Below are 72089 nucleotides of genomic sequence, written 5' to 3'. Positions count from 1 at the left end.
CACAGCCGTGCTTTATACAGTACATACTTGTACACTGCATTACCTAGCTGAACTATAAGTGGTGAATTTTAGTTGGTTTTCAGTGGTTTTGGGGTTTAAAATGTCACACTATGACTGTCATTTTGACCTAAATATAACATTCCTTTAACATTTGTTTTTTTCATCCTTTTGTGTTACTAAAGTTGCCTTAAGTGGGATAAGTATGCCCGGTCGTGGGTCCCGTGCTCACTGTGCCTCTAGGTTCAAGCTAGTCTGGATGATGAAGGGTGATACTCTGAAACCGGTCCCATGATGTTTGTTTTCGGTCTATGGAGGACCTGGCCTGGCAGTTTGGGCTAACTTGTTACCATGGGGAATGGGGTCAAGACTTATTTGCATATGGTTGGGTTCATACTGGGGTGGCATGGAGAGAAAAAGAACGATGGATTAAACCCAGATCTGTGACTCAGGGTGAGTTTTTGAAATGTTTCAACAGTCTGTCCATCATCCTTTTGTGTTGCTAAAGTTGTCCTAAGTGGGAAGAGTATGCCCAGACATGGGTCCCATGCTCACTGTACCACTGGATTTAAGCAATTCTGGCTAATGAAGGGTGATAACCTGAAACCAGTCCCAGGATGTTTTTTTTCTGGTTCAGCGAGGACTTGCTCTGGCATTTTGCAATGGACTGTTCCCAGGGGGAACAGGGTCAAGAGTGGTTTGTTATGGCTGGATCCAAACTGGGGTGGCATGGTGAGCAAACGAATGATGGTTTAAACCCAGATCTGTTACTAGGGTGATAGATTGAAAAGTTTCAGCACTCTGTCCATCATCCTTTTGTGTTGTTAAAGTTGCCCTAAGTGTGAAAGGTATGCCTAGACTTGGGTCCAGTGCTCACTGTGCCACTGGATTCAAGCTAGCCTGGCTGAAGAAGGGTGATATCCGTAAACTGGTCCTAGGTTGCTTGTTTCCAGTCCAGGGAGTATCTGGCTTGGCAGTTTGGGCTGGACTGTTCCCATGGGGGACAGGGTGAAGACTGATTTGCAAATGACTGGGTCCAAACAGGGGTGGCATGGTGAGCAAAAGAACAATGGGTTAACCCCACATCTGTGACTGGGGATGTGTTTGAAAAGTTTCAGCACACTGTCCATCTTCCTTTTGTGTTGCTAAAGTTGCCCTAAGTGGGAAAGAGGATGCTCAGACATGTGTCCCCTGCTCACTGTGCCACTGGATTTAAGCTAGCCTGGCAGATGAAGGGTGATACTCTGAAACCAGTTCCAGATTGCTTGTTTCTGGTCCAGAAAGGACCTGGTCTGGCGGTTCGGGCTGGCCTGTTCTCTTGGGGAAGAGGGTCAAGACTGATTTGCATGTGGCTGGGTCCAAACTGGGATGGCATGGCGAGCAAAATAATGATAGGTTAAACCCAGATCTCTGACTGGGGGTGAGTGTTTGAAGGGTTTCAGCACTGTCCATTTTCCTTTTGTGTTATTAAAGTTCCCTTAAATGGAAATGTATTTCTAGATGTGGATCCAGTGCTCACTGTGCCACTGGGTTTAAGCTAGTCTGGCTGATGAAGGGTGATACCTTGAAACCGGTCCCAGAATGCATGTTTTTGGTCCAGGGATGACCTGGCCAGGAATTTTGGGCTGGACTGTTCCCACGGAGAGGAGGGTCAAGATTGATTTGCATATGGATTGGGCCAAGCTGGGGTGGCATGGAGAGCAAAAGAACAATGGATTAATCCCAGATCTGTGACTGGGAGTGAGTGTTTGAAAAGTTTCAGCATTCCCTCCATCATCCTTTTGCATTGCTAAAGTTACCCTTAGTGGGAAGGGTATGCCCAGACGTGGTTCCTGTGCTCACTGTGCCACTGGTTTTAAGCTAACCTGGGTGATGAAGGGAGATACCGGTACCAGGATGCCTGTTTCCAGCCCAGGGGAGACCTGGCATGGTAGTTCAAGCTAGGCTGTTCCCATGGGGATCAAGGTCAAGACTAATTTGCTGGGTCCAAATTGGGAGTGCATGGTGAGTAAAAGAATGATGGATTAAACCAAAATCTGTGATTAGGGGTGAGTGTTTTAAAAGTGTCAGCACTCCGTCCATCATCCTTTTCTGTTGCAAAAATTTGAACATGACTACAGCCTGAACCGCTGGACAGAATTACACTACGTTTGGCAGAAAGATAGCTCTTGGTCCAACCCTTTTTGTTAATTTGTGTAATTCAGGAGTTTGGGAGGTATTAAAAAAAAAACAAGGGGTATATTTGTACTCTGCTTGTGCTGTTTTGATGCTAAAATGGCGCACATTTAACTCCATATTTGTATTTTGATGCCAGACCCGTCTAGCTTCAAAATTTAGGAGTTAGCGCCATGTTTTGGATGCGGCAAACTACCTTGCACTAATTAGATGCAAGGTAGGCGATCGCTCCCACATGACGCCAACACCCTACCTCCGTATTTATACTCCAGCGCAGAAACAACGCGCACAGAGAAGGCGGATCCAAATAATGGTGCTAAGTCTGCTTAGCACCATTATTTAACGCCTGGGTCTGACCAGGCGTAAGGGGACCTGTGGACCTATTTCCATGGCTAAACACCATGGAATGGGCCCACAGATGCCTGCCCTAGGAACACCACCACCCACAACAGAGGGACACCATAGGATGGGAGACCCCATCCTGGGTAAGTATTGGTAAGTATTTTTTCTGTGCCATTGGGGGCCCCTTACATGGGGCCCCCTGCCTGGCACTCGGTGTTATGGCCTTGGCCGGGGGACACTGGCCCCCTGTGCTGGCCATTGGGGTGGTGGGCATGACTCCTGTCATTAATAAGACAGGAGTCATTTTTGGGTGCTTGTGCATCAGAAAATGATGCCAGGCTGTTTAGCGGCATATTTATTGCCGCTAACCAGCCTAGCGTCATTTCTGACCCACTAACGCCTTTTCCCCTCTCCCCATTGCCCCCAGCTAGCGTCTTTTCTTTAGACCCAAGCCTGTCCTTTGCACCACCGTGTGCCATTCCATAAATATGGTGCCCCTGCTGGCGTTATGGAATGACGCTATGGATTGTGCTGCAAAACTACGTTAGCGCAGTTTTGTGGCAAAATCCATAAATATGGGCCCAAATTTGTAAACATAGGGACGCGAAGGCTCTGTGAACCCTTGTGATCTCGTGCTGAGGTCTGATTGGCTGCCAACACTTCAACCAGGAAGTGCTGGAAGCTATTTTGGGAGTGTGCTTCAGCTGAGTCCAAAACATAAAAAAAAGAAAAAGGGGGCAGGGTAGGACCCCTTGGCCCCTTAGCTCTTGTGTTGAGGTTCCAGAGGGACCCCACCAAGGCAAAAAACATTTTTTTATTTTCACCAAAATCATGGCAGATCCGTGAATCTGGCAAAAATTAAAAAGAAAAAAAACAAGCCCGATCGCCCACATTTGTTTTGAATAGATCCCCCAGATGTGCTGGGTTCGGTGGGGCATTTTTGTTTTAAAAAGGAGGTGGGTGCATGCCCCCCCTAAGGCTCACTGAGCCAAGTGGACCACCACCTCCCTGGGGCTAAATCGTTATTTGCAACGGGGGAGGCCCATACAGCGCTTCCCCACAGCCCCGGGGACTGCCACTTCCCCAGGGCCAAATATCAAATGAATGCTGGGGGGGCGCAGTGCCCCCCACCCTTTAGCCCCTGGGACCACCACCTCCCCAGGGCAAAATGCAAATATGTAATGTGGGAGGCCCGTACAGCCTCCATCACAGCCCAAGGGACCGCCAGCTCCTCAGAGCTAAATATCAAATATATATGGGGGGGGGCACTCGGCCCTCCTCTGCATCCCCAGGGACCTCCACCTCCCCAGGGCAAAATGCAAATTTGTAATCGGGAGGCCCATACGGCCTCCCCTAAAACCCCAGGGACCGCCGCCTCCTCTGGGCTAAATATCAAATGAATGTTGGGGGCATGCCCCCCCCCCCTCCCTCCCATAGTCCTGGGGACCACCACCTCCCTGGGGCAATTAATTCAAATTAAGAGGGGGCAGTATGTCCCCCTGCAGCCCTGGGGACACCACCCCCCCAGGGCTGAAACAAAATAATGAAGAGGGTCTGACGCAGACTCCCGGCCTGGGGACCACCACCTCCCCAGGGCTAAATTAAAGGCTGGATGGGGGCCACGTGGCCCACTTTGTGGAGCCATACATGGCCCTAGGCACCATCACCCCCCCAGGGCCAGCTCCTGCTATGTTTAGGATGGGGTTAATATGTTTGGAGCAGGGTTGCTAGTTATAGTTAACATCTCTGTAACCTTTGTTTTTTAAAGTGAATTTCTATGTTTGTTTTATTCTATTTTCTAACAATAACGTCCCTGTAACCTTTATTTTTTCAGTGAAAATATATATATATATAACCACAGAAATTCACCAGCTATTGTTAGCAGAGCTAACTATAACTTGCACCCCTGCCATGCACTGCTTATGACCTGACATATTACATCACTCATGACATGTTCTGTGTCATATTCTGCAGTTGATGTTCTTGATGGTAAATATTTTATCACTCAGTATTCTTATGTATTAGTTATACAAACAGTCAATAATCAGCTCATACTCCTTGATATAAATTGACTGCTACTGATGCTATCAAGTCGCCCCAGGTATTGTGAGACACTCTCAGTCAGTTCTGTGTATTTTAGGACTTTGCAATCTGGTTGTGCTTCTATGTTTACCATTTTTGACAGAGGCTTAAAATTCCCAGAGTACAAGAGCCCTTTTGGAAAAAAAAGAAGGGACTCACTCACGGGGTGACACATGACGTGGGACCACTTGGCAAACGTAACCAGCAGATTGTATTTTGCCTATTATGAGTTATGAGACTTCTCTTCACCGAAGGAAACTACAGACACTCATTGCACAGAAGAAGGTTGTGACAGGCTGTGCTCATCATGGCTCTGTGCCCTGCCCTATGAAGCTTGCATCTGTTAGCAACGCAGTCTACCTCAAGAATATTTATCACCAGTATCAGGAACACCCCAATAGGCAAGCTTTTGAAGTTCATGTCTAATTACTGCACCAGTCCAGGTTTTTTCTTTATGTTCTGGTACTTCAACCCATTTATAAAACTAAAGTGCCGCTGTACCCAGTGCAGCGCCACTTTCCTTGCACCCCTTAGCGCCCCCTACGCCACCATTTGTGCGCCGTGTCTAAGATACAGCTCACCATGGAGCAGGGTAGGGGGCAATAGCGTCAGAATTCCTGAAGCTATCGATGTACTCTGCAGGAGTAGCACCAGCATTTTGGTGCTACTCCTGCAGAGTACATAGGGGCCCATTGTAGTCAATGGCGTGCCCCTTTTTAACGCCTGCTCTGAGCAGGTGATAAAGTGCAGACAAAACAAAATGGCACAAGGAATTCTCTTAGATTTCCTTGCACCATTTTTTCAGCTGCCCTATCGGGGGAACAGCCCCCTTCCATACATTATACCTGTCGCAGGCATAGTGTGTGACAATGGTTTACAAAGTGGCACAATGCATGCATTTCGCCACTTTGTAAAGATGGTGAGATTAAAAAGCCACTTTAGCGCTACCTTAGCATAAAAAAAATATGCTATTGCGGTACTAAGGTGGCGCTAGGGCCTCTTAAATACTTTACGGTTCTAGTCTCACACCTTGGAAATATTCACAAGGTGAGGAATCTGCTGATAGAGTATTCACTAGAAAGATTGTTAACAAAGATTAGTAACTTGTTCATCTATACCTGTTCAAACTGTGCCCCACTGAGCAACCTCAGAAGGATTAAAAAGCTCAGGTCACCTATTTGAGATTTGAAGCTGTTAAATCTGCAGATTAGGCTAATTTCTTCCACAGTCAGTTTATAGTGTGAGCACACAGTAGTGTGAATTTACACTCTCGTCCAATGGACCTTTTTACGTTGGTTGAGAAACACATGAGAGTTACAACAACAAACAAATGTAATTTACAATGAAGCCCATTTGGACCCACAATAAGGACTAAGAATTAGAAATTTAGGTTAAATCAATTAATCCCAAATCAATAATCAATTAAATATATATACACGTCATTAGAATATTGATTAAGCACAAGATTGCAGCTGCATTCTGAAATATCGCAATTGATTCAGTCTCAATAGGTTAAGATATAGAGCAATCAAAATCACAGCATTACAGAAGCTGAGAATTAGAAACATGTTCTACAAAAGGGACTTCTGTTCTCCTTCTAAAATATGAAATAATTCTAAATGCATGTAATCAGTGATTTAAGAAAAAAAAGGGGATGGTTCGGAAATAAGTATCAAGAATGTTTGGAATAAAAGCAACAGTAATTCAGCATGTTAGTTAAGGCGAGTGTAGAATGCGAGAAGGTGTCAGTATAGTAAAAATTACAGGAGAAGTCTTCCAAATGAAATAAGTATTTAGAATTAAGCCTCGCTGTGAGAAAGTCTCCCTTTTAGCATGTACACCCCAATGTTTCAGACTGATACTGATGGTAACTGACCCTGACTGTGACCTGGGCTTTGCTTAACAGGCCCAGGGCTCTGAATAAACTTAATTTGGTCAAATGGAACAATGTTATAATTCCAACTGGCAATGACAAACCCTGTAGTCCCTAGTAGATAAAAGGGCAAAGGAGATTCAAACTACCTATAAATCCCTAGTATATAATAAGGCAGGGAAGTTTAGTGGCCCAGTAGATTTCCTGCACTGGAGTGTGCACTGCTGTGTGTCTGCTGTCATTTTTAAAGGCAGCGCTGCCTTGCAGACTATCTTTAAAATGCCAAAATGTTTGCAAATTCATCTTTAGAATTAAAGGTATTTCCAAAGTAACAATCTACCTTATTTTTACACATAAGTCACCCCAAGGTCTCCCCTGTATGCCCCAGGGGTAGGGTGCCATGTAACTATATGCAGGGGCATTACAAAAGATGTTTTATATGCCATTGTGAGGGAAAAACTGCACCTTTCATTTCCCCCCATTGCAGAACGTTGGCTCCATAGGCTATAATGGCAATATTTTGCATAAGACTAAGGCCCTGATTTATACTATTTGACGCTAAACTGCGCTAATGCAGTTTAGCGTCAAAAAGTATACCACCGGCTAGCGCCATCCCAAGATGCCGGCCCGGCGTCATATTTATGGGATGACGGTAGCCCGCGATAAGGCTCGGCTAGCGTCATAAAAAAGGACACTAGTCGGGTGGAGGAGGTGTAGGGGGAACAGGGGTTTAGCGTCAAAGGATGACACTAGTATAGGCAGAGGCATACAAAATTCCTCTAGCGTCATCTTCTGACGTTAAAACCCCATGGACATGACTCCTGTCTTAGTTAAGAGAGGAGTCATGCCCACCACCCCAGTGGCCATGTCCAGGGGACATATGTCCCCTGGGCATGACCATTGGGCCCAGTGCCATGTAGGGGGGCCCAAGTTAGGACCCCCTATGGCACTACAAAAAATAATATAAAATACTTACCTCTACTCACCTATACTTACCTGGGATGGTGTGGGTGGGGGTGCCCGTGGGGCTAGGGAAGGGCACCTGTGGGCCCATTCCATGGTCTCTGACCAAAAGGCCACAGGCCCCCTAACTGCTGCCCTGACCCAGGCGTTAAATAATGGCGCTAAGCAAGCTTAGCACCATTATTTAAGGCCCCCATCCCCATGCTTGATTTTAGCACAGAGGGATAAATATGGCACTGAGGCCATATCATCATTTTTTTGCCCAGGTACGCCTACCTTGCATCACATTGACGCAAGGTAGTTTTCCGCAGGCAAAAAAAAGACTTTAACTCCAATATTTTGGCGCTAGACATGTCTAGCGCCAAAGTATAAATTTGGAGTTAAGTTTGCGCTGAATTAGCGTAAAAAAATGACACTAATTCAGCGCAGAGTATAAATATGCCCCTTAATATGTCTAGGAAAACGATACCATAACATGAAAGGACTCAAATGAATGGTAATGACTAATGTAACAATTTGCAATTGTTGAATTTGTCATAACTTATACAGAAAAAAGGTTATGAGACTTTCTTTACTGTAAGCCAGATTTCAACCTGCTAGTGGGCTCTCCTGATTGGTCAACCCTAACAGGATTACCTGCTTTGATGAGGTGATAAGAGGCCTGCATTGAGAAGAGGTTATCTGATGGTGGAGGTAGGCAGATTGTGAAGCCAGACCACATGTACCAGAAAGCAGAGAATGAAGTGTGAAGTGTGGCCGAGAACAATGCTTTGTACATCTGGACCTAAATGTATAACATGGGTATGCAAATATTTCCACAGGGGCCACAAAGTACTGTCTGTGACATGCCCAAGGGCTGCGCCTATGCCAGCAGGGTAAGGGTCATGGTGACGAAAGTTTGGCGCAGGGGGGCGCAAAGCAGATGCGGACAACAAACCAAGCCATCATGTGGCTGCTGTCTGAAACCAACGCTCTATTACTGTTACTTTAGTTAATGTGTAATTAAATGATGCCTGTTTTACAGATTTCTGAATGTTCCTGCTCTGTCAAGTGAACAGCAGCCCAGTACTGCTGTTCACCAGGGGGCTGCAATTAAAGGTCAGGAGGGCCTCACTTTGAGTATCCCTGATGTATAAGTTGAGGCCCAGATTTTGTGTAGAGTTTCTGTCACTTTTTTGACACAACCCGAATGCAAAATCTCACTTGTAAAATCTCGTAATGCGCTCAAATGTGCTTGTGATAGAACTGCTAAACATATATCTGAAGATGTTAAGATCTGATGTCACTTCTTGTGATGTGACTTCCTGTGAGGCCATGGGTTGTGATGCCACTTCCTAATTAGTCACTTCCTGTGCTGCCACATGCGATGTCACATGCAATTATGTCATGCGCCATGATTTAAATTACCTACCTCCTAACTTGATTAGTCTCTACAATTCTTTACTTCTTTTTTAAGGACTTGTGCCCAGAATCCACCACCCCTTCAATATCTACTTAAAAACACATCAGCACCCCTACAGAAGTCCGTCAGCTGCGATGCCGAGCTACAGTTCAGTGTGCCTGGCTAATCCTAGCTGCAATTGTCCACTTTTTTCTCGGCCTGTACTAAGGGTAATGTGTACAGGGGGGAGAAAGATCCTCAGAATATCTAGCAGGCCAGGCAGGCCCCCATCTGCCTCCACGGCCAGAGACCCGACCCCATGCTACTGTTGGAGTGTAGCTTTTATAATCAAAAATTAACATGAACTGCTTGCAAATGAATGTGTAAAGGAGCTGCATAGAAAATGTGACAGACTAAAATTAATGTACGCATTTGAGATGTGCCCACGGGGAGTGGCCACCAATGTATACGATGATTAATGAAATTGACTAATAATTAATTATTAATGTACTAATGTATGATTTTGTTTTAGCATTAAGAGTTATATGTTAAGGTTTTGTTGAATAAATCATTAGGCCTTAGTTAGCAAGAGTCTGGGCCTAGCTGCCTGGTCTCATATTAAATGTGTTTTTCTAACGTGCACTGTGCTGTCTTCCTGAAGGACATAAGCTGTACTTTTCCAGAAGCTAAAGGTCTGTGTAGCCGTAGTAAATTCTTTCTCATGAGACCCGACTTGCTCAAGGAGACATTCTTGCTGAATGCAACAGTGTAATTCGCAACAGGTGCAAGGTCGCCTGAACTGGTAAAGACAATAGAGCTACTAACTGAAGCCGTGCGTGTAACTTTTCTTACCTGCCATCTCACCCGATGAAGACGTAAATCACAGGAGCCAATGAACTGCATGAGAACTGTCTTAAGTGAAAATTCTAGTAAAGTGACCACTCAACTATTGGACAGAGATAGTGGTTCACCAGACTTTGCCCAATTGGAAATTAATGGTTTGCTCGACGGATTTAATATCATGACTTGCCACAAGGAGAATGCGTCCACTCTTTTGCCATTCTTCGCCGTTCCTTGAAGCCATTACCTTATTATTACTTTGAGATACTTTTTCTTACTTTGAACCATCTTCTTTATTCTACATTTACTTCACCTCCTTAAGAGGGAAGGACTTGCTGCCCTGTTTGCTGAGACTTTGCTGTTCTGTTCTGGCTGATGGCGGATCGACTGCTGTCCTGAGGACGAAGACTGATTCTGTATGCTGACCCATTCTGGAGGGGAACTATATGATAATGAAATGAAATTGTCTGCTTGCCTTTTCTTTCTAGGTACCAACTGCTTTTGACAGAGACCATAGTTAGATGGTTTCCAAATTTGTGTTACTAAATTGTTTTGCATGAACCCCAACATGCTGATGCTAATTTGAGGTTAGTCAAGGGGTTCACTAATATTGGGTGCAAATAGGCAAAAATGACTAAATCTTTGCTGTGTTGAATAGATGCGCTAATGATACTCTGCTAAATAGATCCATGTTGACGCCGTGTTTTGTTCTAACGTTTATCATCTTTGCTTAAGTCTTACTCAAGTTGCCCTATTGTGACATTATTGATGTGTTTCCTGGTGTTGAGACTAATAAACCTGCTAGTAGATTGTAATCAATAGGGAATAAATCTCATAAACCTTACTAAATTTTGTGTGGTTATTCATGGCTGAAAGGTCATGGTGCGTTTTCATTCCTATTAATGTCATTAACTAATTTGATTAATTTGCTGTTGTGAATATTGATGAGACTATTGACCTATCAATTGATATGCTGATTAGTTATCTCGTCTTAAGGTGTCTCCAATCAGGGTCAAAAGGTTCATTGGCCTAAAACGAATCCCAGAGTAAGTAAATTACCTAGGGCAGGACGCGTTATCAGTTCTGGTAGCAGAGGACGGTTCCGGCCCTTTGGGGTCCTAAGACGAGGGTCCAGTGTTTAGGGTTGTTTTTTAAATGATGCAAAGTGGAGAGATGATGTTCCCCTAAGCCAAATGACTTTCCCGGGACCCCGGAGCTTGCCGAAGTGAGTTGGGTATGTTCTCGGCGTTCTAGTGATAGTGTGAGTGAAGTAGGATTTGCGCTTGCACAGCTTATGCATACCGCAGTTGAATTGTGAGGTCTGTGAGAATTTTAGGCCAGGCGATGTTTTAGTAGGAGTGGGCATACTCCGCAGCATGAGAGAAGGGAAGTTGGCGAACTTCATGTGAGTGTGGCGCTTTGTGCTCAAAAATTGTCCACGTGGTTGATGGTGATGTACGGACCCTGCGTGGTCTAAGACTCTGGAGTATATTGATAAGTGTATGAGACACTTGGTTTATGTTGTAATTTGTGCGGTTTAATAGGTCAATCGGGCATGATTGACGAGTCGAGTTTGAGTCACAGTGTGTGAGTGAAAACCTTCGATGGAGATTTGGTAAGTTCTAAAGTGCACTAGGACGAGCCATTGACAAGTCGAGAGTGAAATTTGCAGGTCAAAATGTGCTTGCGAGTGCGGGATCTGAGAAGGAGAGAGTAGCGGCCGAGGCTTCAAGTGAAATCTCTGTAAAGTTCTGAAGCAATTGTGTTACCCTTCCTGTAGTAAACAGGCAAATTTGTTGTGAAAGTGCTTGCAATATATTGCATTAGTTTTGCGTGAATAGAGAGTGAGGAAGACAAGCCGCAAGACTTTGCCAGCCGCAGTGTGTGTGAGTGTGACGTCATTGGAGCTGCGCTGGGATAGGTCAGCTAGTGAGAAGGGTCGCGCACGGATTGGCAGCCGTCCGTGAGAGACAATTGGTTAAGGAGGTAGGCGAAGGGTGTTCTGGGAATTAAAGTCACTTCCTGATTCAGTTATAAATGAAATAAGAGACGAAAAATGAAGTTCTTCAAGGCTTTAAAGAGCACTCTGAGGGGAGATGTGTACATTACCGCGAGTGTGGGGGAGCCCACCCCGCCAGAGGATACGCCGGCTTATGCCGTAATGGAGGAGAAGGGAGTCGCGCCATGTCTTTGGCAAAAGCAATGGTGCAAATTAACAGAGAAAGATGGGTGTTCGGCGTTTCCCGAGAATGGGACGTTCAACATAGGGGTTCTAGAGAATTTGCAGAAGGCGTTAAATGAGCAGAAGCCGCCTCCAAGGCCAGCACAGTTCGAAGCGTTAGCAATTTGGGAATTAATGCCCATATGACAAAGGCAGCAAAAGCTTGAGAGGAGAATGAGAAAAGCAGAAAAGACGCTAGCGGAGGCTAGGTGGGATAGCGAGACCAGGATGTGGAGAAGAGAAATAATAGATGGAGTCAGGATGTTTCCGAAAATCACTCAAGAAGCCGAAACACAGGGAAGAAAGGCCACTTGTAAAACAGACAAGGGGTCTAGTAATGGGAAAGAGAATAATAGGTCTAGGGCAGGTGCAGATGACTCAGATGATGATGAGTTCCTTAATCGGTTGTTGCAGGATCGTCCACCGTCATATGCCATGAACGACAACAGACCAAGTACTAGTGCAGGTCCTGTAAATTCAATGCAGAATCAGGGAACAGCGCATACAGCTCAGGTGAATGCAGTTGCGACACCAGCTCCAGTGCAGAATAGTGTCAGTGTATCCACTGCGCCAGAGATGCAGACACAGTTGCAGCCACCACCGTTTCAGAGGCTCTACCCTGGTGTTCCAGTATTAGAGACCACTATGAATTTGATGGTGCCACCCGATCAAGCATATGCAAGATCAAAGTTGGTACAGATGGTGCCAACTCCACTTCTGCTGCCCCAGCCGCAGCAACAGATGGTTCCGAATTACACTTCGCTCACAGCCCCCGTAATGAATCAGACGGTGGGAGCTAATGCTCCCCAGGGTCTGGGAGATAGGCAGGCGCCAGCTGCTATATCTTTGCCAATTACAGTCGGTCCACCCGTACCTTTGTATGCACAGGCAAAGCCTAGTGTATGTGACCAAGGGGTAATGACTCAAGAGATGCTAAGAGGAGGGTTTGCAGGAAGTTCCCAAGGGAGGCCCCCCGGAGAACAGATAACAGAGAGCTCTAGGTCCTTGTTGGATTTCAGTCCGATTGGGGTCCCTCTAGAGACAATGAGACAGGCTGGGTTGGGACTACTTACTCCACAGATACCCAGTACGAACATGTCGCAACCACCAATGATGCAGGCTGGAAATATTTTGTTGCAGGGTCTGACTGCACAACAACTGAATGAATGGCTAGACAAGCTGAGATCACCATAGACTGCTCCTGCGACAGCAGAGCGGTCAGAGAGAGAGGGATACCTGAATTTTGTGAGGTTGGGCGTGGAAGCAGCTGAATTAGTTGAAGGGAGCATCGGAGTGAATAGGCTAGAGTCATACACTGAAGTAGAATTGAGGTATCTGTGTCCAAAAAAAACCAAAGAAGTGAGCAAGGTGCACCAAAGATTGGCGAATCTAGCAGACAAATATGGCATAGACTTAGACAATACTAAGCATCTAAAGAGGAGTTACAGATTGGACTTCGAACCCAAAGATTTTGATCACATGAAGTCTACTGGGATGAAAGCGCACCTTAAAGAAATTTTACAGAGCGCGCAGGTTTGGGGAGCCTTAGAGAAGTGGGAAGGCAGATGGGCAAAGAAGAGAGACAAAAGGAAAAGTGACTGCTTGGAACATCAGCAGCAGGCAAAACCAGTGCCAGATACCAGTACCATAAAGATGCTACCCATGAGAGAGACAGCTGGAGGGGTTCTTGTCCACGTACCGTGGTCCAGAGGTGATATTCTGTCCTTCACAAATGACTTCCACAGGCTGAGGGAAAAGCCGATAGAATGGTACCAGCAGATAGACAGATTTGTGGGGCTTGCGAAGTGTCTTTGGGAAGATTTGAATACATTGTTTGAGATCATAGTTCCCGCCGATTTGTGGCTCGAGTGTAACAGAAGTGTTGACTGGCCGACTGCAGAACCTGCAGGGATAGGGTTACCGGAGCACCCTCTCCGGAGGTAATGAAGCATTACTATAAAGTAATTGAGTTTTTGAAGCAGAAAGTGTCACTGCAGAGTATTGATTGGAAAAAGATTGATCGAACGGCAAAAGAGGGCAAGGAGTCGATACATGCTTACTATGAGAGGTTGAAAGCATTCAAGCTTTACAGTGGCACAGAAGTCATAGAGTCGAAAGACATGAATCACCTTGTGTTCAGGTTCGTTGAAGGGCTGAGACCAGAAATTAGCACGATGATTAAGAATAATTTAATTTGCTTGCTAGCGAAGCCGATTGATGAGGTATTGCAGTATGCAAAATACTGTAGTGATGAAATCGAATTGAAGCAGAGAAAGTTAAAGGAGAAAGTGATGGTGATGCAAATTAAGGCAGCGCAAGCAGGGATGCAGGGAAACGGAGTGCAACAGATGGTGCAACAGCCGCCGGGAAACAGAATGTTTCAGACGCAAACGAGAGGCAGAGGTCGAGGAGGTTTTGTCCACCGTGGTCCAGATATGAATACCGTTGTGGTACAAAATGACGTGCAAGTGATGAAGAAGGTGTTACCATGCCATGCGTGCGGGGGCGTGGGACATTGGAAGCTGGAGTGCCCGTTGATGGTGCAGGAAGGTGCGGTTCAACAAAGCAATGATGTCAGTGCATTTCAAAATGTCCCAATTTTCAGAATAGCATGGTTCAAGTGCAGGGTCTTCAACCCATGCAACAGGTGCAGATGCCACATATGCAACCAGTGCAGATGCAGCAAGTGCAACTGCAAATTCCAGTGGTACCTAGACAGCAAATGCAGTTGCCCTCAGCGTCAATGGGACCGCAACAGGTGATGCTTCCTCAACAGGTCACAAGTCAAGGAATAGGTCAAAATAACACAGTACAACAGTTCCCATTGCGTGGTGAGAATGGAATAACAGAGGAATGGTCGGATGACAGTTCAGATAGCGAGGAGTGCAGGCTTGCGGCATCCCTAGAAGTAGATCAGAGGGGACCCTATGTGCAAGGGAAGGTGATGAGTCACAAGGTCTCATTTTTGGTTGACACAGGAGCTACACGCTCTATAGTCAGGAGTGCAGAGGTTCCGAAATTGCCCCTTTCAGGACACACAATAAAAGTAGTGGGAGTGGCAAACCAGCTCCTGACCAACCCGATCACAGATCCGGTTCAAGTCAAAATTGGTACCTTTCAGGGATTGCACAGGTTTGTAGTCTGTGATTCAAGTCCTGTGTCCCTACTGGGAAGAGACTTACTGTGTAAGGCGAGGTGTTCTATCACCTGTTCGAAGGAGGGAATAGAGGTGCAGACAAACAGTGATGACGAGGGGGATGATGATCAGATCTCAGAGCCAGAAACTGAGACTACAGATGAAGAGTACCCCTTGATAAGCTTCTTACCGATGTTCACAATGACGGATTTGCCCGCAGACCTGCAGGGGACCGTCACCGAGAAGGTGTGGGATTTGACCGGAAAGAAAGTAGGATTGATAAAAGGAGTAGAACCAGTCAAAGTCAATGTCAAGCCAAATGCTGTGTTTCCCCAGGTACCGCAGTACCACATGGCACAAGATGTTCTCATACAGGTGACGCAGATAATTGCAGACTTTGTGAAGCAGGGAGTTCTGAAGGAAGTGATGAGCAGTCCATGTAACTCACCTATAATGGGTCTGAGAAAGCCCTGTGGGAAAGTCCGAATTGTTCAAGACTTACAAAAGATTAATGACATAGTGGTGAAGTGTTGCCTGATAGTGCCAAATCCAGCTGTGATCATGTTTCAAGTTCCATGCTACGCAGAATGGTTCTCAGTCGTTGACTTGTCCCAAGCATTCTTTTCTGTGCCTCTTCATGAGGACAGCCAATTTCTTTTCCGTTTTAAATTCCTGGACAAGGTTTACAGTTGGTGTCGAATCCCTCAGGGGTTTTCGGAGTCACCATCTATTTTCAACCAAATTCTGAAGAAAGATTTGGAGTCATTGGAACTGCCTTTCCAATCGACTCTAGTACAGTACATTGACGATTTGTTGATTGCCTCCAAAACAAGAGATGATTGCAAGTACAATACTATTGCCCTATTGAATCACTTGGGAAAGAATGGACACAAGCTGTCCCCAAAGAAGCTGCAGTACTGTCAGAAAGAGGTGAAATATTTAGGCCATTTGATTGAGAAAGGGTCGAGGAAGATATCTAAGGAAAGAGTGACTCCCATATTACAGATTAACCCCCCGACATCCAGGAGAGATGTCAGAATGTTTCTGGGAATGGTGGGCTACTGTCATCATTGGATCCCCAATTTCTCTATTATCTCCAAGCCCTTGGTGAGACTTACAGCTAAAGAGGTTAAGGATGGTCCAGATACCCTAACTATGGGGGTCATTACAACCCTGGCGGACGGTGTTAAAGCAGCGGAAACACCGCAAACAGGCCGGCGGACAAAAAAAGGGAATTATGACCCTGGCTGAAACCGCCAACAAAGACAGCCACTTTAACACTTCGCCCGCCACGGCGGTAGAGACAAGCAGTGCGGCAGTCACCGCCAACAGACAGGTGGAAGACAATGTATCGCCCACAGTATTACAACCCGCCAATCCGCCACCTTTTCCGGGGCGGATTCACCGTGGATAAGAACACGGCGGAAACAGCTTTTGCTATGGGAAAACGCTCACCTTAACATATCCCACAAGGAACGAGGAATCCATGGAGCCGGAACTCCAAATACTCCCTGCCCTTGTCTTTCTGCTCCTCCTCGACCAACAGCTACGAAGGCGCCGCAGACAACGGTGAGTACTGCACCTACGACATGGGGGAGGGGGGAGGCACAAGTTAGGGGGACACACACCAAACACCCCCACCCCCACCCTCGCATATTAAAACATACACACCAATGCATTCACAAAAACTCACAGTAACAACCCACAATCCCCCCGGAAGAATGAATACACAAAGCGAAAATCGGTCAAACAATGTAATGTGCCAATATACATGTCATACAAAAATATACAGATATATATTTGAAAATCAGTCATAATTATATACAAGACGAGAAGTAGTGCAGATATGTACATAACAATGGCCGTGCACCAACAGTCCAAAAATGCATGGGCGAGGCCCACAAACGATACCTGACCACAATCGGAGAGAACACTGCCGGGGCATCAGATAGAAATATTACAGGCACCTCAGGGGGAAGGGAAGGGGGGCACCTCAGCCGGATGACTGCAAAGCCAGATCCACAACGGGGCTCCATGCCCATTTATGCCATCCTGGGGAGTGCTAAGCCACAGTCTCTCAAGTCTATACAGTGGGTGGGTTGCCCACTGTGCCATCCTGGGGAGTGCAAAGCCACAGTCTCTCAAGTTGATGCAGGTCTCTACTGGTCTTGGGGGGGACTGGTGCCCAGACTGGATGAGTCTCCCCGTGAAAGGTCGTGTCCTGTCACTGTCCCAGCTGCATATGGGATAAGGATGCCTGATGTGGCGGTCCATTCATTCCTACCCGGTGCATTGCCCTGTTCAGCGGTGCTTTGCCATGGCGGTTCAGGACTGTTCAGCGGTGCTTTGCCATGGCGGTCTTTGCCCTGTTCAGCGGTGCTTTGCCATGGCGGTCTTTGCCCTGTTCAGCGGTGCTTTGCCATGGCGGTCTTTGCCCTGTTCAGCGATGCTTTGCCATGGCGGTCTTTGCCCTGTTCAGTGGTGCTTTGCCATAGCGGTCTTTGCCCTGTTCAGCGGTGCTTTGCCATGGCGGTTCAGGACTGTTCAGCGGTGCTTTGCCATGGCGGTCTTTGCCCTGTTCAGCGGTGCTTTGCCATGGTGGTCTTTGCCCTGTTCAGCGGTGCTTTGCCATGGCGGTCTTTGCCCTGTTCAGCGGTGCTTTGCCATGGCGGTCTTTGCCCTGTTCAGCGGTGCTTTGACATGGCGGTTCTGATAAGGACATTGGTGTGTGGCATGACGTTCTCTACACTGGACATTGGTGTGTGCCATGACGTTTCATCATTGTCCAGCGGGGCTGTGGCACCCGGGGCCCTCCAGGGCACTGACTCCGGCGGTGGTCTCCTGACCAGTGACGATACTTGGGCCCTCATGGGCTGTGACTCTGGCGGTGGTCTCCTGACCAGTGACGATACTTGGGCCCTCCTGGGCTGTGACTCCGGCGGTGGTCTCCTGACCAGTGACAATATTTGGGCCCTCCTGGGCTGTGACTCTGGCGGTGGTCTCCTGACCAGTGACGATACTTGGGCCCTCCTGGGCTGTGACTCCGGCGGTGGTCTCCTGACCAGTGACGATACTTGGGCCCTCCTGGGCTGTGACTCCGGCGGTGGTCTCCTGACCAGTGACGATAATTGGGCTCTCCTGGGCTGTGACCTTGGCGGTGGTCTCCTGACCAGTGACGATGCTTGGGCCCTCCTGGGCTGTGACTCTGGCGGTGGTCTCCTGACCAGTGACGATACTTGGGCCCTCCTGGGCTGTGACTCTGGCGGTGGTCTCTGGACCAGTAACGACGGTGCTGGCGGTTGTGTCTCGACCGCCGGAAATGATGGCGCACTTCTCCGCCGTGACACTCACAACAGGCTGGGGAGACTTCCTCTGGCCCTTCGCCACCTTTGGTGGAGTCACAGCTGACTCTCCAATCCCCTTGGAACCCATGTCAGTTGTTTTCCCACCAGGAGTCTTAACACGGTCCTGTCGTCCACTCTCCAATTTTAGAGCCTTTACAGGGGGTGGGCTGCCAGTGCCTTGGCTCCGGGTCCTACTGCCTGCCCTGGTGGACGGTGCACTCCAAAAACCTTGAACAGGCACCACTGGAATTGGAGGCTTTTTGGCTGAGGCGCTACGATGGGACTGATGAATTGGAGGGGGGGGGGGGGGCAAAAAGGTCAACTTCACAGAGGGACAGTTTCTGACGAACACTGGGATGGGTAGCTGGAGGGGGTCTGGGAGTGGAGGAAGAGGAGGTGGTTGTAGGAGGTGTCACTTTAGCTGTTTTGGGTGCAGGTACTGGAGGCTGTCGTGAGGTGGATGGATGTTGGGTGAGTGATTGCCGGAGTTTGGGTACTTTGGGAGGGGGCGTCACAGACACACTGGGAGAGGACACATGGGACGTGTAAATGGCAGTGGAGGTGGTGAGTGCAGGTGAGCGGCTTGTGGTGCTGGGTGTCCTGGTGCGATTCATGGTGCCTGTAGATGTGGTGCATGCAGGTGTGTGTGTAGACGAGACTGGGAGGGAGGAGGGAGAAGAGGAGGAGGGGGACACAGTGGAGGCAGTGGATGTTGTTGTGTCTGTATGTGGCTGAGGCTTGCGTGAGTGCCTGTGGTGTGTGTGGTGCCTATGTTTGCTTGAGCTACTTGGGTGTGTTGACTTGTGTGCATGCTGGTCTGTAGGTGTGCTTGGGATGGGCTGGGGTACAGGGGATTGGGTCTGGGTGGAGGAAGTTGGAGGGGGGAGGCTAGACACAGGGACAATGGCTGCCATCAGTGCTGAGGCCAAAGATTGCAGGGTTCGCTGAAGGACAGCCTGACCAGAATGAATGCCCTCCAGGAATGCATTACCGTGTTGCAACTCTCGTTCTACACCCTGGATGGCATTCACAATGGTAGACTGCCCAACAGTAAGTGACCTGAGGAGGTCAATGGCCTCCTCACTGAGGGCAGCAGGGGTGACTGGGGCAGGGCCTGAGGTGCCTGGGGCGAAGGTGATGCCCACCCTCCTGGGTGAGCGGGCACGGGGCGAACGCTGAGGGGCTGCTGGGAAGGCGGTGCTGGTAGAGGAGGTGGCGGCTGTACCTGTAGAGGTGGGGGGCACAGATGATGCCGCCACCACAAGGGAGCCCACATCGTCGAACGAGTCCGTGTCGCTGCTTGGTGATCCGGTTGCCGACGTGAAGCTCCCCTCGCCCTCCGTCCCACTGGTGCATTCAGAGTCCGTGGTGTGGCCCTCCATGGCCATGTGGGATGCAGCTCCCTCGTGCTCCGGTGCCACTGTACCTCCGTCTGTTGATGCTGATGTACAAAAGGACAGGGAGAGCAGAAAAAGGGGGGGAGACAGAAGAAAGAGGGTTTTAGTGCATGGCATACCGCTACCGTTGGCGGACAAGACAAACGCAGCTGCCCCCTGCATTACGCCGTGCTCCTGCCCTCTGCACATGCAATTTCTGGGATCTGGCCTATATGGCAATGGTGGACCTCTGCGCACATGGATGCCACAGAGGCAACTATACCTCGACTTGGCACTCTGCTGAGGTGGGGTAGAGTGCCACATGGCCTACATTACGGAGGGGCCTTGCCTACGGAACTCGCCCTGGCCTAGGTACACCCACAGCCCTCCTCCCCCACCCAGACACCTCCACTGCACGCAAAGTCCGCAGAATGAGGTTGTACTCACCCCCTTGTGTCTGCTGTGATGCCCTCAAGCGCCCATCCAACTCCGGGTAGGCCACCGCCAGGATCCGGAACATCAGGGGGGTCATGGTGCGACGGGCACCCCTCCCACGTTGGGAGGCCATCCCCAGCTGAGCCTCCGCCGTCTTCTTGCTGCAGCGGCGAATGTCCTCCCATCTCTTCCGGCAGTGGGTGCCCCGTCTCTGGTGGGCCCCCAGGGTACGGACCTCCTTGGCGATTGCACGCCAAATGTCCCTCTTCTGGTGGGCGCTGACCTACATGACATGCACAAGGAAAGAGGAACAGTCACTACCAACTGCACCGTAGTTGTGAGTGGCCCCCTCCCTACTCTGGCCATGTGGCCCATTCATTCACATGTATTAATGTTCTATGAACTCTGCCCCCTTCCCTCTTCCAACCAGCCCTCTCCACCCAGGCCTAGCCCATACAACGTGCTCCCTGTGTACTAACATGTTGGTCTGGAGGACCGTAGAGTAGCGTGTACTGGGGGAGGACCCCGTCTACCAGTTTCTCCAACTCTTGTGCAGTGAAGGCAGGGGCCCTTTCCCCAGACGCAGCAGCCATCGTCGCTTCCAGACCGAGGTCACAGCAGCACTTGCAGTGTAGGTCCTCTCCTGTCGAAGGTCAGGTATCTAGTGATTGAAGAGATAGAAAATGGTGGTGACGTCCGCGGCGGTGACGTCCGCGGCGGTGCGCATTATCACCGCCGGCGCACCTGTTCATTGGCTCCTGGGACCCATAGGGTCCAATGTTAACCAATGCAGCATTGCGCCGCGGTCTACGACCGCCTACCGCGACGGTGTGCAAAGCCAGCGCAGTTACCCCACAATCCCATTGTCCCACTTTAGAGGTCAGGCATCCGCCATTTCAGGGGCCCACATGGCTTCATTTACTACTGCGTCACACATAGCTAGGCCTACACTCAACACACATCCAGGAAGGGTTTTGTGAGTGGTGTAGTCTTGTGTGTGACTGTGGGTACATACCTGGAGGAATAATGACTGGTTCTTCGCTGTTGTCCTTCGTAGGCACCGTCTGCTGGGACATATGAGAAGATGGCGGAATCCTTCGGTGTATCGACCGCTGGTGGACCTGTTGACAATGGAAGAGCGACATGTCATCGTAACCTACCGGTTTGACCGTGCCACAATCCAGGAACTATGTACCCAGTTGGAGCCAGACCTGATGTCACCAATCCGCCATCCGACTGGAATCCCCCCTTACGTGCAGGTGCTGTCAGTGCTCCATTTCCTTGCAAGTGGGTCTTTTCAGACAACTGTGGCCATGGCATCAGGGATGTCCCAGCCTATGTTTTCCAACGTGTTGTCCAGAGTGTTGTCTGCCCTGCTGAAACACGTAAGGAGATACATCATTTTCCCTGAGGTGGAGGATTTGCCTACAGTTAAAGATGAATTCTATGCCCTTGGACATATCCCCAACGTCATAGGTGCTATTGATGGGACTCATGTAGCTCTGGTCCCCCCACACAGGAGTTAATAGGTGTACAGGAACAGGAAGAGTTATCATTCCATGAATGTCCAGATGGTCTGTTTGGCAGACCAGTACATCTCCCAGGTTAATGCTATATTCCCTGGCTCAGTGCATGACGCCTACATCCTGCGGAATAGCAGCATCCCTGATATGATGGGTCAACTCCAGAGGCACCGTGTATGGCTATTGGGGGACTCTGGTTACCCCAACCTGTCCTGGCTATTTACCCCAGTGAGGAATCCCAGGATCAGGGCACAGGAACACTACAATGAGGCCCATGGGCGGACTAGGAGGGTGATCGAACGCACCTTCGGCCTCCTGAAGGCCAGGTTCAGGTGCCTCCATATGACAGGTGGATCCCTATTCTACTCACCGAAGAAGGTGTGCGACATCATCATCGCCTGCTCCATGCTCCATAATTTGGCTTTGCGACGCCAGGTGCCTTTTCTGTAGAAGGATGATCCCGATGACGGTGTTGTAGCAGCTGTGGAGCCTGTGGACAGTGATGAGGATGAAGCTGATGAAGAAGACAACGACAACAGGGAGTCAGTCATTCAGCAATATTTCCAGTGAGACACAGGTGAGAACATTTTCATTTTTAGCATTACATTAACTTTCACACGTCTACCTCTATCCTGTTTTTCGATTTCAATCACTATTTGGTAACTGAGTTGTACCCTCCTATTACGGTTTCACAGGTGTGGTTACCCTGGTGTCAACTGCTTGCATCCTTCAAGGGCTTGTGATGTGTGACATAGGTATGTTAGCTTTACAATGGTACACCCAATGTGACACTGTCATTGATAATACATAATTAGTAAATCACAGACTGACTCCAGATTGTTTTGTGTTTCAAGGGTGTTTATTGAAGTGCTCAGAAATGGGAGGGGGTTGTAAAATGGTGATGAGTGATGGCGGAGGAATGTCCATGGCAGAGTCCAGTCTATTAGTCTCACAGGTGCACTGCCCATCTGGGCATTGGAAGTGGAGCTGGGGCAGTTTAAGTATGGACAGGGTAACAAAGTGGGACAGTGGGGTGACAATCAGGGTGGTCTCATTTCCTGGCGGGGGTCTTGCCATCTTGCTCTGTCCTGTTCCTGGATCTCAGGGGCCGCTTGCGTGGTGGTTGTCCGTCTGCAGGGGGTGGGGTGCTGGTGTGTTGGTCCTGTGGCGGGGCGTCCTGTCCACTAGCGCCGGCGGAGGTGGTGGGCAGTTCATCGTCCATGCCAGTGTCAGGGGCCCCTTGGAGTGCCACGGTGTCCCTCAAGGTCTGCTGTATGTCCTTCAGCACCCCTACGATGGTGCCCAGGGCGGAGCTGATGGTCCTGAGCTCCTCCCTGAACCCCAAATACAGTTCGTCCTGCAGGCGCAGGGTCTCCTGCAACTTGTCCAGGACCGTGGCCATCGTCTCCTGGGAGTGGTGGTAGGCTCCCATGATGGAGGAGAGGGCCTCGTGGAGAGTGGGTTCCCTTGGCCTGTCCGCCCCCTGTCGCACAGCAGCCCTCCCAGTTCCCCTGTGTTCCTGTGACTCCGTCCCCTGGACCGTGTGCCCACTACCACTGCCCCCAGGTCCCTGTTGTTGTTGGGGTGGTGGGTTATCCTGGGTTCCCTGTAGTGGTGGACACACCGCTGATTGACCTGTCCTGGGTAGGGAGGTTTGGGCCCGCTGGGTGGGTGCTGTGCTGGTGTTACCAGAGGGTGGAAGGTCGGTTTTGGGCTGTGCCTGTGCAAGGGGAACCGACTGTCCCGAGGCCAAGGATGGTCCGGGCTGGTCATCAGGATCGAGTAGGGCAGAGCTGCTCTCGTCACTGTGGGCCTCTTCTGGGGGTGGAGTGGTGTCGTCTGGACCCTCTGGTGTGGTGACGGTCCTTCGTGTTCCTGCATGGGCATAAGAGCATAATTATTGCATGTGTGTGTGTAATGGTGTGCAATGGGTGGGTGTTTGTGTACCCCAGTGCAAGCATTCCTGTGTGTGGGTTTGTGTGGTGATGGTTGTGGGGGTGTACTGGGTATGTGCAGTGGGCATGCTTTAGTGCTGGGTGTCCATGCTTAGTTGTGTCATGCAGGGCTTGGTGTTGGGATGGGTGGTTGGTGTCATGGGTACATTAGTGAGGAGTTGTAGTGATAGGGGAGGGGTTGAGGGAGGGTGTGTGTGATAGCATGCAGGTAGGGTGGGGGATATGATAGTTAAGATTTGACTTACCAGTGTCCCATCCTCCACCGACTCCTGCGAGGCCCTCAGGATGCAAGATGGTCAAGACTTGCTCCTCCCATGTTGTTAGTTGTGGGGGAGGAGGTGGGGGTCCGCCGCCAGTCCGCTGTACCGCGATGTTGTGCCTGGAGACCGTTGAACGCACCTTCCCCCGTAGGTCGTTCCACCTCTTCCTGATGTCCTCCTGATTTCTTGGGTGCTGTCCCACGGCGTTGACCCTGTCCACTATTCTGCGCCATAACTCCATCTTCCTGGCTATGGATGTGTGCTGTACCTGTGTGCCAAATAGCTGTGGCTCTACCCGTACGATTTCTTCCACCATGACCCTGAGCTCCTCCTCAGAGAAGCGGGGGTGTCTTTGGCGTGCCATGGGGTGGTGTGGGTGATGTGTGGGGTGGTGTATGTGGTGATGGTTGTGGTGAGTGTAGTGGTGTGTGGTGTTTTGTGCGTGGATGTTGTGTGGGTGATGGTGTTGTGTGCCTCTGTGTGGTGGGGTTGTCTATTCTGTGCTCTCTCTCTGTCGCCTTCGTCTCTGATTTTTGGTCATAGGGGTTTGTGGGTGTGTGTTTTATATTGTATTGGGTGTGTGGGTGTGGTGTGTGTATGTGTATCATTTGTGTGTATTTTGAATTGTCCAATGTGCCGGTGTTTTGGAGATGTGTGTGTATTTTGAGCGCGGCGGTGTGTACCGCCAATGGAATACCGCGGTTGAAAGACCGCCGTGTGGATTTGTGGGTCGTAATAGCATGGGCGTGTTTCTGTTGGCGTGGAGGTGGAGGATTTGTTTCCGCCAGTTTATCACTGACCTTTGGTGTGGCGGTGTTGTGTGGGTGTCTGATTTTGGGCGGATTCCAAGATGTGTGTCATAATAGCTGTGGCGGAATGCCGCCGCTGTGGCGGTGTATTGGCGGTCTTCTGCTCGGCGGTAAGCGCCTTTTACCGCCAATGTTGTAATGACCCCCTATGTCTGAGAAAGAGATAAGGGCGTTCATTGAGTTGAGGGAGCGTATGTGCAGGGCTCCAGCTTTAGGCATGCCTGATTACACAAAGCCTTTTGTCCTGTTTTGTCATGAACGTGATGCTTGTTCTTTGTCTGTCCTGACCCAGGTCCGTGGAGGTGCAAACCGACCAGTAGCATATTTTTCAGCTACTTTGGACCCAGTCGCAGCATCCTTACCGGGTTGTCTGCGTGCAGTTGCAGCAATTGATCAAGGCCTCACTCAGTGCGAAGGCATAATGATGGGACATCCCTTAACAGTAATGGTTCCACATTCATTTGAAATACTTTTGACCCGAACTAAGACCCAGCACATGACGAACACTAGATTGACCAAGTATGAGACTATTATATTGGGATCGCCAAATGTGTCACTAAAATGTTGTACTGTATTAAACCCGGCAACTCTGCTTTCCAATGAAAATACAGATGTTGATGATGCTGAAGAGGTAGAACATGATTGTCTTGAGGTAATTGAAATGTGCACCAAACCGAGACCTGACATTAAGGATACTCAATTGGAAGAAAATGACTACATTATCTTTGTTGATGGCTCATGTCTAAGACACTCAGTAGGAGTACTGCGAGCCGGATATGCTGTATGTACAATCACTGGTATTTTAGAAGCATCTTGGCTTGAAAGAGTATACTCTGCTCAGGTAGCTGAATTGATTGCTCTTACCAGGGCATGCCATGCCGCTGACAATTTGAAAGTGACTATCTATACCGATAGCAGATACAGATTTGGGATTGCCCATGATTTTGGCCAGCTATGGTCCCAGAGGGGTTTTCATGACCTCTTCTGGTTCTCCAGTGAAAAATGGTGAAAGAATTAAGGAATTGTTGCACGCGATTTAGTTACCTCTTGAAATTGCCGTGGTGAAATGCAATGCTCATGTGAAATCGCAACATTTTGTGTCAATGGGAAATGCATATGCAGATCAAGTCGCAAGATTTTGCGCATTGAATTGTATATCGTTCAAGGATCAGTGGGAATTGTTACCTGAAACAGAAAACGAGACATGCACAGGTTACACATTGAGGGTGGTTGACACAATGGAAGAATTAAAATTACTACAGGGTCGTGCCAGCAGGGAGGAGAAACGCTCTTGGCTCAAAATGCAGTGTGTACAAAGACCAGATGATTTGTGGGTTTCAGATGAGGGGAAAATGGTTTTGCCAAACAGTCTTTTGTCTCAGTTTGCAAAGTTTTACCATGGTCAAGCGCTTATTGGGAGAGACGCCATGATCAGATTGTTCAAAATTGATTGGTTCAATCCAAAATTCAGACAAGCCGCAGAAGTGATCTGTCACCGGTGCATCATCTGTCAGCAGATGAATGCGGGGAAAGGGACAGTGGTGAATATGAGCCACATTGGGAGAGCTGGAGGTCCATTTAGCAGGAAGCAATTGGATTTTATCGTGGAGTGGAGTGTGTGTGGAGTATGAGATACGTGTTGGTGACTGTGTGCATCTTTAGTCACTGGATTGAAGCTTACCCTACACATAGGAATGACAGTCTCACAGTAGGGAAGTTGCTGCTTATGGAATTGATACCACGTTTTGGGTTTCTGATCTCTTTAGAATCAGATGGAGGAAGTCACTTCAACAATGAGGTGGGTAAGCTCTTGTGTGCTGCGCTGAACATTGAACAGAAGTTGCATTGCAGTTACCGCCCTGAAGCATCAGGACTTGTGGAACAAATTAATGGTACTCTGAAGTCTAGAATGGCAAAAATGTGTGCAGCTACAAATTTGAAATGGCCGGATGCATTGCCCTTAGTGTTGATGTCAATGAGAAACACACCGAACAAGAAAACAGGACCATCTCCTCATGAAATTCTCATGGGCTGAGCTATGCGATTGCCCGCAGTACCTGAAAATGCTCTTGTGAATATCACAGATGATATGGTGTTGGACAACTGCAAGGGTCTCTCACCAGGTGGAAGCAACCACACTGCCACCAATAAATGATCCAGGTCACAACCTGAAAGCTGGTGACTGGGTTGTTGTCAAGAAACATGTGAGGAAGTCGTGTTTGGAGCCACGTTGGAAGGGGCTGTATCAAGTGATACTAACAACTTCCACTGCTGTGAAGTGTGCGGGAATTCCAAATTGGATCCATGCCAGTCATACAAAGAAGGTGACGTGTCCAACTGATGAGGAAATTGAGTTGTCGAAAATAACAGCTACAGAAAAGGAAGTCTCAGGGCCGGAGAGTAATCAAAGGGGATCTGAGACTGGAGGAGAGCCCGTTGAGGACGGCCTGGTCACTCAAACAGTAAACGAAATCCAGAGGGGTGACAGTGAGCCTATCTCAACTGAGGCACCAGGAGAACCAACGCAAAGAGACGTTCTCCCAGAAGCAGACGGATACAGGTTTGAAGTTGAACCCTTGACAGATCCAGAAGGCAAAGGAGTTGAGATAGAAGGAGGTCCGAGTATCCAGACTCCTCCTGAGCCACTTGCAGGTCCAGCAAGAGAAAACACCATAGCACAAGAGGAGGGCATTGAACAGCAACCAGAAAGGCCGAACGATAAAGGGACACTTAAAGGAGATAAGTGGCCAGAGTCGCGAGTAGCAAAAGGGAAAGTGGTCATTGATGAGACAATTGAGGAGGAAATAGATACAACAAGGAAAGAAGACCTGAGTGAAGGAGAATTACAAGGGGACCGCAAATTGAAAAGAAAGAGAATAGCAAACAGAAGATACGCAGGTCCTGAATGGGCATATGCAACTTCAGCAGTGGCAACAAGAGTTCCTAGCATTTTGGTTTGATCGAGAAGTTCCAGGTCAGTACTATGGTACCTGAGTTCAGCCACGGGATAAGGAGACTGTGTTAAGCTGAAATTGAATTAAATAAACTTGAAAACAGAGACTGAAAAATTACCGGATGTGTCGCTATTAACCTGAAGTGACTTTTGAAAACAGACTGTGACAAGCTGCTAACCGGATTGACAAAGGACCCTGGGAGTGAATGAAGAAGCTGTAAATACTTGCTAAAGAGAGACTTTGCTTAGCCTTGCTGTAAAACAAAAAAAAAGAATACAAAAAAACTTTTAGCCATCCCCTGTTGATTGTCGTTTACATTTGTAGTACTTCACTTTCTGATTCTTTACAGATCATGCCTAGCATGGGAGATGATAGTAATGGGAGTAGGCGTTGTAAATATTTGGGTGTTGCTTTGGGTGTTGTGTACGTGATATTCATTATAGCTTGTGTGCGTGATATTCATTATAGCTTTGTTTGTGGAAATGCGTTTGGTGGATGAGAAAGAAGCTAACAATGCTACAGTTTCTAAGACTGCTACACTAACGCCTTGGGAGAAGTTTGCGCAAGATACAAAGTATCTGCATGACGAAACTAATGCAAAAGGAGAACTGTCTACTAACGTTTTCTATCGCTTGCTGAGTGAGTATGTTGACACTATGGATGCAAAGGCTTGTTATGTGTGTACACAAATTCCTCTTTCAGTCCAAGAGGGAGTTACATATCACAGTTTGCCATTAACCTATGGGATTAGTTGTAGTCTGCTTCTAACGCGTTTCTATAACCAAGAAGAAGGGCAATATTTTTACTCTAACTATGACCTTGTATTCTCTTATGTGCCTATCATAGAAGATCTGAAGAGTGTAGCTAAATATTATGCCATAAAATGTATTAAAGGGTTCTTTGAACCTAGAGTAGCGATCAGTACATCATATGCACACCACAATAATTTGACATGCTTGCTTACACCCGTAGAGAAAAGCTTTCTAGATCACACTGAAGATAGAAGGAGGGTTTTAAAAGGGAAAGTAGAAAAGGGCTTGCAGCAACGATCATTTCTTAATAATGGTAATTGCAATGGGATTAGGGAACAAGGGAAGCTAGCTTTAGATGCGAAACATGTAGGTAGGCTTTGCATAACATGGCCGAAGTCATATTATGAAAATGTGTTTGTGGGAAAGAGTGAGTGTAAGCAAGTGTTTTTGTTTAAAAATAAATGGACCTTTATGCTAAATGGAATGGATCAAGCGATCCCAGGGGTTTACTATATTTGTGGACTTAATGCTTATTACCGTCTTCCAAAGAGATGGTACGGGACATGTTACTTGGGAATAGTTTTCCCAAAGATTTACCAGCTAGAGGACTTAAAGAAATTTCCGAAAGTGACAGAATTACTTCATGCTAGACAAAAGAGAGAAACTGCTGCTAGTGTAGTAGGAGACATATTTGGAGCGATAATTCCTTCAGTAGGGGTTGCCTTAAACTCCGTAAAGATTCGAAAGTTGTCTACTATTGTGGATAACATGTTGACAAACTTCACAGGGGCTATAGCAATGATGGATACTGAACTGGCTGCGGAGAGGGCTATGACTCTTCAGAACAGGCTTGCTCTAGACATTCTTTTACCAAAGAGTGGTGGGTCTGTAAGATGCTTAATGAGTGTCATCGCTGTGCCTACATACCTGACAATAGTAATGAAATTAGAAGTATGCTTACTAACCTAACAAGGGATAGTGCCGATTTGAAGGAACTGAAGGAACCAGGATTTTGGGAAAAGGTTGGAAAAGGACATGCTAATGTGGGAAGTTGGTTTAGCAGTATTTTGCATGGGATATTGGGAACATTAATACAGGGAATAGTGATTATTCTGGTTTGGTTATTTGGACTATGTTTATCATGCAAGATTAGCAAAAGGATTAAAGCAAAATTGGCAAAACATAAAGCGAGGAAGGAAGAAAAGAAAAGGGAGAAAATGTTCAGAGCAAACTATGAAAAGGCAAAACAAAAGGAAGAAATTGAGATGAAAGAGATCAAGAAGTGACAAAGTCGTTAAAGGAAGGATTTGTGTGATGACAAGAGTCATCAGAGGAGGGATTGTTGGAGTGTGGCTTTTATAATCAAAAGTTAACATGAACTGCTTGCAAATTAATGTGTATAGGAGCTGCATAGAAAATGTGACAGACTAAAATTAATGTACGCATTTGAGATGTGCCCACGGGGAGTGGCCACCAATGTATACGATGATTAATGAAATTGACTAATAATGAATTATTAATGGACTAATGTATGATTTTGTTTTAGCATTAAGAGTTATATGTTAAGGTTTTGTTGAATAAATCATTAGGCCTTAGTTAGCAAGAGCCTGGGCCTAGCTGCCTGGTCTCATATTAAATGTGTTTTTCTAACGTGCACTGTGCTGTCTTCCTGAAGGATATAAGCTGTACTTTTCCAGAAGCTAGAGATGTGTGTAGCCGTAGTAAATTCTTTCTCATGAGACCCGACTTGCTCAAGGAGACATTCTTGCTGAATGCAACAGTGTAATTCGCCTGAACTGGTAAAGACAATAGAGCTACTAACTGAAGCCGTGCGTGTAACTTTTCTTACTTGCCATCTCACCCGATGAAGACGTAAATCACAGGAGCCAATGAACTGCATGAGAACTGTCTTAAGTGAAAATTCGAGTAAAGTGACCACTCAACTATTGGACAGAGATAGTGGTGCGCCAGACTTTGCCCAATTGGAAATGAAGGGTTTGCTCGACGGATTTAATATAATGACTTGCCACAAGGAGAAATCGTCCACTGTTTTGCCATTCTTCGCCGTTCCTTGAAACCATTACCTTATTATTACTTTGAGAGACTTTTTCTTACTTTGCACCATCTTCTTAACTCTACATTTACTTCACCTCCTTAAGAGGGAAGGACTTGCTGCCCTGTTTGCTGAGACTTTGCTGTTCTGTGCTGGCTGAAGGCGGATTGACTGCTGTCCTGAGGACGAAGACTGATTCTGTATGCTGACCCATTACGGAGGGTAACTATATGATAATTAAATGAAATTGTCTGCTTGCCTTTCCTTTCTAGGTACCAACTGCTTTTGACAGAGACCATAGTTAGATGGTTTCCAAATTTGTGTTACTAAATTGTTTTGCATGAAGCCCAACATGCTGATGCTAATTTGAGGTTAGTCAAGGGGTTCACTAATATTGGGTGCAAATAGACAAAAATGACTAAGGGGGTCATTCCAACCCTGGCGGTCAATGACCGCCGGGTTGGAGGACCGCGGGAGCACCGCCGACAGGCCGGCGGTGCTCCCAAGGGCATTCCGACCGCGGCGGTAAAGCCGCGGTCGGACCGGCAACACTGGCGGTCTCCCGCCAGTGTACCGCCGCCCTTTGGAATCCTCCAAGGCGGCGCAGCTAGCCTCGCCGCCGAGGGGATTCCGACCCCCCCTACCGCCATCCAGTTCCCGGCGGTCCGCCCGCCGGGAACCGGATGGCGGTAGGGGGGGTCGCGGGGCCCCCGTAAGAGGGCCCCTACAAGTATTTCACTGTCTGCTTGTCAGACAGTGAAATACGCGACGGGTGCAACAGCACCCGTCGCACCTTCCCACTCTGCCGGCTCGATTACGAGCCGGCATCCTCGTGGGAAGGGAGTTTTTCCCTGGGCTGGCGGGCGGTCTTTTGGTGACCGCCCGCCAGCCCAGGGAAAAACTTAGAATACCCTCCGCGGTCTTTCGACCGCGGAGCGGTATTTCGGAGGGGGGAAGTCTGGCGGGCGGCCTCCGCCGCCCGCCAGACTTGGAATGACCCCCTAAATCTTTGCTGTGTTGAATAGAAGCGCTAATGATACTCTGCTAAATAGATCCATGTTGACGCTGTGTTTTGTTCTAATGTTTATCATCTTTGCTTTGCTTAAATCTTACTCAAGTTGCCATATTGTGACATTATTGATGTGTTTCCTGGTGTTGAGACTAATAAACTTGCTAGTAGATTGTAATCAATAGGGAATAAGTCTAATAAACCTTACTAAATTTCGTGTGGTTATTCATGGCTGAAAGGTCATGGTGAGTTTTGATTCCTATTAATGTCATTAACTAATTTGATTAATTTGCTGTTGTAAATATTGATGAGACTATTGACCTATTGATTGATATGCTGATTAGTTATGTCTTAAGGTGTCTCCAATCAGGGTCAAAAGGTTAATTGGCCTAAAACGAGTCCCAGAGTAAGTAAATTACCTAGGGCGGGATGCGTTATCACTACCTTCTACCCCACGGGGAAGTATGGTGGTCCTGCAGTCCCAGCTGCATCCAGCCATCAGTCCTGGGGTCCGGGCGTCCAATCCCCTGGAAGGCCGAGGCTTGTACCAAATAATAGCAGGATCCTGTCTGCCGCCCCTCTTTATCAGCTGCAACTCTGTGGCCGTGCACTGCCATGGCAATAAGGCCGAAGCGCCGGGGCCCGCGTCTGAGCTGTCTGCTTGTTTTTTTAACCTGTATAGCAACCTCCAAAGTCTTGTTGGCCGGCTCCCAGGCCCGCGGCGCTCTCCAGAAAAGAGCAGAGCTTTGCAGGATCCGCCACAGCCAGCCGGAGATAAAGCTCCTCTCCATGCCATCTTGCCGAGGCCGTCAAGCTAGCTTGTCATCAAACACATCAAGGACTTGATGGGCATGTAAATAAGTGCCCCCGAGTGTTTTCAGGTATCCTCGTGTGGGCAGTAAGAAAGGATTGCACTCCCGACGTAAGGAGACTCACAGGAGAGTGGCCATCATGGAGCCGGACACACTGGGGCGCCCGCCAGTGCTTATTCTCTGCTAGTGTTTGCAAGTGGTGGGGCTGGGACTTATTTTTTAACGTCAGAATTTGACCCAGAATATGAAAGAGAAAGGCGGAAAGGAGAAACGAAAAAAGAAAGTGAAAAATGGAAAACGGTGACAAAGAGAGCAAGGGTTGAACAGGAATCTGCAAGAGTGAGGAAAAGAAACATTAGATTTGGGGTGGTGGAAGAAAGTTTCGAATGGGGTCAAGACTAGGCTACCTTGGTATTTGGCAATCCTGGCATTCAGTGGTGTGGCAGTGGTCTTCTAAGAAAAACTTTTGACTCCTTCACAAAACTTTTGACTCCTGCACTTATATTTTTACAAACTAAGCTCTGTGCCTCAAGGTAGAGTTTTTCCACTTCCCACATACCTGATAGTGGAATCTTTATAAACATTATTTTGAAGTCACAGTCTAATCTCCGATCTGCTCATTGGTGACTCCTTTGTCTGTACTTTTTTTATAGGCGGAGACTCATAATGGAGGCTTAGCTTCCCTTGTGCTGTTTGGCAGGTGGCTGTGGCTTATTTTTTTTTTACTCCTCAGATACTGTTCTTTCACCTTCCAAGCTTTCAGCACAGATGCTAAGAAACAATGTGGAAATACTGCACCGAGATTTCTTATTGAATGAGATGAATCTCATGAATAGGTTGGAAGTGGGATATCATTTACAGAACGAGAGAGATGTGATTGGCTATGGGCTCTGGAACTGGTGCTAGAGGTGGGCATGCCAGAAAAGTCATCAGGAGAGTTGAATCAGTCGTCTCACTTGGCTCTAAGAGTCAAAGCACAAACTGAACCATAACAAAATTTGGCAATAATACAGCAACCATTCTGAAAAAACACCATGCTCTTTCGTTTTAGAAATATGATATTTTTTTATTTCTGAGTTTCATTGTAATACATTTAGATTGTCTCTCTTTAGTGATGTGTTAAAAGTATGATTTTGAAAAATTACATTTCTCCAACCTCGAGTGTCCTCTCAACTTTGCCGTCAGTAAGCCAAGAGAGCTCAGTTTGCCCTATTTTCTACCTGTGACCAATACTGCTATATGGGAAGAAACTTTGGGGGTCATTCTGACCCCGGCGGGCGGCGGTAGCCGCCCGCCTGGAGGGAGCCGCCATATGGCCGCTCCGCGGTCGAAAGACCACGGAGGCCATTCTGGCTTTTCTGCTGGGCTGGCGGGCGACCGCCAGAAGGCCGCCCGCCAGCCCAGCGGGAAACCCCTCCCCACGAGGAAGCCGGCTCCGAATGGAGCCGGCGGAGTGGGAAGGTGCGACGGGTGCAGTTGCACCCGTCGCGAATTTCAGTGTCTGCTGAGCAGACACTGAAATTCTTTGTGGGGCCCTCTTACGGGGGCCCCTGCAGTGCCCATGCCATTGGCATGGGCACTGCAGGGGCCCCCAGGGGCCCCACGACATCCCATACCGCCATCCTGTTCCTGGCGGGCGAACCGCCAGGAACAGGATGGCGGTATGGGGTGTCGGAATCCCCATGGCGGCGCAGCAAGCTGCGCCGCCATGGAGGATTCCTCAGGGCATCGGAAAACCGGCGGGAGACCGCCGGTTTTCCTGTTCTGACCGCGGCCAAACCGCCGCGGTCAGAATGCCCTGCGGGGCACCGCCAGCCTGTTGGCGGTGCTCCCGCATCCCCGGCCCCGGCGGTCCTTGACCGCCGGGGTCGGAATGACCCCCATAATTTTCTATTAAACCATACCGAAATGAGGTTTTGATGTAACACATTTTGATATAACACACATCCTGAACTGATTTTGTTTCAGGATGGTTTTAGATTTGATATTCAATCAAAATGAGCCACAGTGAAGTAATTGATTTGCATAGGATCACACATTCTGGTCAACTGGTGAAGCTGGAGTGTGAATCCAGTTTTCCATGTTACACATTATGCTGTTCATCCACAGGATGCATCTATCCTTTTCTGTTCCCTTACCACCAAAGAACAATGCTTTGTGTTCAATTATTTATTGACCTATAGTACTATATATGTTCCGTGAATTCTAGTATTTGTTAATTCAGTTTAGCTCAATTTAAGGTTAAAATGCAAGGTGTCGTTCTTGAACAACATTAAGCATAAGTGTTGGGACTAGAATGTCCCCTGCATGATGTACAATCATGTGTCCTACCCTGCTTGCCTAAACTGCATACCCATGCTCCTCGTTTTGTGATTTTGGTCATGCCACAAACTAATCTTAAGAGCTCACATTGGCCTAAGCCTGGTCTGACGTCAATGCTCGGTTCTGAACCAATTCCTGAACAAGGAGGTGTGCATCATGCACACTCTCATAGTGGCATGGACTACAGTCCCTCTCACTGGTTTCATGCATGACATGGTGGTGGCAGCATACTATGTAGTAAATTACAATCAAGGTTTTTTTCACTTGTGAGATATGAATGCACGCTTACTGATCCATTAATCTAAGGTTCCACTGTTCGCAATGAACCCGTAATCCTGCGTGCAACATCCTGTGCCTTATGTGTGCATGTATGCTAGAAGCAGAAGTGCATCTTGAAAGGGGTGTTTAAGCCCTGCAGGTTCTGTTTTGGAATCCCACAGCCTGGACCAGAGTACAGGATGGTAGAGAAGTTGCTTTTCTCCAGGTACCATGTATTGCTGGCATAACCTAGATGTGAGGGGGAGCACCTAATAATATAGTGAAGAAAGAGGAGACAGGCTTTTCTTAGAAGAGCCAGGAGACTTTCTGATACATGGCTGAAAATGACTCTGATTACAGCTGTCATTTGGTGGAATGCATGGGGTACAGGATCATTTCTACAGTATCTGTTGATAGGGAAAATAATACTTTGAATAGGCACAGAATATTTGGTCTCTCCTCCTGATTTCTGTGAGGAGGGGTTGTAAATAACTGGGTGCACCCTACTTTCACCTCTTTTTACTTCTGTGGCGGGTACTCCTGTGGATTGTTCTGTTGGGCAGTGCATCCTTACAAACAGAAGTCAAGCCTGGAAAGTGGCCTGGCCATGTAATGATAAAGGGGAACCATCCTAAACCAGTTTAAAGGAGCAGACATGCAATGCACGTCTGTCTGCAAAAGCAGTATAAGGATTGGATCCCAATATCCATTATTGATTCACTGTTTGGATCTCTTCTACAAAGGAGGGGGTGCTCCATAGAGTACTCAGGGACTATGAAGCAGTCAAGGGTTGGTGTTGCACTGACAGCCAACTCCCCAGTGGTGAGGGAACATCACCTGGAGCCTGATCTACGGGAGGAATTACAGACCATCCTGTGTATCAAAATATCCTGCCAGTAAGCGAAGGAAGGAAATGCCAACCCTGCAGGAGGAGTGGCTAGTGGGAAGAACTGCTATAATTGTCTCTAGCATAAGGTCTGTCCAACAGAGACTCGTGAAGTAAGACTGCCAAAGTTACTGTGCTACTGCCGGACTGGGCAGTACCAGTGTTGTGATGTGTCTGCATCAGAGCCACCAGGCTCCTATTGTGGTTTACCTGTGTGGTCGGTCTGACTGATGCTGAGATAGGCTCCTGCTCCCGGCCTGTGTGCCCCCGCTAGTTGTCTATGTGATGAAAATACTGCAAAGTGTGTTTTTGGGTTGAGACCAGTCCTGAAGACTATGTGGTCATAGAGGTACACTGGGGGGTGCTTCATAAAGAATAAAGGTTGTTGCCTCGAGGCACTATGTGCTGAAGATAGTGCCTGCCACCAGCTGCACCCAAAAACTGCCATTACCAGGCAAGTGTCTGGTAGTTTAAGAATTGGCAACTACTAATTCACTGGCCAGAGCAAGATGAGATCTGCAGACGTCTGAAAGAAAGCTACCATTGTTATAGGACCCCTTTAGCACCTAGGTTGGGCACCCTTATTTTAGCTTGAGGCTGGTAGCCTGTGCTTTTTACAATCCTATGCATTTTATTCATGTTACTAGCACAGCCAGCACAGCCAGCTTTTAGCTCACTGTTTTTATATTTTAATCAGCTGCCACTTCCTAGAAAGACAGAGTTTGCAATGCACATTTCATCAAGCCATTGCACAACACAGACTCTGTGCCCTGCTCAAGGCTGTCATGTATGGTATGTGAATTGTTAACTGGTATTGCCAGTCCTGGTGCCCAGTAGCCAGTCCCTATTCACTAGACACATCAGTATGTCAGGCCTGTTCTACAAACTCTGTAAAGGTTATTATATAAACAACACATAGACCAAAGAAAGGCAGAGGGCATTCCAGTCATGATCGTCCTGGGATGCACACCATACCACACACAGCTTTTCTGATTCTGGCGCTGACTCTTCAGCTTCCAGAAAGGATGGCCATCCAGACAACAGGCAGACCCTTGCCATCATATTCAGGTATGATCAGATCAGATCAGATATTCAGGTATCAGGTATTAGATCGGGACAGGCAGAAGGGATACAACCACAATGCTCTCAGATCTAGACACAGGGTGTAGGCAGGAATCTCTAGGCTCTCTGGAATCATACAAAATGATGGGGTTGTTTATCTTTTCTACACTGGTTGTAATGGTATTTAAAATACTAAGTTTTATTTTTCTTATTATCACAGCCCATGCTTTTTATACTAGGATGCAGTTGCTTAAATAAATACATTGAAATGCAGGGGCTTGTGTATAAGCGTGCCTGCGCCGCCGGTGCATTACTTTTTGTGACACACCGGCAGCACAGGCCTGTATCTACACGGCGTTTGCGTGGCTTTTCTTTCACATTGTAGATATGGAGTAAGGCAACGCAGTGCAAGTCACTATGTTGCCTTACTTTGCGTCAAAGAGGCGTTCCATGGGTGTTGTGGTGGGTGTTCCCACGCAACACCTATGGATTTTGACGCATTCCCCGATTTACATGATTTTGTAAACCTGGGAATGCATCTAAAGGCTACGTCTCCCCAGGGGAGGCGTAAGGGAGACGCAACAAGGAGAAAAAAAATTAGAGTGTTTTTTCCTCTTTCCCTGTGTGCTGCATTTTGCACTACACATAGTAAGAGGAAATCGCCTCCAGTGATTGTTTTTGTGCAGAAAGGTGTCCCTTCCTGCACTAAAACAATCATTCCTACAACGCAGACACCTCTGCACCATGATGCAAGGGTGCCTGCGTTGGAGCATGGCAGCCAATTGTGCACCAGCGGAGGAAAGGACAGAAATGTGCTGTATCTCATAGATACAGTGTATTCCTTCCCTTTTCTTTTAGCACATGGTGTCACAGCAAGAATCCGTTTGGTGCTGCCCTGCGCCAAAACCTTGTAAATAATGGCCCCAGTTTGCACCTTGTGTCCTCCCTTGACGTATATGGGTCACTCAGTAACTGAGCGAAAGGAATATGATCTGTTTCCACAACTTCCCTGAGGAGTTAGAGTGTCAGGTTTAGGTTGCCACAAATCAACATCATATAAAACAACAGCTTAGCTCCATCTCTACCCACCTTCCGTGTCTCCATCTGAGCAACCAAACATCAGAATCGAAGGTCTTACCTTTGGGCTTGAGGGAAGAATGTCATTAACTGCATCCCCCAACTCTTGCCAAAACGTACGAAGTAAAGGGCAGTCAAAAAACAAATGTAAATCATCAGCTGATGCTGAACCACACTTCTTACACCTCACCACGTTTTCTTGTCTCAACCTGGACAATTTTTTAGGAGTCCAATAGGCTCTATGGATAGAGAATAGATGATTTCTCCTTAACGTAGCAGGTTTAACCGTGTTATACAAAAATGTAGTAGATACTTGCCACAGGTCTTTAAGCTGCAGCTCCGGCAAGCACTCCCTCCAATTTTCTTCCGGAAGGTTAAATTCCCCATCCACGATATCCAACATCAGCCAATACCATTTTGCCACTTCCTTCTTCATCAAGGTATCCATCTGCATCTGGTCCACCAGTCCATTAGTATTTCCCACTTCCTCTGCTACATTCCCAACCCAGGACTTCATCTGAAGATATTTGAACTTAGACAGCACTCCCCCTACCTCAATGTTAAGATTATCAAAATCTCTAAGTTCACCATTATAACATAGATGTTTCCAATGCAACAAACCTGCCTCTTTCAGGGGAATAGCCATGGCATCTTTAGTCCACTCCGGGGATCCAGGGGAGTCCCAAATCGGAGCATATTCATTATAATATGACAACTTCGTAATCTTCCTCACATCATACCACAACACTGCCCAATCATATAAGATCTTAAATTGAATTTTTTTGAAGAACTTCGGATCCCCAAATTTATACAAAAAACTTCTCTGAGCCTTCTGGCCTTCCATCATAACAGATAATACCTGCCCCAGCTCAGAACAATGACATGCAACAAAACTCAGTCTTACATTGTTTAACAAATATGCCCATGCATAGTACTGTATGTCGGGAGCTGCCAGCCCACCTTTTTCTCTCTTTCTCCTGAGCTTTTTCCATGATATACGAACACCTTTTGATGCCCAAATAAAACTACTGATTGTCCCCTGCAACTTCTTCAAAGCAACCTTGTTAAACATTAATGGCAATGCATTAAAAATTAAAGTTAATTTAGGGACTATCACCATTTTTACCACATTATCCAACCTATTATAGTTAGTGGGAGATTAAGCCATTTCCTTAGTAAAAGGTCCACCTCCCTCGTAACCCGAGCAAGGTTTATTTCTGCCATTTTACATAAATCCTGTGTTACCGTAATCCCCAAATATTTGACTTCTTTTTTTACATTTGCCACCTCATTATTTAGTTCCATGTTCCACGCCATAACTTCAGTCCTTTGATTGTTAACCGCATAACCAGAGATCTCCCCAAAATCCTCCGTTAACACCTGAATAACAGGATTAGCCTGGCTTAGATTCGCTCTATAAATTATTAGATCATCCGCATATAAAGAAACCTTTTTAACCAGGTCTCCACAATGGAAAGGCGGTATTCTCTTATCTCTCCTAATTCTACAGGCTAATGGTTCAATATACAGATGAAATAATAGGGGGGATAATGGGCACCCTTGTCTCGTCACTCTTTCTATCTTTACTAAAGGATTAAATGTCCCGTTAACCAATATTCTTGCGCTTGGGTCCTGATAGATCTTCTTCAGTATTCTAATAAATTGACCTCCGATTTCATATAATTCAAATACCTTCATCAAATAACTCCAATTAACCCTATCAAATGCTTTTGTTGCATCCACCATGACCACTTCCAAAGGCATATGTAATGACGTAGCTAAATCAATCGACGCTACCAATCCCTGTGTCAAATCCTGCATATGCCTTCCCTTCAGAAACCCTCTCTGGTCTGTGTATATAAGTTTCCCCATCACCATCGCCAATCTATCAGCCAGGAGTTTAGCAAAGATTTTATAGTCACAATTTAACAGTGAGATTGGGCGATATGAATCACACTTCTTGGGGTCCTTACCAGGCTTTAAAATTAGTGTAATAATCGCCTCTTTCCAAGATGCAGGAAGATCCTCATCTCCCCCCATAATCTTGTCACATAATTGCTCAGGATTTTTAAAATGCTGCTACCCAGAGCTCGATAAACCTCCATCGGTAACCCACCTGGTCCTGCTGCCTTCCCCAATTTACCAGCTGAGATTACCCTTTCTAGCTCACTAAGCCGTACTGGCACATTAACCAACCTACTCTCCTCTTCATCCAGAGTCGGTAGCTCTAATTCCCCAAGCCACTCCTTCAATTTCTCCTCCGATGGCTTCAGATCTTCCGTATATAGATCCTTAAAGAAGTTTAAAAAAACCTCTTCCACCTGCTCAGCATCTTTACTAATCTCACCCGAGTTCTCATCTCGAATTTCTGTCACCCAATTCCTGACCCTATCTGATTTTATCTTCCAGGCCAACAATTTACTACAATTCTCACTATACTCAAAATGCATCACCCTGTTAGCTTCACATCTCAATCCAACCCTGCGATCCAAAAGAGCTGCAAACTCCAAGCTAGCTGTCTGACGTTGCTTAACAAAGTTGTCCAACCCCTCACCCTGCTCCTTACTTAACATTCTCTGCTCACATTGTCGTATTTGAGTCTCCAACCTACTTATTTCTACATTATATAATTTCCTCCTATATGCAGCAATTCTAATCAGACAACCCCTCAAGAAGGCCTTAAATGTATCCCAAACTATTGCCAAGGGGGCTGAGCCCAAATTTATCCTAAAAAATTCCTCTGAATCCGCCCGCAGTTCCGTAACCACCTCATCCTCCAGAAGCAGGGTTCTATCTAGAGTCCACCTATGTTCCCTCCTTTTTGTTGGCAACCTAAGAACTAAACTAACCGCCAAATGATATGATAAATGGGCCCAATATGTACAACTGATTCAACCAAGTCCCTCAAACCCATATCCAACATATAATAGTCAATTCTGGAATGATGCCGGTACTTCTTGTTATGATAAGAATAACCTCTCTGTGATCCCCTTTTATCCCTCTAAACATCATATAACCCCCATTGGGACATCATTACCCGAATCTGACCCTGCATTTTCACGTTTACTTTAGACCTACTACCCGCTGATCTAATTCGTAATTCAAATCAACATTAAAATCACCTGCCCATATAACTGGATCTAAATATTGTAAAAGAGAATCTGAGAGTTCCCTTGAAGGGCCTACATCATCCCTGTTAGGACCGTAATATCCTACCAAGGTAAAGCGATATTCGAAAGCCGACAGCCTCCCCACCACCCACCTCCCCGAGTTATCTATGGGGCCTTCCTGAAAAAGTAATACTAACATGTTTCTTAATTAGAACAGCCACTCCTTTACTACCACTCAAACAATTTGAGCTGGCTATCTGCTGGACCCACCCGCATGTCTTAAAAACTTCAAAACATTCCTCCCTGGAAAGATGAGTCTCTTGTAAAATCAGGACTTCGAACAGGACATCTCTCAAATTATGCAGCAACCTTTTCTGTCTACTCTTTACCCTGAGACCATTTACATTCCAGGACAGGATTCTCAAATTCTTCACCGCCATTTTCCGTGATCCAAGCCACCTACCTTCTTCCACCCCCCCATCCCTCCCCCGCCCCCAGGTCCACCTTCCACATTGAGAATCTTTTTATCCCATGATATACTCCCCACCCAGTGCTCACCATCACCACCCCTCCCTTCCTTTCCCCCCAAACCACTTATCACTTACACCAAAAATAATCTTTTTTACCAGTTTTACCCACCCTACCCAGTGCCCCCCTCCACCCACCTCCTGCACCCTACCCAATCCCCCTCCTCCCCTGGGAATCCCCCCAAACATTGACCTGACTCAAGGTCATAGGGGGATCGCCGCTCCTGAGTTAGAACCTTACCCACATTACCTCCCTATCTGGAGAACACTCCAATCTTAGGTTAGACCTGCCTCGTTCCTGCCCTCTTTCTCAATTTTCATAATCAACTCGTCCACCTCCTTCCAGTCCGTAAAACTACACATCTTATTATTTACCATAACTTTTAGAGATGCAGGAAATCTCAACTGAGCTGTAGCGCCCAGTTTTCTCAGAGTATCAATTATTTTTCCCAGCTCCCACTGTTTATTCAAAGTCACGGCCGCAAGGTCTGACCTAATTTCCAAAGGGGATCCGTTAACCATCAACGATTTATTTTTTAACACCTGGGCTAGAATATGTTCCTTCAAGGAGTATGTCTGAAAGTAAGCTAAGATTTTCCTAGGTCTAACCCTGTTGGAAGGCATTTTAGCCGGAACCCGGTGCACCCTTTAAATGTCTTTGGCAATATCTTCCTCTGACATTTCCACATTCACCTCTTGCTTTATCAGACGCACCAAAAACCCTTTTAAGTCACCTTCTTCCAGCCCCTCCGGGACCCTAAGAAACCTCAAGTTATTCCTCCTCAAATTATTTTCCAGAGATTCTATTTTAGCCATCACCCCTGTTTCTCCTTCTTTTAAACATCTTATCTGCTCCTTATTTTCTTCTACTACCACTCTTAACTCCCCCACTTCCTCCTCCAAGGCAGCAGTACGCCCTGCCAGATCGTCAATCTTCTTCCCCAGATCTTCACAGAGACCCCTAATCTCCACCTGATTGGCATTAGATGTCTCAAAGCCGTGCTTCAGTTCCATGGATAACGCTTTTAACATATTCGCAATTGATTACCCACTATCCTCTCCGACGGGTTGGGAAACCTGCACCACATTAGCTTCTGTTTGCCATTCTATGGAATTTACAGGAAGCGGTGCTGTAACCCACTTCCCCCATCCACCCGGGGGTCTGAGCCTCTGCACTCTGGCCTAACGGCACCCTCTAGTCTGTCCATTTTGTCCAACTCTTGCGTATTCGCCCCTCCGGATAACACCCTGGGCCCGCCTGGCAATAATTGAAAATACGACCTAACTGAAGGGGTGACACGCGCTTTCCTGTAACTCAGCCCACCAACACTCTCTGCATCCAATTGCCTCCCAACAGATCTATTATCTTGCGCTGCTTTATTTTTCACAAAGGACGATTTCTGAGGCGAGGGGACCAGACCTTCAATTTTTTCTTACTTTTCTTAGTGCTGCGGAGGGAATACGCTACTTGACCAGCACAATTTATAAATGCCACCTTCCCCCCTTCTTTCCCGAACCCCACCTTCCCCTTTACCCTAGTCACCATAAGTTCTGATAAAGTTTCTACAAAATTTGTAATATTAACCTGAAAAAAGCATTCCAATCTTGGTGCTTTCCTACCAAACTCAATAGTCCCCAAGTCCTCCGCTTGCTGCCCACTCCTGAAGCACCTATTCTTGCTTCCCCCAATATCCACGCTTGTGCTGGCTCTACCATGTTTCCCCCAGAGGGAAACACGAGCCACAGCCTCTCTGACCCGGTTGAGCTTCAGAGAGGCACTCAGCAACGGAGCTCCGTGCTCCCAGGAGTGCTGTCTCCCCGCCAGCTCCTTCGTCCTCGCTATCCTTCACTACCGCCAAAATCGGAAGAAAAAAGAAAAGAAAAAATGGAGAGAAAAGAAATCAGATCCCTTCAATCAAAGTTCCATCAGGGTAAGGGATTAAGACATTGTTTTTTCAGGAGCGGCGCACCCCGCGACCGGCTCCTCAGACGGCCGCCATGTTCCCCTCTCCCTTCACTCCCCGGCTGGAGGCCCGGACCTCGGCATTCTTGATATATACCAGCATTTATTGTGAGAAATATCCGGATAGGGCCATAGCACTGTTTAAGAATATGGACATCATCCGCAAGGCCCAAATGCATTTTGGGGGGTTTGCGTGGCTCAGTTATGATGAAGAATTCAGGCGAGGGTGAGCATCAATAAAGATAAGCCTTGGGGAGATGTGGATCCTGAGCTGTGGATGCAATGGGTGGCATCCTCACACTCAGCGGTGTCCACACATACTGCTAGCAGTTTGCCTGTAGTGTACAAGCCTTTTCAGGTGCGTTCCACTCAGGGGGGGTGGGTACGGCACAGAGACCCCAGGCTCCTGCCTCAGGGGGCTGCTGGAACTTTGATAATGGTTTCTGCTCCAGACACCCATGCAGATTCAAATATGAATGTTCGAAATGTGGTGGTAGACACCCGGTCACGCAATGTTTTTCGCTGTCCAGCCTGGCCGAGCAGAGGAGATCGGCCCGGGGTAGGGGGACACCTGGCACTCCTGCACCAAAGGGCTCCTACAAAAATTGGAAGGGATGTTACCCTGGTTGCTCATGTTCTCGGACGGGGACAAAGCGTGGAAGCTGAAATAGAGTTTTAAGGAGGGTTTCCACATAGGTTACCAGGGGTCGAGAGTGAGGAGGTGGGCAGACAATTTGCGGTCCGCCAAGTGTCTGCCACAAGTGGTGACTGCTAAATTGTTGATGGAAGTGTCTGAAGGCAGGATTGCGGGTCCGTTTTACAACTGGCCCATGGAGAACCTGATGATTTCGCCTCTTGGCGTGGTTCCTAAAAAAAGCAAAGGGGAGTTCCTCCTCATACACCATTTGTCCTGGCTGGAAGGGGCGTCGGTGAACGATTTCATAGCACATGAGGACACACAGGTGGTGTACGCATCAGTGGACGATGCCATTCGGCTCGTTCGCAGCTGTGGCAGAGGAGGTGAGTTGGCCAAGTGTGACATTAAAGCGCGTTGTGGCTGCTACCTATCCATCCAGAGAGTTTTGCTTTCCTGGGAAAGCAACTGGATGGGGCAATTCATGTGGATCGAGTGCTGCCCATGGGTTGCGCCATTTCATGTGCGCTGTTTGAGGCCTTTAGTACTTTCTTGGAGTGAGTTTTTGTCAAAGTGTGTGGACATCGGGAAGTAACGCATTATTTGGATGACTTCCTGTCTGTGGGAAGGTCAGTTTCTAACTCATGCGGGAAGGCTTTGGAAGGGTTTCAGCAGATGGCACGGGAGGTGCGTGTTCCTTTGGCTCTGGAAGAAACGTGGGCCCAGTCAGGTATTGACATTCCTCGGGATAGAACTTGACACTGAGGCATTGGTGGCTATATTACCAGCTGGGAAGGTGGATGAGATTTTAACAAGTCAGGTCTTAGCACAAAATTGAGTTGCGTATGGCACAACAGCTCCTGGATCTCCTTAATTTTGCTTGCAGGGTGATTCAGGGGGGAAGGACTTTTTGCAGGTGCATGGGACTGGCAATATCGGGTGCATCTCTCCCACATCACCGGATTCAGGTCTCTGCAGGCGTGTGGGAGGACATCAGAGTGGAGTGTGGGAGACGTTCCTGACCAATTTCAATGGGGTCTCAATGACTTTCACGGAGGAGGACATTATTTGGCAAGTCCAGATATTCTCTGACGCAGCGGGGGCCTCTGGTTTCGGATTGTTCTGGGATGGTAGGTGGTGTGCAGAGAAGTGGCCGGCACAGTGGCTGGCTCATGGCAGGAGCATTGCGTTTTTTGAATTCTTTCTGCTGCTGGTGGAATTGGCAGTGTGAGGGGAAGAACTGGTTAACAGGACAGTGGTGTTTCATGTGGATAACATGACAGTTGTGGACCTGGTAAACAGACAGAGGGCAAAAGACCTTAGGGTGTTGAGGTTGCTGAGGATTTTTATGCTTCAATGTTTAACTTTCAATATAGTTTTCAAAGCGGCGCACATTCCAGGGGTGAACAATGCTATTGCAGATTCCCTGTCTCATGCACAGTGGCAGCTGTTTTGCAGTTGGGTGGCAGGAGAAGAGCAGCACAAGACAACGGTCCGGCAGACATTTGGGAGTGGAGGAGCGTGATGATCATTTGACTGGTGGAGATGTCCTTTGCAGAATCCACTCTGAAGAGTTATCCCCTTGCATGGTTGGAGTTTCAGAATTTTGAATGTTATGAAGGGAATTTTGGGATGCAGGATGAGGGAACGTCGGAGTCCCGTGTTTTGCGTTTTGTGTTGCTTCTGATACAGAAAGGTTTGTCGCCAGCCGTCATTGGTGGTAAGTTGGCAGGTGGGTCTTTTTATGGCCGATTGTTTTTTGGCAGTGATCCTGCCAAGGATGATATTTTGGGATGAATGTTGAAGGGTTGGGGCAAGGTCAGACAAGGGACTGACGGGGTGGGGCGGGAAGCTATTACTTTCAATTTGCTAGTGGAACTGTTGCATGTTTTGCTGGTTTATTGTGCGGACGCGCATCAGCTTGCATTGTTCAGGTTGTGCATGGTGTGGAAGTTTTTTGGGGCATTTCAGGTGTCTTTTAGATGTAGGAAAGGCTATGGGCGTGAGCGTGGATGAGGTGTGCTTGCAAGAGGAGCGTTTAGGTATCTGGCTACGAAAGTTTAACACAGATCAGATGGGGAGGGGGAAATGGGTGTGGTTGTGCAAGGGTAGTGATCCTGCTGCATGCCCGGTTTTGATATGGGTTGGTTTTAGATCCCAGGGGGAGGCCATCGGGGTAGGAGTATTTAGTCATGCGGATGGGAGAAAGCTCACAGCATTTCAGTTGTTGTCGGTGCTGCGCATGGCACTATGGCGGATTTGTAGACAGGCACAGCGCTTTGGTACTCATTCTTTCTGAATTTGAGCAGCAACAGCGGCAGCTCATTTGGGTTGGGATTGGGCGCTGATCAGACGTATTGGAAGGTGGGGATCTAAGTGTTGGGAGCGATACGTGCGGGCATGATTGCGAGTACGGTTTCAGTGGTAGGCTGCTTGGGGGCGGGTTGTTTTAAGATTTGGGGGAATGGGTTTGATATGTTTTTTGTATTAACATGAGTTCTCTTTGCAGGTTTTGTGAATGGCCCCAGGAGTTTGAAAATGGTCACGTGGTTGGTCGGGCATTCCTTTATACACTGGGCGGCGAAGTATGCAGAGAGGCAGATTTATGGACGTTCATTAGGACTGCTGAGTAGCCGTCACTAGGTGTTGAGGTAGGGGAAGAGCGGCATGAGGTGGGGTGCATTGCTTTCTTTCTTAACATCTACGATGCCGAACTGGGGATGTCCAGATCTTTTAATATTGCACCTGGAGGAGAATGATCTGGTGCGACTCTCTGGGCTCACACTACTGCAACATATGCAACGTGATTTTGAGTTGCTTCGTCGAACGATGAATGAAACCTGCATAGTCTGGACTGAGTTTGTGCCCAGGGGAAGATGGACAGGGGCACTGAAACATGGGGCTATAGGAAGGGCCGGAAGGAAGCTCAATCAGGCTATGCGGGTTTTTTGTGGGGCACATGACATCAAAGTACTGAAGCATGAAGGGATTGTGGAGGAAGAAGTTAGGTATTCAGTGATGACGGTGTGCACCTGTCTAAGATTGGTAACACATATTGTCTAACAGAGCTTTGCTTGATCGTGGGGGATTTGTGGGGCAAAAAGATGTGGCTCAGAGAGTCTGTGTGGGACGTGCTATTTTGCAGTGGGTTCACTGGTGGGGCAGCAAAACGCCTAAATAGTTTATGCTGGGTGGCAGTAGATAGGGAAGGGTGGAGAGTCAGATACGGGCCTGCCACCCTTTCAGGGAGGAAAAAGATGAAGGTCAAGGATGTCAGTGTGAGGGATGCCAAAAGCAGGCTGGGGACAAAAGGGAAAGGAGGATGTGTGGGTGTGTAGAAGTGGAAAATGGGTAAATGAAGGAAAAGTGAGGGGAATGAGTGAAAAGAAGATTGGGGAAAAGTTTCACAGGATGGGGTTTAAACGTTGAATTTTGATCTGTTCATGTTAAAATGTTATGTGGCTAAATGGCAATCCTCTCCTAAAATAAATGGCCTTTTACACTATGAAAAACCTGTGTCACTGACTGTATCCTGATGGGCAGTTATCCTGTGCTTTCCAGTATTACCTTCCCCCTTCCTGCTTCGCTTGCCACCTCGCCCCCTCTATTTCCCCGAGTCTCTGGCAGACTGTAACCTCCATATTGTGTGTAATGGAAGCTGCCATTATCCCGCCACGCTCCGATGCCTTCAGTAGAGCAGGGGGAGCTCTGCAGATGGCCACTACCCACCACCTGCCAGAGCCCCGAAGCTTTGAACTGCATGACGAGCAGCATTGCCTTTCTGGAAGCCCACACCAGGGTCTCTCGCAGAATAGCAGGGGCCTCTTCGGCAGGCAGCGGTAGACATTAGAGCAGACAACCAGGCCGTCTCAGAAAGCATAACAGTTTACAAGAAGCCTGGATTGTGATGTATCCGTGCTGTCTGTACGCTAAAACGAAACACTGGAGAAATACTACTGGTACATTTATTTATCTCAAATAAAAATATTGGGCGCTTTTGTTTATCGAAGTCTCCACCAACATTTTGATGATAAAATGGGTGTTTGAGCGCTATTTTAGATAAAGCCTTGTGTCTAGGATAGCATTTGATTTTATGGTTTTTCTTACCACCATCGAGAGTTGCAAAACGCGTTTCACGTCATGCTCATTGGCCCAAGCCTAATGGCAGAGCTGCTAACATGCGTGGGGCCTGGAAATATCGACCACCCTCTTGCAGCATTCCGTTAGGCTGAAGTACACATGGCATGAGGCAGATGCTGTTCAATGTGAACCGTTTGGCAGTTGAACCCTGTGGCTCTTTTGAAACGTTTGTTTGTCCTTAATGAAAAATCTGTCTATGCAAGGTTGTCGAGTTGGACCTTTCCACTTGAGGTGTCACCGACTCCATCTTATCTTTTAGATAGTTGGTGTGGGTGGCGTCTAGTTACAATTATCACTTGACAAATAACATTTGTCGTTCATACTTGAATAACAAATAACATTTGTTATTCAAGTATGAAGAACATCCAAGCGCGATGCACAGTAGATAGTGTGGGATGTGGATTCGGATAAAACTGGATTCCAGCACCAGGATGTGATCGGACCGGAAGAGAAACATGATCTTGGGAGAGTGCTTGGTACAGTGCTTATGTACATATCCATGCTCGTTTTGCACCACTGGCTCCTTAATTAGAAGTCCTGTCTCTCTGCATTCTGTTGTTTACAACCAACAAAGTACTGTGAAGGTAAGTACCACTGCAAGGGCAAGTACACCATGCATACTGTTAACTTTGCTGTTTAAAAAACATAAATGCATTGCACTTATGAAAATCGAATTCTAGCTAACATAGAACATGTAGGCGTCACTGTATTTTGTTTGTGACGTTTGCTGACAATGTTCTGTACCACATGGACTGACTCATATTTTCATGTCTCATAAAATTATGTTTGGATGTATCTTCACGGCAATACTGTAACCTTCAGAACAGTATTAAAATGTTGTTTCAGCAAAATTGTACTTGGCCAAGGTTTTCACCAAGCTATCCCAGCAGAATCACATAAATGCAGCAATATTTATTTTAGTACATGGAGTGTCTATAAGGAGCTCCATGTTGTAGAATTATGAGAGACTTTTGAAATGTATTTTCTTTTAACTGTTTCACTCTAGTTGAAGCTGATTGGTCTATTCGATATGAACCGTGTACAACCGTGTTGAATGTATGAAATCCTATGTTCTGAATCCTATAAAGGTACACCCTTTTTGTATGTTTAAGAGAACCCTTTGTTGCTGAGCTTTGGAGGCAAATCCTTGCTGGATTGCTCTCCCATACACTGTATTTTGCTGGGTTGAACTTTAACGAGTTCTTTGATTGATTTTGTATTTTAACTGAGATTTGTATTCTGATCTATTGATTATTTGATTTTGGCTACAGTTCTGTATGACAACAAATCTAAATTTTTAAAAATAAAATTTAAGGGCATCATTACGAGTGTGGCGGTCCGAGAACTACCACACTCGTGATGGTCAGACCGGCGCACTACAACCGTTACAGTACAACCCTGGCAGGGGGACCTGCCACGGGACCGCCGTCACCGCTAGGAACATCGTTCCCAACAGGCTGATGGGGGTCTGAGTTGTACTCAGTCACAGCAGTGCTGAACTCAGCGCCACCTGGCTTATTACAATTTCACCCCACCATGGAAAGGCTGGTGGAAAGCCAGTGCCAGGAGCCACAGGGGGCCCCCTGCAATGACCATTCCCATAGCAAGGGCAGTGCAGGCCCCCCTGCTTAGCACCATCAGAATGCACACTGTCTGGTTTGCATACAGTGTGCAATCCGACGCTGCTGGTGTGCAACGGTTTTGGCCTCGGCTCCTTTAAGGGAGCCAAGAACAATATTGTAGCACTGTTCCCGCCGGTCAGCCAGGCGGGAACGCGTAATACAATGTTCCTGACAGTCAGCCTGGCGGGAACATTGTAATATGTTTGGGGAGGACACCACCAGTATGACAGTGGCATCCTCCCCGTGAGTTTGGCGGTTGGCTCATCCGACCACCAAGCTTGTAATGAGGCCCTAAGTCTTTACTGTCTGTATTTCTTGTAGTACCAAGTGGGTTCAACATGTCATCGTGAAATTGTCCTTTAGACTGCTTTAGAGAGAGACAGGTCCAGCCGGGAACACCAAAATTGGCTAGGGATTAACACTGCTTCCAGTCCATCAGTCACACAAGAGAACAAGATGAAGTGTGACATCAATACTGCCCACTGGAAGGCAGCATAGAATATGAGTTTAAAATATGAGAGAGATTGGACACATTTAAAAAAGTGCTATTCGAACATCAACAGGTGGTTTTGTTGATCAAATAGATCTGTTCCTATTTTTCTTACATTCTATTATATTCCTTTGCTCATAAACATTCTGAAACAAATAGCCACACGTTCTAGAGCTCCTGAAATTGTGCCTTCTTTTTTTATCTAATGGTTTTGTCAAATGCTGACAGGCCACTTTACAATGCTTTACATTCTGATTTTGAGACTGAATGTACTGAACTTGTGGTGAGTGGTGAAGATTCACATGTTCATCTCAGAACTCAAACATATTTGCTCTCTGTGTATGATGATTATGTAGGGGCCTGAGACTGGGCAGGTGTGTCTAGAAGGCCTATTTGTAAACATACGTTGTAGGTGCTTTCTGGACTAACTGCAGGTTGGATTGAACTTTATGTGTGGGCCCAGGGCATTCCAGAGTGTCTGGTCCAGCACACTGATGGTCCTTCTTCTGTGCTTCTCAATATTATGTTTGACTCAGACTATAAGCTTAAAGCTCCTCATCTGAGGACGAGACTGAAGTGGTAGTGTACAACCAGCTGAATCAAGCATTCTGGTTTGTTTTTTCCAGTCGCTCCTTTATCACAGCAATATATTTTAAAATACTTTAGGAACCATAGGAGTTCTCAGGCTTTCAGGGCCAGGCTGATGTTGACTGTCAGAATTTGCACGACTTGAATAGCAGATTCTGTTGACAATTGGCCCCAATCCCCATGTAGTAGCACTGCCTGTACATGAGTAAGCATGTCCAAAGCAGGCCTAAACCTAGCATAGGAAATGAAAAAGAAATGAGACAGAGGGAGCACTACGGTCTCTTCTGGGGTACATCTCTCAATGTTCTGGTGACTCAAAGCATTGTTCTTAAAGGATACCATCAAGGCCCTCATTACGAGTCTGGCGGTCGTAGGATTGCCAGACTCACTGTGGCGGTCGGATCGCCGCCAATGCGGCAGTCCTACAGCCACATTATGACCGTGGTGAACGCGCCACAGTTGGACTGCCGGCACCACAACTTTTTCACCAGCTGACTGCCTGGCAGTGCCGGTGGTCTTAATCCGCCAGGGCAGGGCTGCCCTGGCGATTACGACTCCTATGTCCGCCAGCTCTTGCATGGCGGTTCCAATGTCATGCAAAGGCTGGCGAAGACAGGGTGCCGGGGGCCCAATGAAGGCCCCTGCACTGCCCATGCACTTGGCATGGGCAGTGCTGGGGCTCCCATGAGCAACCCTGTCTCACTTTTCACTGCCTGAATTACAGGCAGTGAAAAGCGTGACGGGTGCAGTCGCTCCAGATGCACCACAACATTGCTGCCGGCTCAATTACGAGCCGGCGTCAATGTTGTGGGTAGTTTCCCGCTGGCCCAGTGGGAAACTCATAATAGGGTCAGCGGGCGGAAGACAGAACTGGCGGTCTTCCGACCTAACAAAACTCATAATGAGGCCTCAAATGTTTACTATAAGTGTGATAGCAAACAATTATTATAAAGCTGAAGCAATGCAATAACAAAGGTGTTTTTTGTTTAATGGTTACCAGTGATCAAGCATCTGGCCTATTCACTAGTTTTTCTAGGTCTGATGAATCTTTTTAGGAGATCTGAGGGGTAAGGAGAGACGCATTAATACATTTCAATCAATTTAGAGTGCAACTTATTTGGCCATAAACTGAATATTGGCGGCGGAATTAAAGTTTAAAAGATTTACTACAAATTCAAAGCCAGACTTATGTAAATGAGTCTCAAAAACGTAGCCTGTTAGTACAGTATAACCAATGGTGAGTGATAGTGCAGAATCAGATTAAAGCATACAAGCATAATCATACCAAAATCTCTGTAGCGCGATGTAAAAGATAAGGAAAAGTGCTTAGTGATCAAAGTCCAGATTTCTATCCTGTCTAATCATTTAAATCTAAATATTCTAAATATTATAATAAGCTAAGAAAACATAAAGATTCTCCAGTTTATGGAAATAGGAAATGAATCAAAAGTCTGAGCATCACAGGAACCCCAGTAGAAGTTCTGCAGAAGAGGGATGTGTATAGCATAAAGCCACATCATCAAATTAAAGGAAAAGATGTCTTTACCTCTCTAAGGTCCTCATTTATGTGGAAGTTGCGCAACACGAAGCTGCACCAAATTGTCAGCACTGCGCCACTTCAGGAATACAGGGATGCTCCCTATTTACAAAAATATGGCGCACCCTTGTGTTTCCCCTAGTGCTGATGCTAAATTTAGCTGCTTAGCGCCAACGTAGGCACCCTTGCATCATAGTGCAAGGGTGATTGCATTGCAGGGAATGATTGTTTATTTGCAGGAAGGTCTCTCTTCCTGCACATAAACAATCAATGCGTTCCCTCACATAAACAGTCATTGATGGCATTTTGCTCCTTCTATGTGCTCTCCAGAATGCAGTACACATACAAAAAGCAAAACGGGGAGAAATAAAAGTATTTCTCCTTGTTGCGCCATGCTAACACCATCCGTGGGCTGCAGTTAGTTTTTGGTGCTGCACCAGGTTTACGGTTTCTCGTCATTTGTGGGGCAGTGTCAAAATGCTATGGGTGTTGCAGTTGAATGCCCACAGCAACACCTATTGCACACTCCTTCCATGCTAAGTGATACGTCTGAAGGGGCCGTATTTACAAGGCAGCGTTAAGCCACAAAAAGTGATTTAACGCTGCATCGTAAATTTGGCGCAAAGCATTGCGCCACAAGACAGTGGCTAAGAGTGGTGCTCCGGTGGCGCAAGGGCCTCATAAATGAGGCCCTAAGTCTCTAAGGGTCCGCTCTAATCAAAGGGTAAAAGGAACATGCCTTTGTAATTAGCTAAACAACAATTCATTCTCTGCAGAACTTTCAGTAGCTGACTTCATCAACAGTAACTTTCCACTGTCCATGCAGTGTGAAATTAGCATTTCATCTCTCAGTCCAAACCTCAGGACGACATTGGATCCCTCACATGTCCAGCAATCTGGAGGGTAGTCGCTCTTCATGGCTCCTCGTTAATACAGGGAGTGCAGAATTATTAGGCAAATGAGTATTTTGACCACATCATCCTCTTTATGCATGTTGTCTTACTCCAAGCTGTATAGGCTCGAAAGCCTACTACCAATTAAGCATATTAGGTGATGTGCATCTCTGTAATGAGAAGGGGTGTGGTCTAATGACATCAACACCCTATATCAGGTGTGCATAATTATTAGGCAACTTCCTTTCCTTTGGCAAAATGGGTCAAAAGAAGGACTTGACAGGCTCAGAAAAGTCAAAAATAGTGAGATATCTTGCAGAGGGATGCAGCACTCTTAAAATTGCAAAGCTTCTGAAGCGTGATCATCGAACAATCAAGCGTTTCATTCAAAATAGTCAACAGGGTCGCAAGAAGCGTGTGGAAAAACCAAGGCGCAAAATAACTGCCCATGAACTGAGAAAAGTCAAGCGTGCAGCTGCCACGATGCCACTTGCCACCAGTTTGGCCATATTTCAGAGCTGCAACATCACTGGAGTGCCCAAAAGCACAAGGTGTGCAATACTCAGAGACATGGCCAAGGTAAGAAAGGCTGAAAGACGACCACCACTGAACAAGACACACAAGCTGAAACGTCAAGACTGGGCCAAGAAATATCTCAAGACTGATTTTTCTAAGGTTTTATGGACTGATGAAATGAGAGTGAGTCTTGATGGGCCAGATGGATGGGCCCGTGGCTGGATTGGTAAAGGGCAGAGAGCTCCAGTCCGACTCAGACGCCAGCAAGGTGGAGGTGGAGTACTGGTTTGGGCTGGTATCATCAAAGATGAGCTTGTGGGGCCTTTTCGGGTTGAGGATGGAGTCAAGCTCAACTCCCAGTCCTACTGCCAGTTCCTGGAAGACACCTTCTTCAAGCAGTGGTACAAGAAGAAGTCTGCATCCTTCAAGAAAAACATGATTTTCATGCAGGACAATGCTCCATCACACGCGTCCAAGTACTCCACAGCGTGGCTGGCAAGAAAGGGTATAAAAGAAGGAAATCTAATGACATGGCCTCCTTGTTCACCTGATCTGAACCCCATTGAGAACCTGTGGTCCATCATCAAATGTGAGATTTACAAGGAGGGAAAACAGTACACCTCTCTGAACAGTGTCTGGGAGGCTGTGGTTGCTGCTGCACGCAATGTTGATGGTGAACAGATCAAAACACTGACAGAATCCATGGATGGCAGGCTTTTGAGTGTCCTTGCAAAGAAAGGTGGCTATATTGGTCACTGATTTGTTTTTGTTTTGTTTTTGAATGTCAGAAATGTATATTTGTGAATGTTGAGATGTTATATTGGTTTCACTGGTAATAATAAATAATTGAAATGGGTATATATTTTTTTTTGTTAAGTTGCCTAATAATTATGCACAGTGATAGTCACCTGCACACACAGATATCCCCCTAACATAGCTAAAACTAAAAACAAACTAAAAACTACTTCCAAAAATATTCAGCTTTGATATTAATGAGTTTTTTGGGTTCATTGAGAACATGGTTGTTGTTCAATAATAAAATTAATCCTCAAAAATACAACTTGCCTAATAATTCTGCACTCCCTGTACACCTTGGCAACCTATCTTCCCATACCCCTTTATCTAAGACTAACAATAAGCTCTTCAGTAACTGGTGACTTGTGTAGATGCAGCGCAAATTAAGAAATATGCATCAGGAGCAAAACTCAATTTTGAAGGCTAAATACAGAAACACATCTCGATAAAATCCAACTGCATCCTGTTAAAGGGCCCTGCTGATCTCCTTCTGTGACTCAATCTAACTGCAGTTCTCTTTCGAACATTGTACTGTGACACACAATGCATCTGTGACACCGCGCTTCTGCCATTAGTCTGAACTTGGAATTAAACCATGTTTGTCTAAATAACCTCACCATGGCATCTCTACCAGCATGAGCTGGACTGTGAACATGCTCAGCCACTGCAAGTATACACTATTTGGCAACATTGGACTTCTGTCCATGAAAACCCAACTGTCATCATCTCTCTTGACACAACCTGGTCTGTCCCAAATCTGCTGTTCTTCCTCTTTCACTTCCTCTTGAAGCCCTCTTTACCTCCCCCCTACATACCAAGTGTTGTCAACAAAAGGTTGTAGTTAGTCTCATCCATTCCCACATTTCTGTACTCTCCATTAAATTTACAGACATTTTAAGCACAGTACTTTGCGACCTTGTCAGCGCAATTATTCCATAAGGTCACATGATCTAGCCCTGTACGATGTGCAGGGCACTTGACTCCTGAAACTTGTTTAGGTAACTGTAATGCATCAAGGAGGTTTCTCATTTGTTCACCTTTCCAGATTGGTGATCTAGAACCCGTCATAAACCCCCTCTGGCACTATATTTGTCCGAAGTCATGAACAACACCAAAGCCCTACTGACTATTGGTAAAGTTTGTCACTTTCAGCTGGTCTGAAACAGACCATGGCCTAGTCAGAGCAACCAATTCAGCCACTTGAACAGAGAATACTCCTGGAAGCTAGAAAGCTTCAACAATTCCTGAAATATTGCAAACAACAGAAGCTGCTCTCAACTTCCTCCACTGTCTCGTAAACATGAGAAAACAACATAAAGCACAACATCAGATTCAGGTAGTGGCCTATCTCATATGTCTGGTCTCAGCTTGGTACATAGTTCAATAACACCTTGTTAGGTGCTGGGTTCTAGTCCTTGTCAACAACAATTCAACTGAATGGGGAATATACACAGTTAATGGGTGAACCATAACTATATTCTCACACCTCTCTATACTGCTGCTGACTGCTGCTACGACTTTAAGACAGCCAGGCAAAACAGAAAGTACAGGCTCAATTGTAGCAGAGAAGTAGGCCGCGGGCCTCCTGGCATTTCCATGAGCTTGTGTAAGCAGCAAGAGAGTGTAGCCCCTCCTTACAGCAGAAAAGAGCAAACTACATGTTATAATCAAGTATTCCCAGTGCTGGGGCACAACAGAGACTTTCTCTCAGCTCTAAGAAGGCTTTCAGACAATTGTGACCCAAGGGTACCAGATCAGACACATCCTTGTGTGTCAGCCTCTACAAAGGCTTGGCTACTATGGGAAAGTTGGGTATCAACTGGTGACAGTAGCCATTCCCAGAAACATCCTGACATCGCTCTATGTGGTTGGTGGACTCATTTTCAAAATGGCTGAAATTTACTCTTGTGAAACTTTCCTCACTTCTTTCTCCATATGATGTTCAAGATACTGAAACTCATTCTGACAGTACTGCAACTTTCCTGGAGATGCTTTATTTCAATTCTCTGCCAGGTGGTTCAACAGTGCAATAGAATCGTGTTTGCAAGCGTTTTGTGTATTCAATGCTACCAATAGGTCGTCAATATATTATATCAGAACTGAATTACAAGGCATGACTAGGCACTCCAGATTTTTCTTAAAAACCTGGTTGAAAATAGAAGGGCTCTCAGTATACCCTTGTGGGACTTGGCACCATGCCAAAACATGATTTGCGAAGAAGATTGCCTATCCTTGTGCAACGGTATTGAGAAAAAGGCTTGACACAAATCAATGACAATGAAACACTCAGCCTCACAGGGAATCTGAAACAATATTACAGCTGGATTCAGTACCACTGGACAACAAGGAACAACAATGTTGTTCACCCTTTGTAGGCCCTATGCAATTCTGTACTTCACATTCAGCTTCTGCAAGTCCATAATGGGAGAATTACAAGAACTGCCCATTATTTCCTTCAAAATTCACTGCTGACTCATAGACTCAGCTACTGGAGTTATCCCAGCAACCATCTCAGGTGTCAAATTATACTGTGGTGTTCTCGGATACTCAGCATTTGGCTTGACTGTGATTCGGACAGGCTCACCACCTTTAATCAGTCTGATACCTTTCCCTGAAAAATCACACACTTCGGGTTTAAATGTCCCTTTCAAATCTACGAGTAAATCATCAATAGTCAGCAGAGTAAACATTACGACCCATCATTTGTCAGTTTAAAAGTGACATCCTCATCATGAGTCTGCATCTCTATGCCTGTCCTCGTACAATAGGTGATGCAGTCAATTTACAGAGTAAATCTCTTCCCAGAGGATTTACTAGGCTGAAAGCACATGCAACAAATTTGTACTTCTCTTTAAAAGACCCTATTTTGACTGGTATTGGTGCAGTTTCCTGGGTCGTCGTTTGTTTATTTGCTACGCCACATCTTAGACTATTTTTCCAAAGGGGGTAGGTTTGGGACTTCTACTGTTCTCAGAATAGAAAGGGTAGCACCAATGTCAACCAAAAATGACATGATGTGGCCATTCCTTTACCATCTATGAATGGACCACTCTGGTCTACCTCCAAGGCTGTGCCAAGTATGCATTCTTCCTCCCCTCTCAAGCACCGTCAGAGTGACTGATCAGAGCCAAGACTCTCACGCGTCCTAAACATGGGAAACTGTTGGAAAGGATTATTGTCATGAACCACATTTGTGTTCATATTTGGAACTTGATTTGAATTTAGCCTAGGACCAGTAACATTCTGCTGTGACATCAGAGGTTGTGGGACTTGCATCACTAGAGCTTGGGGCACATTAAAATTTTGACTTCTCTGTCTCACTACATTCTGCATTTCTGCAGGGTTAGCATTCTGAGAAAACACAAACCCTGAATTTTGGAGTTGATTAGCTGGATTAAGATGACATTCCCTCTTCCAATGTCCCAACTTGATACAGGTGTGACAAGGGGTTGTCATTTTCAAGCTATTGACATCCAATCCAGTACTAGGATCAATAGAGACTCCTCAACCTCTTCCTTTCATTGAATTCAGTTCTGCTGATACCCAACTTGCATAGCACCAACATTCCCTACAAATCGCTGGCACCGACTGGTTCTCTGTACTGCTTCCATCCAATTCAATATTAGTTTTTCCTTTTACTTCTTCTGTTTCAACACAAACTCCTTGCTACACTATTTGGCGTATTTCAAAATTTCATCAACTGACTTATTCTGCCAACATCTCAAATGCTGCTGAATCATAATGCTAACCGTGGGTCTCAATGATGTCAAAAACCTCAAAACAAAATGTCTCATATGTTTGGTTTCAAGTGTCTCCATTCCACTATACCGCTTTAATGCCTGCAACAATCTTTCATAGTAAGCATGAAATGATTCTTTCGGCTCCTTTGTTGTTCTGTCAGTCTTAACCCAATCTATATCTTGGAGTGGTACTTTCGACTTCAAAAATGTCATGATCTGTTGATACTTTTTCATCAGCAACAGAGAGGAACCTTTCATCACTACACTTCTCAGTGACTCTGTTTCAGGCCACTGAACAGAGACTTTACATTCTGGCCACAAATCACTCGGAACCGCAGTGTCAAACAATGTGTTCAAATCAACCTACAACACCTGTGATATTTTCACAAACCTCTCAACTTGCTTGTACCATTCTACTGGCTTCTCACTCAATTTTGGGAAGTCATTAGCAACTGATGCATATCACTTCTGCTCCAAGGCACCTGTACATAACCTCCATCGGGCACTTCTCTCAACGTGAAGTTTGCTGCACCTCGTCTCCTGCTAAAGGAGGCAGTTCTCCTCGAGGTGTCTTTAAATCTTTCTTTTTCGCCCATATACCTTCCCACTTATTCAATTAATTCTGTTTATGAATGTTTTGGATTAATCCTCTAATTTGGGTTTCATTCCCAGCATTCTCATGTTATTTATGTCTTTTTCATTAAAACACACTTGATAACTCCTCTGTAAAACTTCCACCCCATACCTTTGAACTAGTTGCACTAGTTTGTCATGAACTTGACCTGCATGCTTGGTAATGTCCCTATACGTAAACATAACTTCCTTCTCATGGTAAGGATCTAATCTATCCAACCCAAGATTCCCAGGAATCGTCTCATTCAATTCTAATTTGAGTTTCAGCATATACACCACATTCTCTCTTGACGGTGATTGAATTGTTCCCTGACTCAACTCTGTACTCACACTTACTCTTGAAGGGGTACCCTCATTAAAAGCCTTGACCCAGTCATCTATTTCCTTGGCACTAAGCGTTTGAGTCACTACAGGAATTTTAGACATATTCTAATTTCCCTGTGCACCACTGCTAAGATTTAAAGGCGGTTCCCATATAGGGGGTTCCAGTAGTTGGTATTTTCTGGTAAGTACCTATAGAAGTACATCCAGAGAGGTTCAAAAGTGAATCTGCAGTTGCTTCACATGGACTACTTGTATGTCAGGTTTATCCGTCAGAACCACAGGTCCAATAGTACCTGGAACAGTAAGAGCATCAACAGTATTTGTACTATGATCAACTGGAGCACAAATTCCTGAACTCTCACTTCTTGGCTCATAAGATATATTTTATTAGTTGGAATGGCTCCCAGAGGACTAGGAGTCACATTTGTCAGGGCAGTGGCAAACACAGTCTTTCCATTACCACCAGTACCATTTCCACCCCCTTCTCTGGTATCATTATATGGGTGGACATTCAACAGTAACAAATCCAAAAGATTATCTCCAGAATCTCTGTCACAGACTTCACTCATTTCATCTGGGGCCAGGTGTAGGTAAAACCGGCACTGCGACTCGCAAATTGCGAGTCTGAGTGACTCACAATTTGTGAGTCGCAATGCCGGATGCAGGATGGTGTCCCTGACACCATCTGCGAATCGCAAGGGGATCGCAAAGACCCACCTCATTAATATTAATGAGGTGGGTTGCAATTTGCGACTCCCTTGCGATTCGCAGCACTCACAGGGATGGTGGCCTGCTGGAGACAGCAGACCACCATGTCTGTGACTGCTTTTTAATAAAGCAGTTTTTTTTTGTATTGTAGCCCGTTTTCCTTAAAGGAAAACGAGTTGCAATACACATGAAAAAATGAAACGTTTTTGTTAAAAAATTTTCAGAGCCATTCACAAAGGCCCTTTTGCGAATGGGTTAGCACCCATTTGAAATGGGTGCTAACTGCTTTGCGAGCGTATTCGCGGTCACAAAACAATTCTACAACGCGATGCGAATCGTAAATAGGAAGGGGAGCACCCCTTCCTATTTGCGAGTCGCATTCCCATTTTGCGAGTCGGTAACCAGGTTACCGACTCGCAAAATGGGAATGAGCATCGTGATGTGCGTTTTGCATGGCGCAAACAGCGAATTTCGCTGTTTGCACCATGCAAAACGCTTGCTACATCTGGCCCCTGGTTCCTTTTGTTTTCCCTCTTTCTGTTTCTTAGGGCCCTATTTAGAACTTTGCGGACTGGTTACTCTGTCACAATAGTGATGGATATCCCATCTGCCAAAATCTAAATCCCATTGGATATAATGGGATTTAGATGTCGGCAGACTGGATATTCGTCACTGTTGTGACAGAGTAACCCATCCGCAGAGTTCTAAATCAGGCCATTAGTCTTTTTCTTTTCCTTCTTTCCCTCAACTGCTTCAATTGTTAGGGTGGGATATAGTCTAACTCAATCTATCATGTCAGTTCTCACCCTTTTCTGTTCAGCATCCCATCTAGCATCCACATAGTTACGCAAAACTCTTCAGGCTCTACCCTGCTATCTATCTCTCTCTGGCATTGGCAGCACGTTCATAAGCAAGCATTAAGGGTCATACTTATAAGCCCCTTGCTCTGCCTTGCGCCACATTAGCATATTTGTTTAATGCTAATATGGTGTTAGGTTGACAAAAAAGCTGCACCATATTTGCAAAGTGAAGCAAAGCATGCATTGTGCTACTATATAAACCCTTGCACCACATTATGCCTTCGCCAGGCAAAATGTATGCAAGGGGGCGTTCTGGCAGTGGGAGGCCCAGAAAAATTGCACTGTTGAATCTCTGAGATCTCTGAGCCTAAGGCAGGCTTTAAAATGAAGCTCCCATTGTTTTCAATGGGCCTCCTTTCACTTTGCAGGATTAGCATAAACATTTTTGGCGCTAATCCTGCAAAACTTCAACCTAGCGTCAACATTTTTGACACTAGGTCCCTAATGTGCGCCATGGTGCACCATATCATAAATACGACACACACATGGTGGTGTTGGGGGGGCACAATGGGATGCAAGAAAAGTGGCACATCATGACATAATATGCAACTTTTTATAAATATGGCCCTAATTGCTTCATATTGTGTGGGTCTAGGAGGCAGTTTCATCTCGTACAACTCCCTCCTCAGATTCTCCGTAATTCTCAAATTAAATGTGCCATATTGAGGAAACCTCAATGCACCTTCTTTTTCTGTGGCCTTGTGTCATTGACCAAGCCAAACTATGTTTATCACCATATAATGACCTGTGGTATATTCAGGAGGTGCCTCTTCTACCTCCCTACTAGGTATATGCACATCTCCTCTAAACAAATCTTGCATTATTTTGAGACACTTCATTTTCCCCCAATCAAATGTCAATGACCACAACAGTACTTTGTTTCAAGTCAAAAATGTTGTATCCACAATCTCTCGTTCCGCAACGACCACCAATCGTAGCGTGACCCCTTATGACTTCTTTAACCAATAGCAGACAGGCAACACATCAACCGACCTATACCAGCGCGTACACTAGGATGTCAAACTCACCCCTCGCAGCAGTTAACCCTCCTTTACAACCTGCACCCATGAACTCTCTTCAACATTTCACGTGTATAACAAAATACAATAGAATAACCTTTGCCTGCTGCACTAAAGCAGTGGTTCCCAACCTGTGGTCTGCAGACCCCCAGGGGTCCGTGACACATTCCTAGGTGGTCTGCAGGCCTGAGCTGGGAGGAAGGCACTTCTCCAGCTAGTACCTCCGACAAACATGTGCTGTTTTCATATTTATTACTTTCTTACTTTGTTCAGTAGTTTTAAAAGTAAAGCTCCTTGTACAGCAAAAATAAGAGTGTAAATGTAATTCTAGTGATTAATGTACCTGCTGGAGAGGAATTAGAGTTTTGGGCACAGGCAGTTTTGACTCAAGGGTAGTGCAGTTGGTTAATACGCCTGCAAAGAACGTCTGTCATGCAAAGAACAGTAGGTTATGTCCATGGCACAGTCGGTTACTGCTTTTGTCACAGTGATTCTTTTGTTACTGTGCAGTTCATAATCATAATCTATCTCAGTGAGCTATGAACTGCCATTAAAGAGTTGCATGCAAACTGCATTGCACAAATTATAAAGTTGTTTTTTTCCCAGTCTTTAATTTTCCTTATGCTACTAAAAAAGGTTTCCTTGTGGAGAAATACATTCTTATTATTAGTCAGCACTAACCACTGTGTTGTATTCTGAATCCTGAGTTTGTGCTTCTCCAGAACAAGCACTCTCAGAAAATGCCTACCAGTGAGGATGACATGTGAATCCTACTCTGTGTAGTCCCCTGTAAAGCGCTCTGACACCCTGGAGTGGTATGAGAGGTGCTATCAAACAAATGGATTACATGTGACAGAAAGGCTAGAAAGAGATAAGAGGCCATTAAGGTATACATACTTTCCCCAACACATATTTACGTGAAAAAGCTTTCTCAGATCTGACATACATGCAGAAATCCTTCCGGAAATGTAGAATCTGACCTGAAGCTTTACCTCTGCTAAATTGAAAAGTTAGGCACTGAGATGCAACGCCAACCTTCCCCATAAAACGTTTCAATTTTTGCATATTTTTCAATATAAAAGAATTATATCTTTAGTAATTTGAGTATTTGTTTGGTGTGTACTTGTTATATTTTTTGCGAATTACTGTTTTAATGTTTGAAATTTTAATTGTACAAATTGCTTGGGGGTCCCCAGCTTCCAGTAATGATTCAGTGGGGTTCCTCGGGAGTCAAAAGGTTGGGAACCACTGCACTAAAGAATCAACAGTTTCTAATCACACAAGAATTTTCCCAAACACTTTGAATGAAACCTTGACCTGGGGGGTATCATCCAGATTAGTATAGGTTCACTCTGAGCATTAAGATCCACTATACCAATCGTCTCACATTCTCACACAAAGGTAAATCTCTACCTCAACTATTTCATCAATGCCATTTCACGACGATCTTAACCAAACTTAGCAGACAATTACTATATAGTGTCTTCTACACCTTTTAATAGTTTCCCGGGATTTTAGGCCACGTCAGACTCGATAACCTCTTTAACTTCTTCACAAGTCACCACGCTCACACAACATTCAAAATATCTCTGCATGAGACTATCCTGTCATAAGGCACCCATTATTGGAATGAGACTGCTGGATTCGGGGCGGCAGCACCACCGTAGGTGAGTGACTGAGTCAATCCCACACAATCTTGGCAGCTGCTTGCCCACCCCTTTCGGCTAGCTAGCAGGACATCACCCAAACCTGAAAGAAAAGGTGATTTGTGGCAGCCTGAAACATAACACTGTGGCTTTTCAGAGGAAGGCGCGGTCGACAAGTCTCACCTCTTCCTCCCACTAGCAAAAGGCCTCATACACATACAAAGGCCAAAGAAAGAGATCCATGATGGTTTTGAACATATTTATTGAAAGCACTGCAATCTATGAAAACATATATGAGCTGCAGTGATTAGGGCAATGATATATAACAGGATTAGAATGGTGATGACCAGTGAGAAGAAAATAAACAGTCCCAACATATTGGAATAACATACCTAGATTAATTCTATCTAACCCCTAACTCGTAAGCGAGAGTATAGCCGTGATAGCCCAATCTGACCGTACTTAGTTCATGAGAACAGCACCCACCCCCATTACCTGGAAGATAGGGGTCTGCCCACCGTCTCCTGGCTGGTTGTAGAGTTAGGGCTGAGGTCAGCAACGAAATAGCATGCAGCATGGACGGAACCCTGGCCAGAATTACCTCCCTGTTGTCCCTTGGCCTATACAGTTTTTTTAATAAGAAAGATATTTCTATTGGGTGAAAAGACCTGACGTGGGCATATGCCTAAGGGTCAAACTGTTTACATACGTATGTGGCAACAATTGCTAGCTGGATTATCATGCAGTGTTCTTGTCAGCCTTGGACAGAGGTACATGGTGAAATGTCATGCACAGAATAATAATAACAATGCTTTCGCAGAATCACAGAATCACAGAGTTACTGCTGATTAGAAAATGAAAACATACCCGCTGAAAGCAGGCTAACTAAAAATGAATAAAACTGAATAAATGAACGTGAAAATGCACAGGCTGCAGGAGTAAGCTTTGTGTGCCAAAGCAGTGTGTAAAATGAACTCACAACCATCCAAACACACAAACTACACATGAATCGCTGCAGTTCGCAACACTGTTAATAAACCTCCATTGCTGATAAAACTCGCTTCCAAACCTCCACAATTGCACCAATTCTCCAAAGTCTGGACATTAGCACTATGACTGGGCTCTGGGGACTAACTTATCTAGAAAACAACGCAATAGCTCTCCTTGGTTCGGGATCCTAGCCATCATCACTCAGCTACTATCTGATCAAGCGTCTAGCCCATTCACAAATTTTTCTAGGTCTGATGAATCTTTCTAGAAGTTCCTAGGTGTAAGGAGAGACACAATAATGCATTTCAATCAATTTACAGTGTAACCTATTTGGCCACACACTAAGGCCCTCATTACAACTTTGGCAGCCGCGCGCCCGCCGATGCGGCCGCACTCCTGCGGTAGCCATTTTGAGATCCCCGCTGGGCCGGCGGGCAGAAACCTAGTTTCTGTCCACCCGCCCAGCGGGGATGTCGGCCGCAACACAGGAGCCGGCTCCAAATGGAGCCAGCAGTGTTGCGGCAGTGCGATGGGTGCAGTTGCACCCGTCGCATTTTTCAGCAGACAGTGAAAAGCTCCATGGGGCCGTGGCAGGGAGCCCCGCGACTCCCCTTTCCGCCAGCCTTTTCATGGCGGTTCATACCACCATGAAAAGGCTGGGAAACGCCATGAAAAGGCTGGCAGGAGGGGGACTCAAAATTCCCCTGGGAAGCGCTGCAAGCAGCGGTGTCCTGGGGGATTACAACCGCCAGGACCAAAGTGGCAGGAAATCGTAATTCCAAGGAAAGCACCGCCAGCCTGTTGGCGCTGCTTCCGACGAAACAGCCCTGGCGGTCTTTGACTGCCAGAGTTGTAATGAGGGCCTGAACCTCGGAGGCTGAATTAAAGTTCAAAAGATTTATCACAATTTCAAAGCCAGGCTTAAAGAAATGAGTCTCAAAACAAACTATATAAGTACAGAATCGTCAGTGGTAGTTATAGCATTGAATCAGATTAAATCATACAAGCATAAGGCATATCTAAAATCTCTGAAGCAACAATACAAACAATAAGGAAAAGTACTTGATGATCAGAGTTCAGATTCCTATCCTCCTGCCTAATCATTTAAATCTAAATAATCTAACTATTCTAATAAATGTAGGAAACCTAAAGATTATCCAGTTTATGGAAAGAGGAAATGAATCAAAAGTGTCAGCATCACAGAAACCTCAGTAGAAGTTTTGCAGAAGGGAGATGTGCGTAGCTTAAAAACACATCAGCCAAGTAAAGGAAAAGAGGTCTGTACCTCTCTAAGGGCCAAATGTACAAAGCCATTTAGCATTTCTCAACAGTCTGAATTGCTATTTCAGGCCATTAAGAAATGCTAAATGAGCTTTTGGGATGTACAAAGCCTCTAGAGCATATGTGTGTCCTACTTGTGAACCACTATGTCTGGGATGCATCTCGGGGAGCCTATTGCCCACAGCCATCCTTGGTTTTGCATTTCCCAAATAGCAGTTTTCTAGTAGTAGATTGCTATTTTGAAAATTCAAAACCGGTCCAATGGAACTAATGCCAGGGGATTTACTAATTTTGATTTCCTAATTTCGATTCCTACTCTGTAGGAATCACTATTAGGAAATGGGTAAATTCATACGTATCATTTTGAATTTTTCACTGCACCAGGTAACTTATAAGTCACCTATATATTTAACCTTCATTTACTGAAGGCTAGGCGCAAAATTACTGTGTGTGAGGGCACCCTTGCACTAGCAAAGGTGGCCCCACATTGTCCAGGGCCAATTCTCCAGACTTTGTGAGTACGGGAACAGCATTATAAGCATAAACTACATAAATGTCAACACATATTTGTAACTTCACAATGGTAACCCTGAATATGGCCATGTAAGGTGTCTAAGATCATGGAATTGGACCCCCAATCCAAATCTGGTATTGGGGGGCCAATCCCATGCACCCTGGGGGCCACACCATAGACCCCCAGTGCGGCCAAACCAGCTCTCTGAGGTTTCCACTGCAGCCCCAGGTGCTGCCACCTCACAGGCAGGTTTCTGCCCTACTGGGGTATTGAGCAGCTCAATCCCAGGAAGGCAGAACAATGCATTTCCTTTAGGAGAGGGGTGTTACACCTTCTCCCATTGGAAAAAGGTGTTACAGGCATGGAAGGGGTAGCCTCTCAGAGCCTCTGGAAATTCTTTGAAGGGCACAAATGGTGCCCTCCTTGCATAATCCAGTCTACACCGATTCAGGGACCCCCTGCTCTGGTGCGAAACTGGACAAAGGAAAGAGGAGTGACCACTCCGCTGTCCATCACCACCCCTGGGGTGCTGCCCAGAGCTCCTCCAGAGTGTCCCTGGAGTTAGCCATCTTGGATTCCAAGGTGTGGGGACCCTCTGGAGACTTATGTGTGGCCAGTGCCAGCAGGTGACGTCAGAGACTCCTCCTGATAGAAACATACCTGGGTAGGTAGCCAATCCCCCTCTCAGGGCTATTTAAGGTCTCTCCTGTGGGTGTCTCTTCAGATTCAGCTTGCAAGATTCCTCCAGGACTCCTTTGCATCCTCTGCTTCAGCTTCTGACTGTCGGATCAACCGCAGACTGCTCCAGGAACTGCTGTAACTGCAACAAAGTATCCAGGAAGGCTTCTTTGACCTGCAACTTCAGCTCCAGCCAGCAACAGCAACAGTTTCCAAGGTGTGCACACTCTGAGGACTCCCTGTCTCATCCTTCACCAGAAGAACCAAAAGAATCTCCCGTGGAGTGACGGAGTCACTTCTCTGCTTCAGTAGGTACCTCTTTGCACGACGGCCGGTACTCTGGGACTCCTCTCCTGATGACGAGCGTGATCCCTGGAACAGAGGTGGTGGACCTAAGGTCCAGCTGTCCAATTTTGGTGGAGGTAAGAGCTTGCCTCACCGTGCTGTGACAGAACCCCTGTGCATCACGTTTTCTGCAGCTCCTGGAGCTTCTATGCACTTCTTCCAAAAGTTCATTGTGCGCGGTGTAGCCCAGGTCCCCAGCACTCCATCCTACGACTCACAACTCGCTGAGTTGTTCTCCGGCGGCGTGGGACCCTTCTGCATAGTGCTGCAACAACTGCATTTTGCACCTTCTTTGTCCCCGTATCCTGGTACTCCTGTGGGTGCTGCCGGGTATTCTGAGGGCTCTCTGGCATGCTGAGATCCCCCTCTGTCTCCTCAGTCTGAGTTGAGACCACCAGGTCCCTCCTGGGCCCGGGCAGCCCCTCTTTGACGCAACCCGCATTTTGGCACAAACCAATGCTCATTGGCGGAATCCAGCTACACAAACTGCCTGCATCCAAAAACATGACATGGGACATCTCCTGCACCAAGCAGAAACCCTCAGCCATCTTCTGTGGTGCTCTTCTGTACTTTTCTTCTAACCGGAGACTACACTTTTGCACCTTTTTCCAGGTTGGCCGGGGCTCCTGTTCTTCCTGGACTCTTCATTGTCTTCTGGACTTGGTCTCCTCTCTTCACAGGTCTTCAGGTCGAGGATTCCGTTGTTGTTTTTTTGCAGTCTTGCTCGGTTCTTGCAAAATCCTTTATCATGACTTTTAGTGTGTCCTGAGGAAACTTGCTACTTTACTCCTGTTTTCTTGGGCTCTGGGGTGGGGCACTTTACTTACCTTTGGTGTTTTCTTACACTCCCAGCACCCCTCTACATACTACACTTGCCTAGGGATAATCCAACTTTCGCATTCCACTATTTTAGTATATGGTTTGTATTGCCCCTGTGCATATTGCAATCTATTGTGTTTTTCACTGTTTTGCACTATTTTCTGACTGTGTACTTACCTGATTTGGGTCCCTAGTGAATATATTGTATATCATACTTACCTCCAGTAGGAGTATTGCCTCTAATATATTTTTGACCTTGTGTCACTAAAATAAAGTAGCTTTATTTTGGTAACACTGAGTATTGTCTTTTATTGTGTATAAGTACTGTGTAACTATAGTGGTATTGCAGGAGCTTTGCACATCTCCTAGTTCAGCCTAAGCTGCTCTGCTACAGCTACCTCTAGACAGCCTAAGCTTCTAGAACACTTCCTACATTTCACTAATAAGGGATAACTGGACCTGGTATAAGTTGTAAGTACCTTAGGTACCTACTACAAACCAGGCCAGCCTCCTACAGGAAATGCAAAATTGGACTTTGATACATCATGTCCTAAGTCTCTAAGGGTCCGCTCTAATCACAGGGTAAAGAAAATTTGCCTTTCTAACTAGCTAAACACCACTTTAATCTCTGCAAAACTTTCAATAGCTGACATCATCAGAAGTAACTTCCCATTGTCCATGCACAGTTTAGAATTTGCATCTCTCATTAGCCTTGCATCATTCTGTCCGCGAATCAGTACAATCTTGGATCCCTCCCGTGTCCAGGAATCGAGAGGAAAGTTCTTCTTCATGGCTTCTCTTTAACACTCCTCATCCTTGGCAACCAATCTTCCCATACCCCTTTATCTAAGACTAACAATAAGCTTTACATTAACTGGAGACTTGTCCAGACACACCTGCAAATAAACAAATATGCATCAAGAGCAAAACTCTGTGTTGCAGGTAAAACACAGTAAAACATTTCAAGGCCTTAACTCCACCAAACTTAACATAGAACGCAATGCACCTTTGAATACATGATTATGCTTGCAGTTCTCATAATCACAACAAATGATGAATAACTATGAAAATATATCATTTAACAAAGATATCATAGTACCAATACATTTGAGTAATATTGCAAAGATGTGACTTGCACATAATTTGTCTACATTTCTACTAATACGCGCACTTCAATTATGTTGCTTTCCAGTGCACCTTGTTTACATGAATACTTTGGAACACACATTAGGGCCCTCATTACAACTTCGGCGGTCTTACAAAAAGACCCCCGAAGATGCGGACGCCACTATACCGCCAGTGCTGGCGGTATTTGGGGCTCCCTATTATGACTTTTCCGTGGGCCAGTGGACGGAACAGCGTTTCTGACCACTGGCCCAGCGGAAAAGTCACATCAACATTGCAGCCGGCTCATAATAGAGCCGGTGGCAATGTTGATGTGCAGCAGACTGGAATCTGGTACATCAACTCTTTACTACTATTACCCCCCTACCTGCATGCCATCACATACCCCCACCCCACCCCACCCTCACTCCCATCACTCCACCACCTCCCACACACCCCACCATCACATCCCACTCATTCATTCCCCACCAATGCACAATATGTCACACACAGACACAATAACTCATCTTTTCCATCCTCACAGGTATCCTAGCCAATGTCACCGGAGAAGAGGTGCCAGCACTATCCAGTCCGCCAACTGAAGAGGCCCACAGTGATGACAGCAACTCTGGTCACCTGGATCTGGATGACCAACCTGGCCCATCAGGGACCTCTGGACAGTTGGTTACCCAGGCCCAGTCACACGCCACCACAGAGCCTCCCCCATCTGAAAACACCACCACAGCTCCCAACCAGCGTAACCATACCTCTGTCCCCAGGACATGTTAATCAGCAGTGTGTCCACCTCTACAGGGACCCCAGCGCACACCTCATACCCAAGACAATAAGGGACCTGGGGTCAGTGGCAGTGGGCACACGGTTCAGGGCACACGGTTCAGGGGACAGAGGCACAGGACAACAGGGAAACTGGGAGGACTGGAGGACTGCTGTGTGCCAGGGGGAGGATAGGCCCAGGGAACTGACTCTCCAGGAGGCACTCACCGAGATCCTGGCACATCCTGGAGATCCTGGGAGCCTACCAACATTCCCAGGACACGATGGGCCAGATCCTGGACAATGTGCAGGAGAACAGGCGGCTGCAGGAATGACAGTACCACAGCGTCAGGGAGGACTTGCAGGCCATCAACACCACCCTGGTCTCCATTGCAGGGGTGCTGGCAGACATGACCAACATTATGAGGGAGGCAGTCTCACACCAGCGGGCCCCTGCCACTAGCAGACATCTGAACTGCCTTCTACCTCCGCTGCCGCTAGTGGAAAGGTGGCCCTGCCACAGGCTCACAGGCCACAGGCACCCCTCCCTCTGCAGAAGGAGAACCACCCGCAAACGTTCCCTGCGATCCAGGCAGAAGCCAGAGACTATTGCCAAGACCCCCACCAGGAAATTAGACTCTCCTGTGTCCCACTCATTCACCTTGTCCACCTTGAAGTGCCATTGCTCCCCTTCCTATGTCCCCTTGGACAATGCACCTGTGCTACAAATAGACTGGAACAATACCCTGGGCTGCTATTCCTCAGGATAAAGGCATCATGCACCGACCCAGGATACTTAGCATTGACATGGGAGATGTACTGGTCCGCCAAGCACACCATTTTTACATTCATTGAATGGAAACCTGTTCATTTTGACAGGGGGAAAAATGCAATATGAGTTCCATCAATCGCCCCAATTATGTTGGGGATATGCCCCATTGCATAGAAGTCAGCCTTCACTGTGGCCAAATCCTCCACCTGGGGGAAAACAATGTAGCTGCACATGTGTTTAATCAGGGCAGACAACACTCTTGTCAACACTATTGAGAACACTGGCTGTGACATTCCTGCTGCCAAGCCCACTGTCACTTGGAAAGAACCAGTTGTCAGGAAATAGAGCACTGATAGAACTTACACAAGAGGGGGGATCTCAGTGGGGTGACGGATAGCAGATATCAGGCCAGGCTCCAATTTGGCACACAGCTCTGTGATTGTGGCCCTGTCAAGTCTATAGGTGAGGATTATGTGCCTGTCCTCCATTGTTGCCAAGTCCACCAGGGGTCTGTACACGGAGGTATGTCTCCATCTCCTATTCATCTGCAGCAGTAGCAATCTAAGGGACAAAAGAGTGAGGAGCCGGTCACAAACTGAACAATAGGCCTACAACAGTACAATACATGATGCCAATTTGTAATGGGCCAGTGAGATTTGTCCTGTATGTCCAAATTTTAACTGTGATGCAGGTATTATCCAGGCCCGCCCCCCACCTGAAATGGTGTCCGCCTGTCCTGTGTGGAGGGACAGGTGGAAATGAGGTAATTCCGCTGACGTTGTGTGCCGTTGCGGGAGGCGGTTGGGAACCGCTGTGCAAATCCTCATTGGTTAACATTGGGCCCTATGAGGTACAATGGCCAATGGTGATGTACGCAGGCAGTGACAGTATGCACCGCTGCGGAGGTGATCGCCATTTTCTATCTGATTAGTCACTTGCTACCTGACCTTCAACAGTAGAGGACCTACACTGCATTTGCTGCTGTGACCTGTGTCTGGAACCTACCATGGCCTGTGTGACTGGGGAACGGGCCCCTGCCATCACCTTGGCGTAGTTGGAGTGATTGGTGGATGAGGTCCTACCCCACTACGGACTGCTGTATGGGCTTCCAGACCAACAGGTGTGTACACTGTGGGCACGATACATGTGGCATGAATTCATGGAGTGGTG

Source organism: Pleurodeles waltl, chromosome 9 (assembly GCF_031143425.1).
Source record: "Pleurodeles waltl isolate 20211129_DDA chromosome 9, aPleWal1.hap1.20221129, whole genome shotgun sequence".
NCBI classification, from domain to species: Eukaryota; Metazoa; Chordata; class Amphibia; order Caudata; family Salamandridae; genus Pleurodeles; species Pleurodeles waltl.
This window is presented reverse-complemented; position numbering follows the sequence as displayed.